The sequence below is a fragment of the Protopterus annectens genome, chromosome 10.part0 (genome assembly GCF_019279795.1).
Source record: "Protopterus annectens isolate FY-2018-M chromosome 10.part0, PAN1.0, whole genome shotgun sequence".
In the NCBI taxonomy this organism is placed as follows: Eukaryota; Metazoa; Chordata; order Ceratodontiformes; family Protopteridae; genus Protopterus; species Protopterus annectens.
This window is the reverse complement of record NC_056744.1, coordinates 1,104,233,332-1,104,305,420: the sequence shown is the minus strand read 5'-3', so window position 1 is coordinate 1,104,305,420 and position 72,089 is coordinate 1,104,233,332.

Here is a 72,089-nt window from a genome sequence, read left to right as displayed (position 1 = left end):
GATTGTGTTTCTAATAAGTTTAAATACATGGTACGAGTTTCCTGGATCATAGAGGGAGACCTATAGCTTGCAAGGAAGTGGTATTGGATTTTACCTATGGTGATTTGAACATGGAGCAGCTCAAGTGCATTGTCCTGTTTGACCAGCCTTGAAATATATTTATTTTTGAAGTAAATAGAGACACCTCCACCTTTAATCCCTGCCTGTGAAGTAGCTGGTCTAAATATGTGGAAGGCATTATAACCTTGCACTGTTGGTGTGCTGTCCTCGGCTTTAAACCACATCTCAGAGACCACACAGACATCAGCATTCCCTGGAGTAAAGAGAGCTTTCAGGGAGTGGAGTTTTTTGTTTAGGCTCCTAGCACTGAGCAGTAATACCTGTAGATTTTCTTGGTTTTTGATTTGCTATGTCGGAAGTACTTTCAGTTTGGCATTGCCTAAAAAAGGCACTATGGGGGAAGACAATGCTTTAGCTAATATTCAAAAGCCTAGATGGGAGAGGTGCAGATCATCCCTGGCAAAGCAGCGTGGTCTGTTGACCATCTCCTTCATGCTGACAAATATTGCACCCCCTTAGAATGACACCAGAGACTAAGCCAATTATTAAAGTCAGTTATCTTTTGTTCATATTGTGGTATCATTCTTAGAGAAGGTAAAAGGCTGCTCGGTGCTAGGCTCATACCAGACTGAGACACATATTCTGACAGCTCTATGATGTCTGTCTTCATATAGTCTAGGGAGGTACATCTTAGGTCATTTACTCCCACGTGGAGTATGACTGAGTCATATTGGTAATTGTGGTCCAATGACCTGAGTGCATGCATAATGTGGTAGATCCTAGCCCGTGATAAGCAACTGACCTTAACTTTCTCCTTATTCAGCCTGGTGAGAGGGACATCAGTGTGTCTCTTGATGGAGTCTCCAATGACTAGAATGTTGGATTGTGTGGTGATGCCTTATGGGCTTAGAGGTAGAGGCTCCATGAGATGGAGCTCTATGCACTGATGTGGTTGTTTTGAAAGAGTGTGTTTGAGGGGGTCTACTTCATGTGCCCTAACTTCCAATTGACTGACACGCATTTGACTGACCCCATTTGACTGAAATTTCATTTGACTGACAAGTATTATTGGCAGTCACCAGAGCACTGTAAGGCAAGTAAATGGAATATGTCCCCTTCCCCACTGCAGTGCGATCCTGGAGTTAGAATATATAGTTAGGAGGGTGTGGGGTGGTGAAGCCCACCACTTAATTACATTTTATATTGTTTGGTTTTGCTTTAATATTGCTTAGTAAAACAAAAGTAAGTGGGGGGCTTAACCCCCCACACCTGCATTGTGGGGGGCTGTGCCCCACACACACACCCTAACTATATATTCTAACTCCAGGGTCACACTACAGTGGAGAAGGGGACATATTCCATGTACTTGCCTTACAGTGCTCTGGAGACTGCCAGTAATACTTGTCAGTCAAATGAAATTTCAGTCATTTGGTCTCAGTCAAATGGGTGTCAATCAATTGGAAGTTAGGGCAAATTAAGTAGACCCATTTGGGGCTGCTGAGGGTATTTCTTATGTGCACTTTGTCTAGGAGGTCTTTGTAGTTTAAGAAGGTTACATGTAACTGCCTCAGTATATGTGGGTTTATATATCTGCTTTGAATTGTGCATGATGGGTGCAGCATGTGTACTACTGACAACTTTATTGACATTAGACATACTTTTATGTGAGAGCTTTGCCTCCAGTGACATTGTGTAAATACATCTCTCGCACACCATATCAGTTTGTTTGAGAATTTACTGGTTATCAGTAAACATGAGGCCATTTTTACATTGCCTCAGGATGCCCATATCCACCAAGCTGGTAATGGAGACAGTAGGAAAGTTCATATCCATGGCAACAGAACCATTTTTGTTGATTAGACTGTTGGAGTGAGAATATCAGTCACTGTCAGGAGTATCTGGTTTGCAACTATGTGGACAGTGCTTGTCACTGCAAACTAGTTGTCCTGTGTGCAGCTAGATATTGGAGAAATTTCAATTGTGCTTTTACAAGAAAAATGTCACTCGAGGTGTCTGAGTCTGTACAGAGCACTGCCAAATACTTGAGGGGAAACTAATACATATACCCTGAAAATTTAAGGATGAAGTATTTAGGCAGATATTCTGAAGTTAGAAATAAATCAAGCAGTACTTACTGAAAACAAAGAAACATTTCTCATAAACCATTTAAAGCTGTAAATATTAATGAAAATGTGTGCATTCCAATGCTCAGAAGTTATACCTTTAAATCCAAAACCCTTGTGGTCATATATTTTACAATTTAAAGATTGCCTTGTAACATATTTTAATGTTGTAAACAATATTAGACAATGAATTTAGTTGAATTTGTTTCTTCAGCCTTAAGTACTACTGTCTTTGGTTGTTCATTAGTCCTGGGAATGTATCCCAGATTTAGTATCTCAGTCTGGCAATGGAAGGGGAGGGGCAGAGAGGAGGAAAGGCCAGTGGAGTGTAACAGCTCTTCTGTATTCACCCTGCTGACCAACCTAACCTTTTTCAACAGTCTTTCCCAAAACACTAAACATTCTTGTGTAGCAATCCATCCGGGTTCTGAGAACACACAGATATTTATTAACATATTTCCAACTCATCCTATACATGCCTTTTTGTCCCTTGTCACATGTACTTCCCACAATATTCAGAGTTCTTCTAATTTAGTTATACTGAGCTGTTCTGATTTATTGTGGTTATCCCTTTTTTTTTTTTTTTTTTTTTTACAAGGAGAACAAACAAGCCTAGCAAGAGCCTATCATAGCCATCTGCCACCTCCAACAGTATGCATTCTCGTATGCAAAGTTCTAGAGTCGGTACAATATTTAAGTAGTAATCCACTAGTAGGTATATAAGGATTATGAGGATTTACCCATGGCTGGCATGGTTTGATCACAAGGGTAAAGCTGAGCAAAGCCAAACGTGAGTAGATCCTAATATAGCCATACACACAAGTGGTTTATATCTATTATACAATGACATTATTTAAGAAAGAAATTGCTTACCTTTTTTAAATAAATGTCTTTGCATAACAGCACCACAGTGTTCTTCAGCATTGTTTCCTGTTCCTCTGTGTTTGCTGGTGTACTGCATATGCATATGGGACTCGCGTTCCATTGCTTGCACAATACGTCAGTGCTGTTCTGGAGAAGGAATGGAGAAAAAAGAATCTCCATTGCTGTTTTTTTTTTTTTTATTATAAGGCAAAAATGTGGACATTCAACAAAAATCCAGACAGGTCAGTGGTACAACAGTCTGTTGAGACAGCACAGAAATACAGGGAAAATCAGATACTTTCCATTTCTTTAATTTTGGAGGATATATCTGATTTTCTTGTGTTTGGTCTGCCCTTCATACATACCTCTTAACCGAAGAATTCTGGACAAACTGCTAAATAATAGGTGGGGTGGGAGAAAGGCCCAAAATAGGGACATATTATAAATGTTGTTCTTATAAACTTAGAAAGCTCACAGAATAACCAGATTTGTATTAGCATGCATCGTCTGAAGGATATGAAGTCTGAAGCTGAAATGTGTGTCATTATGTAGTGACTACAGTTCTCCATGATTTGCCAAAAAAACACAAATTTTATGAGGAAGATACCAAAAATAAGAGGCAAAAATCTGGACATTCTACACAAATTTGGACAGTTGAGAGACATGCCTCCATAGTATATATCAATAGAAAAGGCTGGCCACTCAATGGTACTTTAGTGTCCAGAAATTTTTCTCTCAGTATATGCTCTATTTACAATGGGCACACTGGTTTGTCTGTCCAATCAACTTGTACATTTTTGAACAAAGAACCATTATTGTGTAATACTGAGCATTCCTAATAACATGCACACAGTGCCTTGCTTTTAAGTATCTAATTTCAGGCACACATGAAAGACATGGACCCGACTCTTGCTTGCCTTACTAGATCTTCAGTATGGATTGTCCACATTTTGGAAATAAACAGATGGTTTAGCCTGAATGCCTAATAAAATATCCTTGCAGACACTTCAATGCAGAAAATGTTGAATTTCCTTGATTGTATGGCATAAGAATGCAACTTTTTATTTTTATTTTTTATTTTATTTTACATTTGTTGACCGGGAAACTGATATAGATTACCACACTGCCCAGCTGTTATGCTCATGTTACTTATATAGCTCAATCCCTTTTCATTCTAAAACTATAATAGCCTTTGTTTCTGTAAGATTGACCCATCTTCTATAACTTTTAATAAAAATTCTCATCTTAGGCCTCCCTTTCCTTTACTGTATACCACTTAGATTGCTTAACCAAAGCAGTAAAACTTCAATGTTTCAGTCTAGCCTTATCCCTTACATTACAGTGTACTTAAGCTCTTTCTCATACTAAAGTATTCTAATCTTCCATTAATTGTTCACAATGATTCAGGTTGGTTACTTTCATCTTCTGTTGTTATGATGCCACATTCCTTTGCTGCTGATTCAGTCTTGTCATGCCTACTGGGTAACCTCATAATTCCATTATTTATAAGCAGGATCATTTAAGAAGTCATTCATACTCCTTCTCAGATAACCATGTGATGAAGACCATCATCAGCTAATTCTTCTACATAATCAGAATAGACCAGACCACCTCAGACTTGCAAAATCCACCACCACAGGAATGCAATGTTTCTTTCTTTTTAGCAGAATACGTGTTACACTGGCACAGAGATAATGAAATTGCAACTGAATCGCTCTAAAATTGCTGTAGTATTTCTGCACTCATAATATGCCATTCTCTCTCTGTAGGATAATATTATTCCAATCCACATGAAGCCCATTTCCATCCAAAAGCCTTGACCCATCCTTATTTGACTTTTTTGTAAGCTGTCAGTAAATAAATTTCAAAATTCCGTGATTATATCAGCCGCTCTTCTTTGTCATTTTCTAGCAAATTAATTACCTATCTGCAAAAAGATGAAAAGCCCATATTTATAGATTTGTAGTGTACTTGTGGTCAGTAATAATGCATTTCTTGCAAATGCGGAAACATTCGTTAACTCCTGCAGAGCTAATAGTATCCTTTCTGCTGAGTTTGCCACTGCTTTTCTTTATTGCCTTTAATTCTGGTCCCCGAGAGCACCTCTGTCTATCTTCACTTTTCCTGTTTTAGGCATACTTTATGTGGGATACTCTGATATATTGTATGGACTATAGTGTGAACAAGGCAGGTGATATGGGCTATAGTCTGCGGGCCTCAGGATGATGCACAGTTCTCTAACCTCCTATGTTTTTGCAGGCAAAGAAAGTCACAGAAGTCTTTTTTTTCTCAAAAGCCTGCAGAAAATCATGTACAGTTTCTACCCAGTCTATTTCTACCTCTTCAACTTGACATGGCTCTTGGTAATTTATATGATTAGATTGTCCCTCAGAAAACCTGAGGCTGTAAATAGCAATGCTATTGCACTCTTCACAGATACATTTTCCAGTACTGTATAGAAGTCCACGGTATACCGCTTTCCAAATTTAGTAGCCAGTCATCTAATATACCATATCAAACAATATCTAAATAATTCAGTTGACTCCAGTCCTTCTTAAGAGAGACAATGCAATGGGTACCTGGAATAGATGATTCAGGGTTGAAGCTTGGAAAGATCAGAAGCCCCTCCCACTTTTCTTCAGCGAGATGAACATCTCCTTCTTCACTTTTCTGTTTGTGTTACTACTCCAGTCATAGCTTCTGCAATAAGCATCCAAATCTTTTGAACTCCTGCTGTTGTACACATAGATGGTAAATAAAACTTTGTGAAAAACACTAGTCTCAGTGCTTTGACCCATCCTATTGTGAATAAGTATACACATTTCCATACACAAATTTACACTAATGAGGACTTCCATAGGAGCTTTTAGATTTAATGCCTTGAAGGGAAAATAGTGCACTACTCTGCCATATTTTAGAGATTTGACGCACCACAGAAAAGTAAGGGGAAATTCCTATCTTTCATCTTCTATGGCTACATCATAAACTGAATAATATTCTCTCATTTGAAATGACCCATAACCCTGACATGAGTGAGAGCCTCTTATGTACCTCTAAAACATTGTAAAGCCACTTACAGAGATTCTTATTACAATGTTGCTGTCACCTGCTCATATGTGTGACCACACCTCCTTCATTATGTAAATCCATCCATGAGCATCACTGGGGTACCTCAGTCATGCTTCAAGAGGTTCTGTCAAGAGCAAAAATAATATTTGAAACTAGGAGTGTCCTTTTCTAATCCCTTTCTCAAGAATTAAAAGGAGATATCCGGAGTGGTTAACACTATGGCCATAGGAGTTATGTATAAGGTTTTTCTGGCACTTACAAACTCCTAAGACTTTTCAAATGCCTGTATGGCTTCTTAGAAATAATCCAAATTTATGGAACCAAAAGCTATTTGTTTATATTTTAAACACAGTACAAATCACAGCTGTTTGGCAGGAAGCAGTTAGGGCTGCCTGCATCAATGTACTTAGAATCCTTATATAAATACAGTTGGACATGTCCTTCACAAACGTACATTTATTAGCCTGCTTAATAAGTGCTGCCCCTGTCTCAACACTTTTATATAAACTTTTGGCTCCAGATCAATAAGCTTGATAGTTTTATAGCTGCCTGAAATTGCAGGACCGTTTCCTGGCTTAAATACTACTAAATGAAGGGAAGTATAAGCTGATACAAGTACTCCCCCATCTACAGAGAGGCAATACAAAACAGCTTGTGTACCAACAAGTCCTCTGGCTTTGCCCCAGAGCCTGTCCAGGCCCATGCCTGATTTCATAATTTGTAATGGGTTCTTGTAATGACAAAGCTTTGTTAACGATAGCTTTGGTAGATCCAATTCAAGAATAAATCCCTTTTCTATTTCCACCCTTCATGAAGGGTGTGTTTCAGTATGGCTATATTTATAAATCTTACTATAGAATTTCATGCACTTTGCATTAATGTCCACTGAGTCAGACAGAGGCTCATTCCTGTCTTCCTTTATCTGCCAGTGTACCCCCTTCTCCTGTTTGTGTCTCTCTGGGTTCCTTCCCATAGTGCAAGGTTATACTGTCAGTTTTTCTAAATGGGACATGTCCAGTGCTTCTAGCAAGTTATTTAATTCTACTTTAATCCTTTTTGTATATTCATAAAGTTTAAACAAGGCCCATAACTGCCGTGCCCACTATATTTTCCATCTGTCTCAAACTAGTTATCACCCTGTTTGTGCAGCAAAGCATTGCCTGCTTTGTTACATTTTTTCCTACTTTAAGGGATACCACCAGACTGCAGCAGGTATAGAACCAGGCAATCGGAAGAAATATAACTAATGATAGATTTGCTAGAATTTCAAAATATATATCACATTTTTAAATCAGTTTCTTTACTCTGGTACTAGAGTTGGCCACACTAAGAACCTAGTTCCTGTAGCCTAAACACAAAAATGTCAAGGTTTAAGATCATACCAGTATTTAATATTCAGCATTTGTATCACATATACAGGAAATGCAGTCAGCAAAGTTTTAATTAGCTTAAGTTGTTGTGTCTTTCAGCTTTTCCTGGTTAGGGGTCGCCACAGCGGAACTCCGGTCCGCTAATAATTGGCAGTAGATTTTTACGTGCCGAGTTGCAGGCCCTGACGCACAACCTTCAACGAGGGTACGCCCATTCACGCATGTCTCCACACAGGAGACGCTCTAGCTGAGAATAGAACAGGACGTCTTACTGTGAGGCAACAATGCTACCGTAGTAGCTAGCTTAAGTATTAGTGCAAAATCTTAGACTTTGTCACACTTAATACAGGCTGTACCTGTCAATGTTTTTATGCCTAGTCTGGAATTCATATTCCTATTATTATGCCCCATTACTCCCAAAATACCCCCTTCCACCAAACAACAGAAAATAAAATGTAACACTTAAAGCTAACAATACACAACATCGTTTGTCCATTAAGGAAGTCAGCTAGCTTTGCTTAACTTGTAGCACTATCTTTCTGCTCTACTGATTAACAAGTACAACAAAAGCAAGAATTTCATTTCAGCCTAGAGGGTCTCCTTCTCTGAAGACCATCCTTTAATGTTGAAATTAGTGAATGTGCATTCCCAAAGAAAGTAACAACAATGTACCTGTTAACTAAACCGAGTTCAAATAATTACTCAAAGAGAATCTGACAGAAACCTATACATGTACGTGCTAGAAGACCACGGCTAAGCTCTAGGTATAAAGATTTACCATAATGAGTACTTCTGCTCACGTTTTCTTTTTCTAAAGGTCAAGATAAATTAATATGTGACATCTAATTTTTTTTATAAATAGTATACTTCTATATCCTACATTACAGTGCCTTGCAAACATGCTTTTAAACATGCTGTATGTAATTTATCATTAACCATCCTGAGGGCAATTTTGAGTTCATCCTTTCTTTGTACATCTCACTTCATGAATTATACAATTCTAAAGTATGTAATTTTGTTAACTATGATATAGATAGATAGATAGCTAGGTAGATATTTTTTGGTAATTGTTATACACAATATATGAATACATTCTTAAATTAAAATTACATTTAATTACTTTGTCTTGTGGGCTAGGTCATGACTGAAAAATTTCTTTGGATCAGCTTACCTATTTTTATATTTTTTATTTATATATTGCTTTTTATTACTGGGATAGTTTGATTGGGTAAACAAGCCCTTTTTCAGCAGATGCCCATAGACAAACTTGTGAAATGGAAAGTTACTGAATAATTAATTTGCTTCATTCTGGTAAGGTAAGTAGAAAGTGACATGCTAGGAGGAAAGGCAGAATTGGCAGAACACTGGACAGATGTGAGAATAAACATGGAGTAGGTGGAAAAGGAACTGAAAGACCATAAGGAGAGTTAAGCACAAGAGCCAATGTGCTGGCAGACTCCATGGCAGCAATTTCCAGCAGTTCACTGAGTGGTGCAGAAATGTCATGCCTTTATACAGGAGTTGAGCAGGAAAATCCAGAGTACTATGGAATGGATTATTTTAGCAGCAATACCATAGAAGTCAGAGACAGCCCTGAAGAAAAATATGGTAACATTTCTTGACAGCAGCATTCTCTGTGGCAGCAAACAGCAAGGGGCATAATGAGAAGAGTTCTCAGTCAAATCGGCTCAAGTTTTACAGTAGGCTACTGGAGAAGTTCATAGGCAGCGTTTAATTGGCATGGTCTCTGTGAACTTCAACTAGACCTTTGACACACAGAAGAGTGATGCAAAAATTGAAAGCACTGCCAGTAGGACCAAAACTGAGGAACTGGATTGCTCCATGGTTAAATGGTAGGACTCGGAGGGTTAAGTTGAAATAGTGACAGGAATTAAAGATGTGACTAATGCAGTAACACAGGGATATGTCCTGGATCTAGTACTCTTTGCTGACAACACAAAGATATCTGCAGCAGTACAGGATATGGTGAAGTGACTAGGGACAGAGTTAACAGAAAGGTGGCTGTTGAAGTTCATTGCAAATAATGCCTGCACTTGTGTTACAAGAACCCTATTGCCAGAATGAAAGTTATGGGAAAGGGGTGGGGTTTGGGGGTGGTGATTACTCCTTGAGTGGACCACAAGATGCAGAGTGAAAAGACGGTAGTAACTGCAAACAGAATCCTATTGTATATTGTTAGGTCGGTAAACTTCAGAAGCAAAGAAATAAGGAGTCTACTGTATCAGTAGTATCAATTATGCCCGGGAAGTGGAGATATAACCATAATATTATATGTCTGATGCTGGAGTACTTGCAGGATGCATAAATGATTTCCTTGTCTGGTATCAGTCTAGGTAATGACATGCCCCAATTAATTGTATATATGTGCACAATTACATAGATATATCACTCTGTAGACTTTTAAGTAACTTTAATGTCCCAATTAATTGTACATATGTGCACAATTACATCGATATATCACTCTGTAGACTTTTAAGTAACTTTAATGCCCCAATTAATTGTATATATGTGCACAATTACATCAATATATCACTCTGTAGACTTTAACTTCAATGCCCCAATTCATTGTATATATGTGCACAATTACATAGATATATTACTCTGTAGACTTTCAAGTAGTTTTAATGCCCCAATTAATTGTATATATGTGCACAATTACATAGGTATATCACTCTGCAGACTTTTAAGTAACTTTAATGCCCCAATTAATTGTATATATGTGCACAATTACATAGATATATCACTCTCTAGACTTTAAGTAACTTTAATGCCCCAATTAATTGTATATATGTGCACAATTACATAGATATATCACTCTGTAGACTTTAAGTAACTTTAATGCCCCAATTAATTGTATATATGTGCACAATTACATAGATATATCACTCTGTAGACTTTAAGTAACTTTAATGCCCCAATTAATTGTATATATGTGCACAATTACATAGATATATCACTCTGTAGACTTTAAGTAACTTTAATGCCCCAATTAATTGTATATATGTGCACAATTACATAGATACATCACTCTGTAGACTTTAAGTAACTTTAATGCCCCGATTAATTGTATATATGTGCACAATTACATAGATATATCACTCTGTAGACTTTTAAGTAACTTTAATGTATGGCAGATTTGGGGAAAGTGGCTCAATGAGTAGCATTGTCACCTCACCACAAGATGGTTGGCTGTTCACTTCTCAGCAAGGCACCTTCTGTGCTGAGTCTGCATGCCCTCCCTACCTTCATGTGAGTTTTCTTTAGGTACTATGCTTTCCTCCAAAGCAGATGGAAATGTGAAATTCACAGTTACAATCAGGGTGTCTCACAGAAGTCGGCCCTGGGCTCAAACTACTTTAGATTGCATCTCACTGCCTTAGCTTTTTTTCCTGACATTTTCTCCACTCGAATGTAATTGACTTGAAAATGAGAAAATCGATTACATCTGTTTCAGGGTGGGTGTATTTGGAAAAGAATGAAACTAAATTGACCAGCTGGGCTATAAGAATAATATGCTAATATATACATTAAAAACTATGCATGCCAGATTTGGTAGATACAGACTGGAGTGTGAAAATGTAATACAGGTCACAATAATTAAAAATGTGTCTTCATTAAAGGACAAGAGTATACGGATAGATACAGCTTTGGGTTTTTTATGATAATGTGAATCAACTTGTTAAACAAGCAATAATGCATGACAGGGTGGGTTTTACTGGGAAAATAATGGAATGAACAGGGTTTTGTGAAGGCTGTCACTGCAGATGGAGGGCATGTTAGTTCCCCTGCAATGCCCACCCTGGAGGACATTATTTTGCTTAGATAACAATTTATTAAATTGTTTCATATTTGATTTTTATTCGTGTATGCATTTTTAAAAATAATTTTGATAAGAATAGTTCCTTCACCTAATTTTCTAGAGTTGCTGTGGCATATGTAGTTAATGTTGGAGGAAATATTTTACATCCAAAATTTAAGTTATTTAATTATTTAGTGTCAGCAGACATACACAGAAAGATACATATACATGCAGAGCACATGCATACAGAATCATATCCGTGTACACAGAAACATAGGGATGCATACACATATACACACATGCACACACACTACAAACATGCACATACGTGCATACACATGCTCACACATGCCCAGCAATTGCAACCACTTTCTTGACTGACTATACCTCATAAGTCTCACTGTGATCAAATGAATGAAAAAAAATCATAAAATGCAAGACATTGCAACTTCCCTGTGCTTTTCAACTGCAGCTGATTTTGCAGAATCCTCTTAATTTTGCCTCATATTTTTGCTGTGTCCCTCAAGAATGTTTTATATTCTGATAAATTACTGAGGACTGCAGTCATTCAGTAAATCCAGAAATGATAGTTTCAGAGTTCTTATTATTCATATAATGCGTCTTGGTGGAAAGCCTCTTTCTAACTCAAATTCTAACTCATATTCTTTCTTTTTTACCTAAATTCTTGAGAAAAGAAATCGAAAGATATGTGTTTCTTTCTCTCTCACTCACATACACATGCATACGCACACGAGCACACACAAACACACACACACACACACACACACACACACACACACACACACACACACACACACACACACACACACACACACTGTCTCTCCTAATTGCATTACCTTTTCATTTTTCTACCTTGAGGGAAAGGTAAAACAGCAAGTCCATTTTGCTGGTTGAGTTTTTTTTTTTTTTTGTAACATTCACTAAAAAGTAAAGCTATGGTTTGTGAGCGCAAAAGATGGTGGCTGTTTGCTATTTCAGTCCCTACTTCACAGCAGCTTAATATGCTGTCAAGAAGAGGAGAAATTGTTTTACCAAATGATAGCTAAACATTCATACCTTGTTGGAGAACATTTGTTCTCCATTTGGGTAAAGATGTATGTGGTATCCATTATCTAATGATAGTTATAAAACAATATTCTATACAAAAATATTTATAAAGTCTATGAAATTTGAAATGATGAAATAATAGTTTGTAGGCTATATTATAGCCAAACTACAGTATGGCCTAATAATATGGAAATCTTCCAAGAAAATTAACATAAGTAAAAGAGAACAGTGGAAATATGCCAAGGGCATCCATGGATATGAATGTTTAAGTTAGTATGGAAGACTAAAATATCTAACCTCAAACTTTGCTTCATACAGATATTTAAGAGGAGATCTTATTCATCTATATTGGGCATTTATAGGCAAATACCTCTGTGAATGTTTGGAGCTATCAAAAAGTAGTAGAGATGCATTTGGACAACCTATCTTGAAGATTATATATGAATGAGAAATGTACTAATTGGTTTTCTGAGAGAGTTACTGATTTGTAGAATAAACTACTAAATTTCATTAAGGAAAACAATAGTTTTAATGTTTTTAAGAACAACTTGGTTACTTATTATAAGAAATAAATTCTCCTCACCACTACTAAAGACACCGAGGGTAGGCAAATGAACAAAGAAAAAAGACCTTAGGTGTCGTCCACAGCTTCAGGCTTCAGACTGTTAAAACACAATTTATTAATCGCTTAAAAAGTGAAGCTGACAGGATGTAAACTTCACTAGAATATGATGAACTGAAAATAGTTGAGTATCCAAGAAGTTGTCATCCACAGCTTCAAACATCAGGCTGTTAAAACTCAATTTATTGAAAGCTTAAAAAGAGAAGCTGACAAAATGCAAACTTCACTGAAATAATTATCCTAGTGATTAACATCCACAACTTTAGGCTTCAAGTTGTTAAAGCATAGTTAATTGCACAGTTAATAGCTGCTTTGTAAGCAAAGCTGACAAAAACATATACTTCACTGGAGCGTAAAAAGCTGAAAAGATGAAATTGTCCAAACGATGAGCGCTTTCGACAGATGCCTTCTTCAGATTGTATAAAAGTGTGGTTAGCTCTTCCTGTTTATAAAGGAAACACAATCAAGAGCTGCTGATTGTCTTAATGTTCTTAAAGGCACAGGACAAAAATAAATGTTCAAAGTGGAGATTTGTCTCCTATAATGTAGTTCAATGTTAAAATGCTAGAATCATGTATTAATATTTGGTAGGTTTCTTCTAGATTTTAGAACAGGTCTGAGAGGTACTATTGTATTAAGACCTGGGGGTCGATTGGCTCTAAAATTATTGATCCAAAAGATCTCTCTTAATTCTGTCCTGTTGTGGACATCTCCTTCCCTGATGTTTTGGGTGACCACTTCCACAGCTTTAAACAAGAAATTATGCGTAGGATGGACCAATACATGTGCTGCTAAGGGATTATGTGGAACATTCTGATCAATGTCTCTGACAAGTCATAGAATATGATCCTTCAGTCGTTGGTCAGTTTTACCAAGATAAAAAGCTTGGCACTTGCGACAGGTAGCCAAATAGATAATGTGGCTAGTAGTACAATCAGCATAAACATCAAAATGAAAGTTATGTCCAGATACTGGGTGGAGGAAAGTATTACTAGTATCTAAGTAAGGACAAGCTTTGCATCTGCAGCATTTAAAAGTACCCTTGCGGTCTGATAATGGATCACCACGTTTAAAGCCATCTTTATGGCATAGTAATCTCTTGATATTCTTTTTATTCTTATAGAGAAACCTGGGTCCCTCTCCAACGATGTTCTTTATTTTGTCATCCACTGTCAGAATCGGCCAGAATTTCCTGATCACTTCACAGACCTGTCGATTGTCTGAACTGTAAGTAAGCATACATCTAAGTTGTTGAGGTGTTGTGTCATTAGACTGTCTTCGTGAAGCTTGTTCAGACCTCTCTGAGTAATAAGGTTGATCTCTTTGCTTTCTATAGGCTTGCACCTGTGATATTGGTGGAAAATTATTTTCCTGGTAGGCCCTATCCTTCAAATATCTACGTAGATTGGATTGCTCTTCCAAGAATTCCTCCTCATCAGTACATAGTCTTGAGACTCTTAAGATTTGGTTGTCAAAGATGTTGTCAAAAATATGTCTTGGATGCATGCTCTGCCTGTGTAAGAAATTATTTTGCCAGGTCTCTTTCCTATGCACCCCAGTAGAGAGACCTTGAATTGGATGTAAACGTATCTTGACATCCAAGAAATCTATGACTGAGGATGAGTGTTTCATTTTGAACTCAAGGAAGTCAGTGCTGTTGTTAATAAAGCTGACAAAAAGATCCAATTAGTCAATGCCTCCTTTCCATAAACAAAAAACATCATCCACAAATCGCCCATAATAGACAAGTTCATTCTTCCAGATATTTCCATCACTGAAGATGGTTTTAAATTCCCACTCAGCCAAGACCAAGTTTGAATAACTGTTGGCACATGGAGTTCCCATGGCCACACCCCAGGTTTGCAAATAAAAGGTATCTCCATACATAAAAATGTTATTCTCAAGGACTAATTCCAGCAGAGAACAAAGAGGTTCTGTTGTTAAGTTATGTCTAACCAGAAAATCATGTAAGGCCCTCAGGCCATACTCATGGGGGATCACAGTAAAAAGACTGGTTATGTCCATAGTTACAAGTAGAAGGTTATTGAAACCATCCAGAGACTTAACAGTGGAGAACAAGTCTTTCAAGAAGCTGCCTGTATCCTTTAAGACAGTGGTAGCATAAGGCAAAGCTTTCTTGAGTTCATTTTCAACTTATATGGATATGGATTCAGTGATCCATCCTCTCCCAGAGACAATGTGATGTAAGAGAGGGTCCAAAAGGTCTTTATGTATGTTAGGTAATCCACCAATGCTGGGAAACATAGGATGAGGTGTTTCAAAAAATTCATGTAAATCTTGACTGATCCTTCTTTCCATCAATAGATCATAGGTGCTCCCTCTGATACGTTCAGTTCTCTGATTTACTTCTTTCTTACTCAATTTGTAATAAGTCATGTTGTCATCCAACATCAGTGAAACTTTATTACGATACCAGTCTGCATCCATCACTACTATGCACCCACCTTTATCTGCTGGTTTGATCACCAAGCTATCTGTCCTTCTCAACTGTTGGAGACCCTCTTTTTCTTTCCTGTTTAAATTATAAAAACAATTCTTAGCTTTATCTGTTGTACTTCTCACCTTGTTTATCTCATCCTCACACAATTTCATAACAAGTTCTACTTGAGGAGGATTAACTGGAGTAAATAAGCTCAATTTCTTATAGGTCTGCTGTTCTTTCGTAGAACCTTCTCCAAAAATACATTTCAGGGACACGTTCCTGCAGAACAACCTAACATCTGTCATGAATTCATTCACATCAGAAGAAACAGCTGGAATAAAACTCAGCCCCTTGTTTAACAGGCTGATAACTTCAGGATCCAGTGTGATTTTGGATAAGTTAACTACTAAGTCATTACCCCCAATATTTAGTCCACAAACTTCTTCCGTTTGCGTTCTTGACTCTGCATCCTCTGTGGCCTGTACGAATTCTCCCTCACAAAAACCGGCAACGGCCAGTTTACTGATAGGTGCGTCATCGCTTCTTTAGGTCTAGTAGTACAATTAATGGTGGTGTTGGAATTACTACCATCATTGGTATCATTAACACCAGTACCTCCCAGATCCCTGGTGACAGAGAACACTCAAATTGTGAGTTCTTAAAAAATGAAGTACAAATTTAAAAATCACCAGTGAATGCCCTTAACAAAAAAAGACCAGCTGCAGAATTTGTATCAGAATTGTCAGAATGTAATCTAAACTCACCTTGCATGCAATGTTCTGCCAAATAAAATCTGAATCCCTGTATGTTCCCTGTTAAAATCATTATTATTAGCCTGGAAGATTATTCAGTATCTGAGAGAAAAAAGATGTAGAAGTTTTAATCTAGTGTTATAAGGACAGGAAGACAGACACTGTGAGCACTTAGTAAAATGGCACTAAACCCTCTCAACTTTCTTGATACCCGTGACTAAAAAAAAAATTTAAAAAAATACTTGAATTAAAATATCTGTAAATGAAATGTTGCAAAACTAAGTCAGCTAGTCTTTGGATTTAAGACTAATAGCTGCAAGATGCTTAGCAATTTCGCATCTCTATTACCCAGTCGAACATTTAGGTTAGTGAATACCAAAACGTCAACCTGGTAATATTGAAAAAATTAAAACAGCGAACAGACGATTTAACATAGGGAATTAATTCCCTCTTCCTCAAAAAAAAAATTTTAAACCAAAATGAAGTGGGGGGCTTTTCCCCACACACCCCCCCTAACTAAATACACCAACTCCAAGATCATACTACAGTGGGGAAAGGGGCAAAATCTACATAATGGCCAAGGGAATTCTTTCCCTGCATTAAATCGGCTGTTCATGATTTTTTGCTTTCTCTATTACCAGATTGATGTTTAGGTATTCATTAACCTAAATGCTAGATCAGGTAATAGGAACACACCAATTTCATCCTCTTATTTACAACTGAATTTAAACTTACTATTAATTAATTTATTTATTTATTTTACATTTGTTGACCGGGTTAGTCCGACTGAGCTTAGTGGCCCATTTTCAGTGGAGACCTGGGGAGAAAAGCTCCACAGTGAGATACAATTTAATTAAATAAGTAATTAGATTTAATGCAAAACAGTAAGCATTCAGTACTTACATACAATGTGAGTATAGTTTTAGTAGTTGATAGCGAGGCTGTACCAAGAGTAAAGCATTAAACCAATGAGTTTTCTTAAGGTTGAGAATTAGTTTGCTGTCATGGAGTCAGGATTCGATGGAGTTAAAGGATGACTGGGTGGAAGAGTAGAGGTCTGAGGGAGTGTCTGCAACGGTGATGACAGTGGAGCCATCGGCATATTGCATAATGGATGACTGGGGACAAGAGGTATGTAGTAAATTAGTGAAAATATTAAAGGGTAGTGGGCCAAGGATAGATTCTTGGGGACTCCCATTTTCACTGGGAGAGATGGGGATAGATCAACAAGAAGTCCTATATCTGTATTCATGCCAGCACTATACATACCCTTGGGACTAGTTGTGCCCAAGTGCATTATTTAACTTTTATAGGCATTAAGTTTAGTTCTGTTAGCCTTGCCTAATGCATGAATAGCATTTATTTTCACAAGACTGCTAGATGATTGTGAGCTTACCATACATCCCATCTTAATGTAGTCTACCTAATTATTGTACCACATTCCAGAAAATATTGGCATGTCCAACATGTATAGGTCAAACAAAAGTAAAAAAAAACACACCTTCCTTACTAGAGGCTTCAGTCCACCAGGAAAACTGCAATTAAATGTAAAACACTTGTAGTTCAAGAAATGGCAGGTAGTTCCAGTGTAAAAAACTCTTGTTTATTCAACCACAGATGTATAAGCACTTTCACAGATAACTTCTGCTTTTTCAGATACAAATGCATGCTGTCTACTGTGTATCTTATATACCTTTAACCAACTAATTACGTCACAATCATCTTAAAGAAACATCCTTCATTAAATAAAAATATTCAGTCCTTCACAAAACACAATTCTAAAAAATATAATGCATAACAAACACATAAAAAACTTGTGTAAAAAATGCACATATAAATATACAGACATAAAAATGTGCTCAAATAGAAACATATACTGTTAGAAATCTCTAATACTTGATGTAAGTAAGCATGTCAGTAGACAGCATATATTTGTATCTGAAGAAGCAGATGTTATCTGTGAAAGTGCTTATACATCTGTGGTTGAATAATAAAGAAGATTTTTTTACACTAGAACTACCTGCCTTTTCCTGGACTACAACTGTTTTACATATATAAGTTAAACATTACTAGGTCCAGTAACAGCCCTGAGGTTCATCTGCAGATCATGAGGTTCATCTTCATATCCATGTGCAACTAACAGTGGGTAAAACTGCCTTCCAGTTTATAGCCTGCTACAGACCACCCTCTCAAACTCAGGAACCCCACTCGGCCTTCCTGAGAACACTGGAAAATATGAAGGTCTCTCCAAACACCATTATATTGGGCGACTTCAACTACCCAAACATAGACTGGGAGCATTACTCTAGCTCCAACACCCTAGCCCAAAGGTTCCTAGAATTTATAAACTCAAATGCTATGGAACAACTTGTTACCACTCCCACAAGAGGGGAAAACATACTGGACCTGACCATCACCAACATGGGGACTCCATGCTCCAGACCAGAAGTGTATCCCTCATTGGTAAGATCAGACCATAAACTAATCTCACTGGATATTCACATCCCGACTCCACCCCCTGCCCTGAAAACCACAGTGAAAAACATCTCTAATGCAAATTTCACACTCCTCAAAACCAAGGTGGAATCCTTCAAAGCCCCCGGGCCTGTGGAAAATACGGCCCAGACCGCAGAATCCTTTATAAACGCATTCTATGAACACCTTCAGGAATGCATGGATCATGCAATCCCAAATAAAACCAAGTCCCAATCCTCCAAAGGCAGACATCCTGTCTGGTAGACCCCAGCCATAAACAAACTATACAATAGAAGAAGGAAGTTACTACATGATAGAGCAAATTCCCAAAAAGGGAAGGCATCTCTGATCAGTATTAGCAAAAAACTACGGACACTCATAAAATCGTCTAAGACTAGCTTCGAGAGAAAAATTGCACAGGACACTAAGGATAATCACAAGGCTTTCTTTAGTTATGTTAGGAACCTGGGTGGGAATTCCCAGATATGCTCAGAATTAGTCCAAAATGACAAAAAATACACCGAACCCACAGACATTAACAACATCCTAGCTGACAGGTTCAGCGGAAACTTCTCCCCCCTCCCCACCAAAAGGGCAAATATCTATCCCAGCAGAGTGCTGCCCCCCTGACATCTCAGATGCTCAGGTAAGAGCTGCCCTCTCCAAAGCAAAAACACAGCATCAATGGGACCAGATGGTGTCCCGGGCTGCATCCTACATGAATTCCAAGAAGAGCTAAACCCAAACATAAAACTACTGTTCAATCTCAGCCTTACTACAGGATATGTACCCAAAGAGTGGCATACAGCAACAGTGGTCCCTCTCCACAAAGGTGGTGCCTCAACAGATCCTGGAAACTATCGCCCCATAAACCTGACTAGCTTGGTCTGCAAAGCTATGGAAAGGATCATCATGGACCTCATAAATAAAGATATTGGGGACCTACAGACACTGGATCCTACCCAGTTTGGCTTTGTTAAGGGCAGATCCTGCCTCTTAAACCTGGTTGATTTCTTTGAAACAGTCACTAAGGCCATTGACGAAGGGAAGGTGGTCCACACAGCCTACCTGGACCTCGCAAAAGCCTTTGATACAATACCCCACTCGGGCATTATAGATAAGCTCACCAGCTTAAATATAAACCACTATGTCACTAGATGGGTTGCAAACTGGCTCAAGGAGAGAACCCACATGGTTAGAATTGCTGGAGCCATGTCAGACTCCAAACCAGTTACAAGTGGAATCCCACAAGGCTCAGTCCTGGGACCTCTCTTGTTCAGTATATATTTCTCGGAGGTACAGGCCAACACGAAAGGACTGTGGCTGACCAAGTTTGCAGATGACTGCAAACTGGGTGCCATAATCGACACTCCAGCTGAAACAAGCATCCTCCAAAAGGGCCTCATAGAAACAGACAACTGGTGCCAGAGCCATGGCCTCAAGCTAAATGCCAAAAAGTGTATAGTCATCCCCTTTGGGAAAAACAAAGTGCCCACAAATTACCACATAGGTGTTATTCCATTAAGTACAGAACAAGTAATTAGGGACATGGGGACCCAAGTTGATAGCAATCTCTCATTTGACAACCACGTGGCCAAAGTGGTTAGAAAAACATTTTATATAGCCCACCTAATCATGAAGGGATTCACATCTAGATCAGGGGAGGTCATCGTGCCTTTTTACTCATCCCTCATCAGGCCCATAATTGAGTACAATGCCCCTTTTGGGATGTACCTTACCAGACACCTGCAGCAACTGGAAAGACCCCAAAAGTACCTCACCAAGAGGATCAAAGGGCTCAAACAGATGCCATATGCTGCCCGGTTAAAGAAACTCCAGCTCTACTCAGTGGCATACCGCCTGTTCAGAGGCGATCTGTGCCTGATGTATAAAGCCATGTCCAACCCGGAATTAGTGGACATGCTGTACCTCAGAAAATCCAAATCCCATCGAGCTACGCACTTGAGAGACTTGAATCTCAGCACTGAAATAAATAGGACATGCTGGAGGGACAGATTCATAACCCAGAGGCTCCCTTCACTCTGGAATAAAATCCCAGTCCAGGTTAGGCAGAGTCCCTCATTGACTCTCTTCAAGAGGAATCTTGATGAGTGGATGGGAGATCGTAGGTTTACCCCGGGTATCACTTCTGTGTCACTGTTAGACAGAGGCACAGTATACTAACCTCGAAAAAGGGCATAGCAAAATTATTTTAAAATGGGTGGCGAAAGCCAAACACACTCTGGCTAGGCTTATAAATGCCCTATGGCAGATAGCCTGGTATGAACCTATGAACTGTAGAAAGAATCATTCATGTTTTCATTGAGTTTCAGTCTAACCAGTCTTTCATGCTGCCAGATTTTAATGCAACATATAATATGCATATTTATTGGCACATGAATGTGTTCAAATGACTACACATGCAATCCTTGCATGCTATATGCTTTTTATACTTGGAAGCTATATTAGTACTTATTTCTCTTTAAAAATGTTTGTAATATGTTGGAACTTTTCTCCCTGGGTCTCTACTGAAAAGGTTTTTTTGACTAAACCCAGTAAACAAAAGCAAAATAAAATAAACCAAATAATTACATATTAAAGGGAAATAATGAATGCAATGTCAAGCGATCTAGAATACTACAGAGAAAGTGCTGCAAGTCAGACAAGGGGAGAAGGAAATAAACATCGTCAAGACATTTGGTGAATATTAAATGGGCTTTTTTGAGGGTTAGAAACCTTCAGTTCCATTTATTCCTTTGTCTTTACAGCTTCCAGTCAGCAGATAACAAATATGGCAGATGCACCTGCAATAAAACGGAGCTTTGCTTCAGTACAGCATTATTTATTCTGTGCTGTAATATTTTATATTATTACACTTCATCACATATCATGCGTACAAATGAATACTATACATTTTATATTCTAGGACTGTTTCTTGTCATCACTGTTGCAGTCTGCGTAATTAAAGCTTTGTTAAGGGAGAGAAAAAAAAGGATAATTTGATAGTGTGGATTACTTAGTAATCAGGGAAAACTAAACTGGAGTTAGTCTAATGACATAATTGTTTCATCCTAGGCACGTTGGAAGACTTGCATGCAGCTATTAGAAACATGGCAGAGATAACACAGAAAGTGTGCTACTGCAATTTACAAAACAAAAATTCTACACTAGAGAGTTAGGACAGCAAGGAAGGTAGATAAAATGTGATAATATTGCCAAGTGTTGTTTCTGTTTTGTAAGGAATTGTGTTACTAATGTGATGATAACAGTAACTGCCAGTAGGGGACCTGCTGTTTCCTGATGCTGTAGCTTGTCAGATTCCCCTAGGAAGAATTTGCAAATCTGCCATTTGTAAAACACTTCATACATCTGGTGGTCTGCTATCTAGATATCTATAGCCATGCTGATCCAGTGTACAAACTGTATAGGTCTCATACATTTAAGAATCTGTTACCTAAATTTCTATGCAAGGCATAATTATTTGCATATATACATGAGAAATACACCAGATTTGACAAACAGGTTAGCTTGTTCTCCAAGCAATTTTGCTACACTAGTTTGGTACTGTTTCAATCTATGCATGTCAGACTGCCCCAATGGATCTATACTTAACATAATGGAAATGTTTGATTTAACATAGAATAGCAACCCTTCAATATTAGCATATCCATTACTTTCACATTAACAGAGTCCTTATTTACCAATATATGGATGTAGTGGCTTTTCTTTCAAATATGTGCTGAGGAACAGTCCAAATCAGGTGGTCTTAACTACTCATTAGACATGTCTATTATTTATGTATTTCTATTTACAAAGCAATATATTACTGAGTTTTCATTGTGTTGGCTTCTAGGCACAAGGCAATAAATTAATTTATTAAGGATTCTGGAGTAGGATTTTGCTGTACACCCCTCAAGAACTACATTGTCCAAGGAATAAATACAGTCTGGAGTGTTGACTGAAATTAACAGTTCTAATGCTCAGCACAGAGTTTGTGCTCAGAGACACAGACACACAAAATTAGAGACAGCAACTGTCCACAAAATCAGAAAAAATGTCTCCACCAAAAGACGTGCTGACCTCCATTAACATTGCAGATTTACAGCTGGCCAGTAATCTTAAGTATGATTTGAAGGCAACATTACAAAATCCAGAGGAATAAAAGAGAAAACAGTGCTCATGGGTCATTTTGTAACTGCTGTATTGACTGCCCTACAACAGCAAATTTAAATTTTATGTTAAATATAAGGGAAAATGATATACTACTCTGCCTACATCAAAGCAGCAGAGAAGTAACGGTGCCATTCCAGCTTTCTCGATGGAGAAATATATTTGTGTAGGAAGCAGTGTCAATAGTTTTGCTGTGTATTTGAAAGCTGTTGCTGGCAAATTGAAAATAAATGATCTGACACACTTCTTGGACATTTCAGCCACAAGGACGTGGACAAATGTTTGTGTATTATGTTAGATCTCAGAAACTTTTCATCCAATCACAAAATAATCTAAAAATTTAATCTGAAAAACATTTAATCTAAAACACTTCATATATTGCATACATTACTACAAAATGTCTTGATTTCAGGAGGCTCACTGCTGATGTACAAACCTCTGGGTGAACATCAGTAAGGAACAAATGGTATACCAGACTAATTTGTGTTGTAATTCCTGCTACACTAACACCCTAAACCATACCAGCTTTAATTCTCCATAGCCTACTATACGTTTTTATCAAATCTGATTTTACCAAATATGTTTTACATCAAATTATTAGACATTTTCTATTTAGACTAAATTAGTCTTAGATGAAACACCACATACCCCCCCCAGACACACATATATCTATTTATTTATTTATTCATCTTTTTGTTGACCATGTTAGTCTTATTTGGCTAGTTACCTCTTTTCAGAGGAGATCCATAGTGGCGTTTATACTACTAGGAGAACATTTGGCCACAGCATTGGGGGAACTTCCCCTACTCTTTTCAAAGAGGTGTCAGGGGAGCTTGTAGATTCACATGAACTACTACCAGCTCAACCAGAATGGCCTTGGTTTAACATCTCATCCAAGGGACATAATACTCAGGAGTGCAGCATCTGCCTTATGCTGCACTGCAGTGTCAGCAATTAATCTAACTGGTATGGGAAGAGAACCCACAGTCTTCTGCACCAAAGGTGAGTGCGCATCGTGTTTTGTCACTGACACTGCAGAATTTCCATCTATATCTATATGTGTGTGTGTGTGTGTGTGTGTGTGTGTGTGTGTGTGTGTGTGTGTATATATATATATATATATATATATATATATATATATATATATATATATATATATATATATGTATATATACACATACATACATATATATATATATATATATATATATATATATATATATATATATGTATATGAATAATACAAATTACCGAAAACTAATTTCACTGAATCTCATTTCACTGATCTGAACTTAGTATATATGGCACTGTGTAGAGTACTGTAAGGCAAGTAAAAGGTATATGCCCTTTTCCCCATTGTTGTGTGATCCTGGAGTTAGTATATATATTTGGGGAGGGGCACAGCCCCCCACATTGGGAGGTGTGGGGGGCATAATCCCCCAGCTTTTGTTTTATATTGTATTTTACCAAAAACTTCAAAACAATACATTTTAAACAATAGACATGCATAGTTGTGACACCAATGACTAACTCTCTCCAGAAGACAATATGTACTCAAACTAAGCAGGGTGCTACACCCCCCAATAGCCCCCCACACACCCCTAACTAGATATATTAACTCCAGTATCTCACTTCAGTGGGGAAAAGGGCATCTAATAACTAGTTAAGTAGGGGTTCTAATCCCAGATGTGGCAGGTGTGTGTGTGTGTCATAATTTGTTGATGTTTGTTGTATGTGCCCTGTGTGGATGTGGTTGTGAGTGTGTAACAACTAGACCCAATAGTGAGTGTGTTTTTAAACTTTCTTATATGGTGCCCCCTAGCATAATTCACAATATCCACTGTGTGGGGATAACAGATGTGATATCAGTACATAGTCAGTCATGGTTTGATACCCTGGACTGGTAGATGTGTGCCACAAACATGCTTATCGTTTACTCTCCCAAACCACCCTGACTTATCTTTGCCTCTGTCTGCCTCTCTCACTCCCTGTCTGGTGGATGTGGAGACTTACACCTGCTTTTCTTAGGCAGCAACATGTGTATTGTCAGTGATGCTCATGATCAGCTGATGGCCTCTGCCCAGATTACAGCCCTCCTCTAGCTGATTGCATGTGGAACAGCTGTGGTAACCTTCCCATAGCCAATTGCATGGAAACACACTCCAATATCTAGGAACATTGTGTTGGTGTTGGACCTTTTCATTCACTGTGAGCAGGAACTAGATCTGTTGTTTGGCAAACAGCATCACAGATGGATTGGGGACTTACCTCTGACAACATAACTGTGGAAACAGGCCAACACACAGGAGGGGGATGTGCCTGTTCTGACTACAGACTGTAAGTGCTGCTATACTGCAGTTGGGGTAATATTGGTTTAACAGGATATGGCTGTCCTACATGTTTTAATACTTGTCATGTCGGTGCTATGTTTATGAGGAATCCCCATCTGTAGGATCATCTGCAGACTGGGCAGTTTGTGATCCCTTGTGTTCCTTGTGTTACCCACAGAGCACCTATCTCTCAACTGCAGAAGGTAGTGTGAGGATTGCAGTCAGTAGATGGTGACAGCCGGAAGAGGTACTGATGTCATATCCCTCATAGGACATATGTTGCATCACACCCTGTTACGACAGGAACTGTATGAGGTCATCACAGCAACATGTCAATATAGGCCCTGTGTTTGTGCCTCCAGCCACAACCCTGTCAAACTTTGTACATATGTCATGCAGTAGGGGGTGCATATGTTCTGTTCACTATATTCATTGACAGCATAGCTGATAACAAGCCAGTGAGATATCAGACTGCTACACATGTTATGTATAGTAGGCGTTATATTTGAGGACATAGCCTGGGCATTCTGTGGTTGTGTGTACAGTACTGAGGTATGTGTAAGTATGGTAACTGGTGACAGTGTGTGTATAGTGCATATTTACCTTGGTCTGTGCAGAGACTGTGGTAGATATCATTGTTCTTGGTCCTGTTCTATTTGATGTTACATGCTGCTCCACTGTATGTCACCCTATCAGCTTACATATTTGTAGGTGCAACTGCACACATGTCCCAAACCACAGACAACCACTGGACCACAATGTGTAGCAGCCCAGTATATGTAAGGTTGTTGTGTGAGTGGCTCATATAAGGATGGTGTAGATCAGATAGTCCATATACTGTAATAGTACACTAGCTTACCATATGTGTCTGTGGCTGTGTTCACATTGGTTGTGGTTATGCACTTTCATACAGGTGTCTGTTACTCTGTGATGCGACATGCTTGTAGAGCCTGTTATCTAAGCAGGTACATGTGTATTCCCACATAGAATATGTAGCCCCAGTGTTGAGTCAGTCTGCCTGTAGCCTGCACTGTGCTGTGTTGCATACCTAGCAGCTTACTGTACTTATCCAGTGAGATGTCATGTCCAGATACTTGCCAGACGTACTGCTGCCTGGCCACCATAACTGTCATGTATGTCACACAATGCAGTGGGATGCTGTTCAGATGTATGTCACTATCTAGTGGATAGTATGTGGCCATGGCACCTCTGTACCAGCGGTTATTAAGTGTCAGGACAGACTGGGGTGTATGAATGCATAACCTATGGCGGCAAATGTATACCAGTATGTACGTGTTATACCCATCTACATGGCTGTTAACATCCACATTGACAGGCCTGGTCCACATGTCTTGCATGAAGGGGTTCCATGTATACCCCTGGACTGACCTGAGTGCGTCAGACTGTCCACATATATTGGCCACATCGCAGCTGCAGTCCACAGGGGCATAACTGTGCTAGCAGTGGTACTGTACTATGATGACCTTAGGATGTCTGTAAGTAGCCAGTGGCACACATGTTAACAGCAGATATGGCCTCCCACGCACACTATTTCTGTGAAGACAATCCCGATTACAGTAGCAATAGTCTACAAATATACCTGCACTACATACGTGACATCCCTTTGCACTGAGAGGTTGGGACTATCGGGGCTGAGGTAGGGCTCCAGTCCACGTGCAGGACATATGAACATTTATGTTTATATAAGTATACATATATCCATATAGATATGTACACATATACATATCTTGCTTACTGTATGACAACAGTTTTACACATATGTGCCTGTGTTCCAGCCTCTGTCCTCCACCTACATACCGGGCTTTGCAGATATGACATACTGTCAGGGGTTGTATGTAGTGGGCTGTGTGTATGTCATGCTGTCATTCCTGTCATCACTCCACTGCTGTTGTGTCCCCTACACATACTGGGGGGTTGGGGCCATACATGTGTGGGTTTCACCTACACAATACATGTGTGCCCTAATGCACTCCAGAGGCCAGTGAATGTAACAGTGGTATATGGCCCAGTATTAGTGAGTGTAGGGGGGTGCACCATGACTAACCTAGGCTGTTACAACATGTGTGGGTATCTGGGATAAGCTGCCTTAAGGTGTCTGGATGTACTTTACCATACAATCCACCTTGGGTAAATGCAGGGTTACTGCCTCCTGCCATACAGGATGTTCTGTTAGTCAGTGTGATTGTGATGGTGTCAGGTATGCCTTGTTATGTAACAGATGCATCCCACTGTGTCAACTGGCATCTGTACCCCCTAGGGATTGTGTACAGAGAGTGACCTATACATCTGCATTACATACTGTAGATTGTCTGGGATGCCGTGGCCCAGTCTGTCATTATTAATGTACTACTTGAAGTCCTCGGCTTGGACAGCAATATACGTCAACCTTTCCAGACTACTGTCTTAGTATAACTGTGTCACAGTTGCATTACAGTGTTCATATGGATATCAGTGTCTAAATAGCTATATGACATGGCATATACAACTGTCATACTACACAAATAAAGCTTTCACATTCATTTATGCACACCTGTGTGTGGTGTTATACCCTTTGATATTTCTGTGGGTATATGTTTCAGTCTATGAATGTCATTCAAATGGGTGGCTCATACAGTTTCCAGTTGGTAAGGTGGTGACTGTAGGAATACTGGATGCTCCATATTGTGTGCACATACTACATATGTATATTACTGTACAAATCTCTGTGTGTGTATGTGTAGTGATTTATATATATCTATATATATATATATATATATATATATATATATATATCTATCTATCTATATATATATATATATATATATATATATAAAACCTGCCGTATATATTTAGACATGTAGATGTGGACATATATAATCTATAGATGTAGGCATTTGCATGTTTATATGTTCATAAATATGTTCATAAATATATATACATATATATATATATATATATATATATATATATATATATATACATACATATATGAATATGTTGTATGTGTTTAGACATTAATATATTTACTCACACACATACATCTACATGTTGGAATACATTCTCTGTACTATTGAATGACTGGGCTGGATTATATGTTTGTGAATGCATCAAGGATATGTATATCTGCGATGGCTTAGTGGAAAATCACTTTGGCAATGGTGTGCAGGGTCCTGGGCTTGATATTAGCACAGGCTGCTAATGTTGTTGCTGGGCAGAACATGGGCCATTGGATCCAGAGTGATTAAGGCACTTTAAAGCAGTTGTGAGCATGTTTGCTCGGGAGTAAGCACTGTTAAGCAGCAGTAAGCAGGTTTCAGCCTGTTTGTGTGGGGGTAAACACTTCCTACACAGATTAAGCAATTTAGCAGCTAACTGAGTGTGAGAAACTGTAACCGAAATTTATGCTTGAACATTATGACTTTATTATGTCTGTTGAGTTTTTATTCTGACAAACTAATGTGCAGGTTTTCAAATTTTGTGCTTGAATGTTATGATTTTATTATGTCTGTTAAGTTCTCATTCTGACAAACTGTGTTGTTTTCATATTTGTGTTTGAATATTATGACTTTATTATGTCTGTATAGTTTTTCAGTTTGTTAATCATTTGTATCTGGAGCTTTTCTCCCCAAGCCTCCACTGAAAATGGGTACATCATGACCCAGTCGGACTTTCCCAGTAAACAAATGCCAAATAAATATAAATGCCCTTGGGCAGATAGCCTAGTATGAACCTATGAACCTAAATAAATAAATACTTCAAATCTGTCACTCCTATTTTAAATTTGCTCTTAGGATCCACCTCATTCATTATGATTCATAAATATTGTAACACAATGAAGCAAGATCATACACGATGTCTTAGGTATGTTACAACGACATGCTGTTGAATATTATAACACAGTGAAGCCAGATCACATAAGATGTCTTGAAGTAAGTCATAGCCACATGCCTTTGAAGCATTGGTGGTCAAGAGGCTTTCGTTTGAAAAAATAATTCTGCAATGCGTTTCAACACAAAGTGCTGCATTGTACCAGCCATCAAAGTGCCTTTAAAGGTGTTTTGCCCTTTTGTCCTCTATGGTGTAAGCACGGAGTGGGCATTTATAATTTAATGGAAGAGGAGTTTGAATCATCATTTCTGTATTTAATTAAAAAAACAGTTATTCAATCATACGTAGGTACACCTTTGTGCATTCTTGTTCCATTGTATGTCTACACCCGGTCCCTTATTCAAAACAGACTGTCAGATAGTTGCACTCCATTCACAGTGCCATCGCCATTTTAGTACCAGCTGTTCCAAGTGGTGAATCCTATGAAACACAAATAGCATATTGCAGAAGGGTGCTAGCTCATTAGTGCAATAATCACCTTCCTCTTTTAGTAAATTCCTTAGCTTACATTGCCGAGCAAAATCTTGATGCAGTAAAAAAAAAAAACAGAGCTAGAGCTGGTGCATTGAAGAAAGTCTTTTCTATCAGCAGTGAAGTACAGTGCAATGCAGGCACACATATTACCATATACTACATTTCCTGCCCCAAATTATGATGTTGTTGACCTCCTGCAAGTGGGTGGTTGCATAGCACCTGATCCCCTCATGAAATAATATACTAATGCTCAACAAAAAAAATTATAACTGCAGAATTCCAAAGGAGTAAAAGTAATTTTATAAAACAGAACTCATAGTAGACAAGGTCATATAACTAGCCTGCATGACATATTGGAATTAACCAGATATTTGCTTAAGATCCTACTGAGAAATCTGAGATTGAATTTGTATTATGGTAATCCTGATCAGTGACATTTGCTTGTGGTCCTTCTGAGAATTTTGCTATTATTGTAATGATCCAAACTCTGGTGTCACACCTAATGCTGTGATTCTCTTATGAATGACTGTCATTGATGATAGTGGAGTACTGCACTAGTGAGTATTGCAGATGAGTGTTGTGCAGCACGCCTTACAACATAGCTACTATAGATATGTGATAAAGCATGCTGCATATAAAATGTCTGCCTCACTCATGAGCACTGTGTAGCAGTGATAGGATGCATAATGGTGCCAATCATTTCCCATTTCAGGAGTGCATGGTACACTGACTGATTCCAGTATTAAATGACACAAGACTGTCACTGTGCACCCTAGGAACTATGGTAATTTATATCTGTGAGTTGTGGTAGTCCCCAGTGACGTACCAAAGATAGCATGCAATATGCAGTTAAACACTCATGCACCATTTCTCTGAATATCAAAACCAATCTGTTCAGCAGGTTTATCAATCGCTTGTCACGGTCGTCTTATGTTTGATCTCTGCACTAACAATTCATTAGATAGGGCCATAGTACCTCCTAACCATTTAATTTCCAGTACAACACTTCTCTGAGATATCCCAGTTGATGATGAAATACTCTTAATGAATTTCTTCATAATAAAGTATTCAATGTAAACAGCTTGGATCTATCTTAATCTAGTATTTACCCAACAGAAACTCAATATTGCTTAGAACTGAGTAGAAATATTTAGCATTTGGCATTCTTTATGCCATGTCTTCAGCTGTAACCAAAGGATAATGTCTTCTTTTAATCACTTTATTCAGACATTGCAAAGCAGTACATATATGAATAATGTTTTGATTCACAAGTAAATATATTATTCACCCACTTTAGGCTTTATAATGGCACATAAGCTTTCCATCTATTTACTTTAATTCATGTTCTGCATCACTCCTGAAAGTTGTAAGTACGTTTCTAGTATTATTAATCACTGTTGCTGTGTCTTGTTTTGTTTGCATGTAATATTCACTTTACAAACATCTCAGTCCCATAAATAAATCAGAAAAGTTATGAAGGATATCACCTACTGTGACACTGTATAGTAGCTGAGATGTTTCTGTAACTGATCATTACAAACACAAAGTTTTTTTTAAACTGTGAATTTATTCTTCCATTCTTAGCTTCTCACAAGTCAAAAAACCCAGAATATTAGAATAATATAACTCTTGGAGTGCTATTATCTAAGAAATATTTGTGTACATTTTATGTTTATACTCTCATTTCATCTGATTCTGTTCTAGCTGGGTCACTTATAAAAATATCTTTCTGTTAGTGGCATCTTCCAGCAAATCATTAAATATATTCTCATCCAATTACTGCACTTTGTACCTTTGTCTAGTTTAAATTCACCTTTATGTCCTTTGATTTTTGTCATTTCATGCCAGAAATCTGACTTATTCTCCTGCCTTAATGTCTCTGACATTCAGCAATACAAAAAAATTGCTCAATTTTATATTTTTGTTCGAGGTGCAATTACTTCATATACCTTTTTTGTTTGTTTTAATACAATTACATTTTCTAGTACAGTTTTTGGAGAACTAATTAAATGCTTCACAATACTTTGTCTCATACATATAGTGATACCTACTGCATAAGTTAAAATTTCATAATATTTTCTCTGGAATCCATTTAAAATTTTTATATGATTCTGTTTCTAATATCCAATATTGCTGCAATAAGTCATGACTTTATTTTTATTTCCTTCCTTATCTGGTTTGTGTTTTATCTAATGTACATTTTCCCCTTTAGTTCTTTTAATTGTTTTCTCATAGTTTGATTTGTTCTGCACACAGGCATAGCTTTTGATAATGTCAGGTCTGCTTCTTTTAGTATCCATTCATTTGCTTCATCATTTTATACCACATATTATACAATGCTAGCTCATTAGTACTCAAAATGTGCATGCTGATTGGTCATCCCAATCAGCGTGCCCATTAAAAATCGAGCATATACCAATAGAAAAAAAGTCAGGCCAATAAAGTACCATTGAGCAGCAAGACCTTTCTACTGGAATATGCTATGGAGGGCAGTGCAAAAAAAGAAAACAAGTCAGGTATGTTCTGAAAAATAAAAGGACAGAAACATACCCAGTTTTCCCTTTTTTTTGTACTGCCTCTCTGTTAATCCTGTAAAATGTCCATTGTAGCAATAGAGATTGTCTTTCTTCATTACTACTCTAAAAAAATAAATAAATAAATAAATAAATAAAGCAACAGAAGGAGATTTTCTTTTCTCCTTTCTTTTTATTCAACAGCACAGATGTACTGTGCAAGTGTGGGAATGTAACTCCTATATGCACGCACTGTACATCAAAAAATCACAGAAGAATGACAAACAATGCAATAATGTATGTATTATGAAGTCCTTAGTCTGTCTGTCCATCAAATCTATCCATCTATCCATCCATCTGCCCATTTTCGATATCCACTTTTTTCCACCGCATGACCACAGGAAGCTAAACCCTATCCATGCAAGCAATACTTATAAGGCAGGAAGCAATCCTGGATGAAATGTAGACTATGATTCACAGGATACAAGCACACACACACAAACACACACACACACACACACACACACACACACACACACACACACACACACACACACACACACACACAGACACACACACACACACACACACACACACACACACACACTTTTTCTGTTCAGCAGGTCATCAGCCTTACTGTATAACTGGTGGAAGAATTGCTACTACTGCTATAAATGAACATGAACATCCCCTAAGAGGCTATTATTCTAACACTGGTGTGAATTCCAAAATAATGCTTCTAATACAAAGATATTATATCTTGTAGCAAGCATAAATAGGACATAGCCATGGATCAATCATAAAGTTAGCTTAGCTATATTTTTGCAGGAGGTAAATCCCCAGCATGAAGAAAAGCAATTGCTGGTTTCAATGAAAAACTAAATATTCCTTTTCCCAAGGATATACAGCCTCAATCTATTTATCAAACAGAGGTCAGAAATTAATATTAGATGGACGAGTTGGCATTATGTATATTTCTTGTTTTACTAAATAATATTGATTGTAAAATTCAAAAGGTTGCATTGTGATCTGACAAAGTTCTGTCTTGTGCATTAAGGATGCTAGCATTCAGTATTCTTCTTCTTTTGGCTGCTCCCATTAGAGGTTCCAAACTTGCCGCAGCAGATCATTGGTCCGCAGAATGACAGGCATGGCAGTAGAGTTTTACTGTGTGGAATTGCCAGCCTGACGCTCAACCTTCCTCAGAAGGCATGCACGCACCCACACAGACACAGACACACACACACACACACACACACACACACACACACACACACACACACACACACACAGGAAAGAGTCTGTGTTAAGTAGTCTCTGAGAGAGCAAGTAAATCAACAGTGTCTGTGTTAAGTATTTCGAGCAAGCAAGTACAATCACCTGTGTCGAACTAATACAAAATACAACACATACGCAAGTAAATCAAAAGTGTCTGTGTTAAGTACTTCGAGCAAGCAAGTACAATCACCTGTGTCGAACTAATACAAAATACAACACATACGCAAGTAAATCAAAAGTGTCTGTGTTAAGCACAAGCACAATTCCAGAAGCAGTACTGGGCATGAATTAAATTAAAAATGCAGCACATTGTCTCTGTTAAGCAGTAGAATAATCTCTGTTAAGAGTAGAATTGTTCAGTAAATACTGGAAACAAGCATGAGCAATTCCAGAAGCAGTTGCTTACTGGGCAAGAATTAAATAAAAGAAATAAAAAACAGCACTTATCTCTGTTAAGCAGCAGAAATCTCAATACAGCTCTCAAATGTAAATTAGCAAATGCACACCCCTACCTTTCAATACAACATATTCAGAAAGAGTCGGTGTTAAGTAGTCTCTGAGTGAGCAAGTAAACAGTAAATCAACAGTGGCAGGATCAGAAAGTGTCTGTGTTAAGTACTCCGAGCAAGTAAGTAAATCCACAGTGTAGAGCTAATACAAAATACAGCAACAGCACATACCGGAAAGTAAATACAGCACATAGGAAAGTGTCTGTGTTAAGCATGACTCACAAGCACAATTCCCAAAGCAGTAAATCAACATCAAAATGCTTACCAGGCAGGAATTAAATAAAAAATACAGCACATACCTGTATTCTGTGTTAAGCAGTAGAATCTCAATACAGCACATACCAGAAAGTGTCTGTGTTAAGCATGAGCGATTCGAGACGTAGTAAATCAACATCAAACACTTACGGGGCAGGAATTAAATTAAGCAGAAACAGCAGCCATAGTATTTTCTTTTTTCTTAAGGTCTGTCCTTCGTGAAGCTGACGTCATCACAATTCATACCAAAAAAAAAAAAACTAAAGCTGGGAAATTCGGAAATTAAAGGGCCACGCGGGAATTTGTGGCACCCCAATACGTTGCCCTGAAAACCAGCATTTATCGAGGAATTCGGAACAGTTGAGAGGCATGGTGCCATATTTTCTTCACTTTTTGATGACTGTCTTCACTGTGTTCCATGGTATATCCAATGCTATGGAAATGTGTTTGTACCCTTCTCCTGACTGATGCCTTTCAACAATGAGATACCCTTGATGCTTTGTAAGCTCTCTGTGAACCATGCCTTTTGCAGGCAACTGAGTACATGTCAGGAAACTCCTACTAGGACAACTGAATTTTATTTGGGGTTAATCAGTCTCTTTAATTGATGGCAGGTGTGTACCCAGGAATACTGAATGCTATAGTTAAATCAAAAGGTGCTTCAACAAAGTATTAGTTTAAGGGTGTGCACACTTATGTAACCAGCTTATTGTACATTTTGTATTTTTTATATTTGTTCCCCTAACAGATTTGTTTGTTTTTCAATTAAATTGTACAGGTTATAGGTCATATTAAAGATGGGAAAAGTTTTGAAATGATTTATTGTGGTCTCATTTTTTTATATAAAAAAACTGACATTTTAACAGGATGTGTAAACTTTTTATATTCACTGTATAAAGGGGAGGGGAAGCAGGGAAGGAGCCCCCCCCCCCAACAAAATACAACACAAAGTCAAAATGTTCACTCTTTTGTTTTTTTTTTAGTGATATTTTTGATCATTGGCTGTGCAGAAGTTGACAATTCATAGTAGAACCAATTTATTTATTGACTACCACCTGCCTATGCTAACTAAACAGGCAGGCCAGATGTTGCTGTTTAGTCAATATCACACAAAGTTATACAGGGCATGCAGAAAAAGTATACACACAAAAAGGAATAATGATTAGAAACAGAGATTAGACAAAAATGACAAAATTTGCTGGTTTAGACTGGCATCCTATAAAAATTCACTGAGGAGATATCAAAATTCAATGATTTTGCTGGAAAAATAAAAAAAATGCATAATGGAATTTTGCCATAAGCAAACTTTCCAGCGAATTTTCAACATACTGTATGTCATCAACTTACTAAAAGCAATTTTTCATTTTTCCAGCAAATCACTTGATTTTTGTGACAGCTCATGTTTAGTCAGGAAATGCAAATAAAATTTAGTTAAATATATTGAATTGTATAGGATTATTGAACAAGTGCAGGCTGACTGAAGTAAAAAAATAAGTCTACAGATTTTTTTTTCTGACTCTCAGTAATTTATAATATTGACCATGAGGCGGAAACAAAACATAGTATAAAGTTACTGTGACAAAAAAACAGAAAAATGACAGCCCATTTTCCTACGTGTAACTAGGGCCCCCCTTCAGATCATCAAACTTTTAAAAGCTCGACTTTCATATGGCCGAGACCATATGATCGAACTTTTAAAAGTTCGAACCATCTGAACGGAGATCTCCATACAGCACAGAATGGGAAGATTTCCCTTTTCCACAATGTAGTGCAATCTCAGAGTTGGTATATTAAAATAGTGGGGTGTGTGGGGGGGCACAGGCCCCCATGTGGGAGGTGCAGGGGGGTTGCCCCCCCCCCCCGGATAGAAATGTTAAGTTTATTTTTATTTTTTTTTTTACTTTTTTTTAAGATGTTTGAACTTTTAAATGTTCGATCATATGGTCTTGGCCATATGAAAGCTAAACATTTGAAAGTTCGATCATGTAAAGCAGACCTGTAACTAGTCGTAATTCAGCCATGTATACTATGATGTATAAATTCATTTCTAGTAGAATGTTATTCTGCCCAGCACAACAGCACAAAATCTGCAATGGACTAGCAGCCCCTCTGGAAATGGTTCTCAGCCTTATACCTCTTGGTTGTCAGGATTGGCTTTGCCTGCCCCACAGCCCTGAATATGATAAAGTGCATATCAAAATGACCATAAAGCCCAGCAAATGTTCTACTAAAATGGATACAAATGCACCAGAAAACAGAAAAAATGGTCTTGTTAAACTAGTTGCTGAGCAATTAAAAGCTTCTAACATAACAGTTTTAGTGTATGTGCTCATTTTATTTATTTATTTACATTTGTTGACTGAGAAAATCTGACTGGACACAGGTCCTTTTTCAGTGGAGGCCTGGGGAGAAAAGCTCCATAATAAAAACAAAAATTAAAAACAACAATTAATTACAAGAAATATATGTAAGATTTGTTTAACAATAGTAGTAAACAGTTATAGTTCAAAATTAAATTAAGTATTTAGTTAAATGGTACAACACTTATATCATTGGTGCCATAAAGACTAGCAAGTATTTTAACTGAGCTAGCAGCTATTACCCTTGAATAACAGTGGCTAAGATTACAGCTGAGATATAGGTTTACAAGCAATGTATTTGGCTGCAATCTGAAGGTAGTTAGGGGGTGGAAGAAAGGGATTAGAGAGGTTGGGGTAGAGATGTTGAGGTTTGTTACAGGGCATGCCCAGTGTTCTTTTAGATGAGATTTTAGAGCATCCTTGAAGTTAGTGTGTGATGACACAGAAGTTATAGTGTGAGGAAGGATATTCCATAATTTTGCTATGGAGTAGGAGAAGAGAGCTTCTACAGCAGAGTTCCTGATTCTAGTAACCTGTAATTGATTTTTGTTGCTGAAGCATAGTGGTCTGGTGGTATGATAGGGTTGGAATAGATTTTGGAGGGAGGGAACTTTTCGAGGATGATTTAGTAGTTTGTGGGTGAGTGAGAGTTGGTACCATTGAAGGAGGTGAGGGAGTTCTAGCTAGCCTAGTTCAGTAAGTAAGGTGTAGTGGTGGCTATGGTAGTTTGTGCCAGTGGCAAACCTTGCTATTTTGTTCTAACAAGCTTCGAGTTTACCTAATTCACTTTGCCTTAGGTTGGTAAATCTTGGAGAGGCGTAGAGTAGGATGGAGATAAGGTGGCCATTTGCAATGGAAATCTTTGCTGTTTTGGTGAGGAATTGCTTATTTCTGTATAAAGCTCCTAGATTTTTGTGTATTTTTTTTAAAGTTAATGGGATGTGGATGTCAAACTTGAGGTTATTGTCAATTTCAACTCCAAGTAGTTTGGTGTGGTTTGTTGAGGGGATAATGGTGTTGTCATTGGCTTTAGTATTAAATTGGTGGGTGTTTAGATTGTGTTTGGTGGGTCGGAAGATGAGAAGTTTTGTTTTGTTTGGGTTAAGTATTAACTGTGCTTCTGAAAGCCAAGTTTCAACTGAGGAAAAGGCTTCCTGTGTGGTCTTTTGAAGTTCAGGTAGGGAGTGGCCTGAGCAGATGATGGTGGAATCATCTGCGTACTGTATGAGAGTGGCCTGTTTGGTAGCAGAGGCTATATTATTAGTGAATATGGAGAAGAGTAAGGTCCAAGGATTGATATATATATATATATATATATATATATATATATATATATATATATATATCTGGGTTCACTTCAAAATCCTGAAAGCTCAAAATCCTGAATCTCAAAATCCCGAACTCAAAATCCAGAAAGCTCAAAATACTAAAAACTCATAATACTGAATCTCATAATACCGAAAAACATACAGGACACCAACACTGATGTAGGGACGTTTGGGTTAGGGCATGGGTCAGGTAAGGGTGCAATTGCAATGGGCGTTAGGGCTAGGGATGGGTTAAGTGAGTTAGGGTTAGGGTGCGGGTGAGGTGAGTGTGTGATAGTGACAGAATTTGGGGTTAGGGGTGAGTTAAGTGAGTTAGGGTTAGGGCGCGGGTGAGGTGAGTGTGCGATAGTGACGGACCTCAGGGTTATGGTCTGGATTAAGGTAGGTGGATAGATAGTAGTGTATGTGCAGTGTAGTGTAGCTGCAATACAGTCAGTGTTGGTGTCCTGTATGTTTTTCGGTATTATGAAATTCAGTATTATGAATTTTCAGTATTTTGAGCTTTCAGGATTTTGAGTTCGGGATTTTGAGATTCAGGATTTTGAGCTTTCAGGATTTTTAAGTGAACCCATATATATATATATATGTGTGTGTGTGTGTGTGTGTGTGTTTGTGTGTGTGTGTGTGTGTGTACATCTATATGGGTTCCTGTCGTAACATTCACATTACAGAATGTTGAGCCCATATGATCAATGTTCTGTAACATCAAAAAAGAATCAAAAATCTGTTTTTGCAGGAGGCATGCCACCTTGCACCCCTCATACCCCCTTCAAATTATATATACCAACTCCAAGATCGAAGTACAGTGGGAAAAGCATAAATTCCCAAATAGCGCTGTACTGCTATCCCAATAGAAACACTTCTACTTTTCAGAAAGTCAGTCAAATGGTCTCAACAATTCAAAGTTCAGCTTTCTGAAAAATCAATCTTTCAAAGAGAACCCATATATCTATTTATATATATAGCTACAGAAGTGTGATGTATAGATTTATAATATTTAGCTACTCTCTGGAGGATGGGGGAAGGTGAGCAGAACCTCAGTCAGAAAGTAAGTATATAGTTTCAAAAGTCCAAACTAGATCACTGCTCATTGTATCATAAGCTGTTTTTTGGTAAATTAACAGTCATAGATGCATAATTCAGCCATTTGTAAATAAATTATGAAGAATGACCCCTTTCCACCAACTACATTAGTCTTATTAGCTCAAACAACAAAGTATGGGCAAAACCTCAGGCTTTCTACAGGCAGCGATGATGTAGGCATGTATGCCAGTAACTAAACTTTCAAGAGTGAAACAGAAATAAATCAAAATATAAGGGCAATTAAAAATGGCAGGGAAAAATAAAGCAAGGAAACAGGTATTATGCATAGCATCTTATTAAAGTGGTGGTATGCAACATGAAACTGATTACCTCTAACGTCTCTGTTACTGACTCCTGAAAAAGTGCATAGTTAAAGAACAAATCTGCAAAAATGTTCAAAATGTTACTAAAAACTAAAAGAAGATATGAATAAAGGCCTCTTAGGAGATATTAGCTTAGTTTAGCTAATGATCTTTTTCCACAACATGAGGAAATTACACCATTAAAGACAAATGCAGCTATTTCATCCTTATCTGTGTAACAGTTTTCCTTCCATGGAAAAATGGCAGATTTTAGACTATAACTCAGAGGAAGGAGCAGATTTATTTAAGTGGATAAGTAAGATCTTCAAACTAACGCTCTCCATTTCTGTTTTATATCTCAAGAGTGCCTCGTTCCATGTTATAGCTGCCTTTATTTAGCAGCCAACATATGGAAAAGGGTTTCAGATGGCCTTCAAAACTAGGTCAATTAAGTAAAGAGAAGGCATTCTTAATTTCAAGAAACGGAAGATTTCTACATAAATGCAAAAAGGGTCTTATTTTCTTTTATTATTTTCATACATGCATAAACACACACACACACGTATACATTTGTGTGTGGATATGGATAATGCATACATAGGTAAATAATGGCAGAAATATGTAAGTATCACAGCTATTTTTTCCACCCTTTGAGTTCACATGTCGCAGTCTGGTTGCAGCAGAACTGCAAACTGCATTGTAGTGCTTATAAAACATTTGTCTGACATATATGTAACATATACTTTCAGGCATGAAGCAAATCAGTAACATAAACATTGCTGACTGACTGTCATTATTTTGGTAAACAAACATCAAAATATAGCCACAATAAATGTGTATAAAAAGCCAAGCCCAATACTAAGCCAAGGATATGCTGGATGTGAAATCCTTGCTTTAAAATGTGTTGATTGGTGCGGTGAAGGGAGTGGTGGTTGTACAGGATTAGCAGTGGGTTCACTACCAAAGGTCAAGTGTTTAATACCCAAGGTTACAGCTTGTTGACATGAGTGAATAAGTTATAACCTGACAGTTTCTTGCCAGCATAATTCTTATACTATTACAATACTGATAATGATTCACTGTTTGATTTTTCTATTTGCCCATAGTTATGTGACTGTGGAGTTTGCATGTTGTAAATTGTACTATACTGATGAGGTGGTTTTGCAGTTCATAGTCTGACATCTGAGCCGTATGCATATCCCTTGTTAAATGCGTTGCTTCACCTTTGGCACTGGAGTTGCAGTCTGTACACTTGATCCCAGCCATCTCTTCAGTAGTTTGTCCAATCATTCACAAGCAGTTCCCTGACACAAAAATGAATTATTTCCCCAATTAACCCCTTCATTTGTTTGTATTAAGTATGCACAAGCACTAAAATGACCCAATAAATTATTTTGCCTAGCAATCACTTCAGCAGTCTGACCATTTTCACACAAGTGCTTCCCTGACACACAAATGAATTACTTCCCCTAGCAACCCCATCAGTAATATTTCTGAGTATACACAAGTACTTAAATGAAACATTCACCCAACAGATCCCTTCATTAATATGTCCAGGTATGCATTACCACTAAAACAAAACATTTTCCAAGTGACCCCACTTAATGTGCAGGTATGCATAAGCACCAAAATAAAACATTAACCCAAGTGACCCCTTTCTCAATATGTCCAGGTATCCACAACCATTAAAATGAAACATTTCCCCAAGTGAGCCCTATAGTAAAATGTCCAGATATGCAGAAGCTCCTCCTGATCTTCCATCACATCTCGATATTCTCCCTGAAATCTGAAGCTTACTGGTATATATAGAAATTGTTAGGTGGTTAAAAATATGTGTTTATACTTTGTGACTGGGCGAGTCTGACTAGACCAATGGCTTCTTTTTAGAGGAGACGTGAGGTGGCATTCCTACTGAGTAGGGAAAATTTGGCCAGGGCATTAGGAACTTTATTCATTTTGATAAGTGCTAAGGGATCTTTAACATCCACCTAAGCTACCACCAACTCAGACAGATGGGACCTCAATTTAACTTCTCCTCTGAAGCATGGCACATTCAGGAGTGCAGCAATCCTCTTAGACTGCAATGCACTATCACTGCTGGAAAAAAGTTATGATGAATATTGACAGTGGAGATAAAAGGAAACAAGCATCCAGTGTGCAACAGGTACACATTTCAGACACAACTTAGAAACATTAACTGCCTAGAGATATCTTTAGAGGAAAGAGAAGAAGATTGTACATAACCCAAAATTTTATATAAAAAAAAAAAAAAACTAGTCAGGAAATTAGCTCTTACATGCATCCAGTCATTTTTTCAAGATAAATTTTACCCTCACATCTGCTGACCATCAAGTTTCCCCTAGATCAGAGAGTGACTGTTCATTCCTCCACTGTAGTGGTTCTACCCAGAGCCTAGGTGATTATTGTCCAAAAGGAGTCATGATTCATGCAGCCATGATGGTGCTTTGTGCTCCCACAGCCATGCTAACATTCATTACATTTGAATAACCTATCTTCATCACCTGTGCAAGAGGATGTGCACAATGCATTAATGAGGTCATCCACAATGTCCTCTTCTTTTGAGTGGGCACTTCTGCACAGTTGCCATGAAGGTTACTACCTATCTGTGGCTTGAAGAGCCTACCACCTGCCCCTGGGCTGACCCTCTACATTGTCACCTCTCCTCCAAGTGGTGCAAAGCTAGGTCAACCCCCCCCCCCCTTCCAGGATGAGACCTTACATCCTCTTTGCCAGCGTCATCAAACACTACTGCTACTAGTTGACCTCAGACTACTTTCAACCATGTACCCCACTGATGCTGGGTGCATGTATCCAGTAAAGGTCTTCCAGGCTTAATTGATTCAGTTTATTAGCAATCATTATATATTAATTTCAGTTAATTTTAACCTTTTTAAGGAAACACAATCGGTGTAAAAACAAAACAAAACAAAAATATATGGTTCAGTTCTTTTCAACATTAACTCATTGCCTCTATTGGTGCTCCAAAGGCTTCATTCTGAACATTTAGGCAAAAGGAATTAATGCCCTCACATTTCAAGCAAATGTTCATGGCTCTGGAATCACAAGAGTTACTAAATAAATAAATGACAAACTATTCAGCACAAATCACTTTTTACAGTAGTAGTGTTCATTAGATTACAGATCTTCATCTGCATTGTATAAATTACATAAATGCAGTAAATATTAATTTTGTAAACAATTTTCAACAACCAGTCAAGCTACACAAATAGTGCCAGCAGTATTTTGTTCAACCATCTAACAGCCTTCATTTGAGAATAACAGTTCTGTTTGTGTCACTTGGTTGTTGAGATATTTAGAGAACTATGACACTTAAGACAATATAAACAGCATATGAACAAAAATTAATTTCTCTTTAGCTGTGCTCTACATAGGTCAAGCACAGTTATATTGCCCATTAAGTGAGATAAACTATTTCAGTAATTTGTATTGACTTTGCTTTGGACTTATTAATATAAATATGATTTGGCAATATTAGACACCATTAGGCATCAATAAGATATAAGTAGAGAAATGCCAGGAGGTGTCATTAGGCTTTAATGACCTGCTATGTAAATCAGTGAATGGACCCGAGTCTGACTACTCACATAAAAGAAAAGGATAAAGTAAAGTAATAAAAGTATTACACCAGATATATCATAAATAGCCCACCAATTTCCCTAAAATAAATATATAAATCAATAAAAAGCAAAAAATCTTCCCCAGCAATAACATTAAAGTTAAAAAAATGTCTTAGAAATTCATACAGCAGCCTACATTAATGGCAAGGATTGTTGTTAAGATAAGATCCAATAACCAAGCACCCATTTGTAGCTGCAGAATCAGAGAAGACTTTCTATGATTCTAGAAATCTCTTTTGCCCATACAGATGCATTATCATTCATGACTGCCCAGAACCAGCGGGTTCAACATTTCTTGACACTATTTGTCATTCTTACTTGTGTCGGATAATAACCTTTCATTTCTATTGAGATTGTATGTAGTGAAGTTTATTTTCTTTCCTGTTAATTTATAAAAATCATCCTAAATGGCTGTTTCAAACACCAGAATAATGGGGGTGCAAAGCAGGATTAAATACACATTTCTTTTTGAATCCTGCTCGCCTATTTCTGTCCCCAGATTCTTTCTCTTAATTTGCCTTTGATAAAATACTGCTAAATTCAATTTTCTGCTGTAGTTAAAGACAAACAAAGAAACTCTTTCAAATAATGAAATGTGGTCTAGAGTAATAGTCATGTATCTAAAATTGAAAATACTGAAAACCATTATGTGATAGCATAATGTCGCCATGGTCAGATTTAATTTTAAAATTAAGATTTTTCATCTTTCCTGTTCCTTTTCCCCTCTTCCTGCCTCTTGGATTCTGATGGGGGTACATAGGGTCCTTAACTTGTTATAGTTCTGTTTTGGGGATTCCATGTCTAGTGGTTGGCTCAAATGACTCATCAGTTCTCGATTTCTGCTATTTCTAACATTACTATGGCAGAAGGTAATAACCCACAGCAGAAACCACTACAACTGACAGGCCAAAAAAAGCAGGCATAAAGATGACATAGTGGACTGTTGAGGATAAAGACAAATGTATGTGTTACACAAGAAGCTCAGAATTTCCAGACAGGATATATTCAGAAAGATTAAGAGAGAAAGTAGAGGAAAGAAAAATGCTTGCACAAGATAAACTTTCAAGAGCTTTAAAAAAAAAGTGTACTTGTTAAACAACAGATCAATGAAAAACATTACATTGAGGAAGAAACTTTTTGTTGCCTAGAAAATTAAGTGACCAAAGAAGTGTGGAATATAAAAAATAAAACTCAGAAACAAAGGTGGAATTTTATTTATTTATTTTATTTATTTCCATTTGTTTACCAGGTGTAGATCAGATTATAAGTGGATTGCTGTATCTTTAAGAAGCATGTCAAGGTTGTATGTGCACATATTCCAGACACGTGCACTCCCTACTGCCATTTTGTAAGAGTAGCCACAGTGAGAGCATGCATGATCACAATTTTTAATTTGTATATAAGTTACTTAAGTTAAAGTCAGTAAACCTATATAGAGAAGTGTTTGTATATAATAAAGCTGCTTGAACAGAACCCACAAAGACTCTTCTATTGTGTCCAAAGTAGGAGAGTGACACCAGGAATGTCTGGCTGGGCACAAAAATAGCCTATGTTCAGCAAAGGCCAGGGGAGAAGAGCTGCACAGAATACAATACTATAATAGTTATATATCAGATATTTACTAATTACAGTTCAATTTCAATTGGAAACAAGTTGCAAAAATTCAGTACTGTTAACATGTTATAGAAAAACTAGATAAGAGATACAAACTTAGTTTAAAACTTAGACATATAGTAACAAGCAAATTAATACCAAAAAGTAATATAGAGTTTCAGTTGCTACCATGGGAGGAAAAGTAGAAGGGGGCAACAGAATGGAGGAAGAAGGAGTGTTGGTGTGTGAAAAGGAAGAGTACGGAATAAGGGGTGATTATAATAAGAACAAAGGACTAGAAATGTAGAGGTTAAACAAACAGAGATTTAACTTATGCATTATCTTTGAAGTGAATGATTTAGACTTTAGAATCCAACAAAGACAATGTTGCAGCATAATGGTATAATGGGTCCACAGAACAGAAGCATCAGGTGGATCCAAAGTAATCTGAAAAAGATTTGCTACATGGTGATACACTGGAGCCTTCAGTAGGAGGCCAGCACAAAAGTGCAGTTAAAAATGCATTGCAAGGAAGGAAAACAAAGGTGGGAACTCTGATGCAGGTAATGTTGTTGAATGATGGGCCAATGGGTTCCCATATGAAGGAGCAGCAGATAAAGCAGGGTGTATCTCCAGAACATAAGTCACAGAAAGATGTTCTGGAACTGTTTTGGAATACTTACAGGGAACATATGTCACAGAAAGATGTTCTGGAACTGTTTTGGAATACTACAGGGAACATATGTCACAGAAAGATGTTCTGGAACTGTTTTGGAATACTTACAGGGAACAAAGAGCAAAGGAGATGACCTTAGTCCAAAAAAATGATTTAAGTGAAGACCTGCTTGATTTAACAGAGATGGATAGACATGCTAAGATAGATAAAAGCAATAGATTAAAGAAACTTAAAAAGATTGGTAAAAGAGATTAACACCAACATCATTACTATTAAGAGAAATTCACTTAATACAACAGAAATAAATAAAATATATTACTGTGCAGCTAAGCCAGAATGGATTAAGTGTTGACACAAAAATACAGAGTAACAAAGGAAAGGAAGTAAATAAATAAAATACCATCGTGGAAGCATCAAATAGAGAAAACTATAAAGTAGATAAGACAAGAAGTATGAGTGTTAGAAGATCATAGAAAGGGAAACAGATCATCAAAAATACTTAGAAAGATAGAAATGATAAAAGCAATGCAGAGTAACAAAATGGACCAATATCTATCACACATTATTGCCAATAATAACTAAAAATATCAGCACAAGTAGAGAAATTTAGAAGATATCTCAATAAAAATAAAGGAGATGTACAAAATAAGCAATTCAATGATGAATCAAAAAAGATTTTATACAGAACTGGGAAACAAAAAGAAGAGAAACACCACTAATAAAAGAAGAAATAGACACATTTTGAAAAAATATGTATGTAGGCCTGTTAAACATAACAAAGATGCTGAGTGACTAGAAGAGGTTTAAAAGCAACAGTGAGTTCTTATGTAGAAAATATGAAATGGGACAAAATAACATCCAGATGAATTAAGTCAACATTAAGAAAAGCTCCTAACTGTAAAACCCCAGGGCCAGACAGAGCACCTAACTTCTGGCAAAATATATTAACATCCTTACACAAATAAATTATCCTAAGTAAGAATTATTTTTTTGTGCACCCCAAACCAACACCAGCCTGATTAACAACAGAAAAAAATGATACTTCTCCTTAAGGATGAGTATGTAAGCCATACTAAAAGCTATAAATCAATAACTTGCCTCCTGATAATATGCAAATTATATACTGGAATTGATACAGACAGTCTTTATAGTCATTTAGAAAACAATTCAATTATGACAACAGAAGAAATTCAAATGGAGGAAAGTGTGTTACTAAATAAGGCCATAATAGAGAATTTTATAAAAGGGAAAAAATTTATGTATGACATGGATAAATTACCTGGCTAGTGGCATTGGGTACTGACTTTCTGGAACACGGACTAAATTCTTGACTAGGCTTGTAAGGGCCTCAGGGTCAATAGCCTTGTAACTTCCTATAATCCTATGATAAAAAAGAAATTGATATTGTCACATAATCATGAAGATAGGAATGCTTACAGTGGTACTCTACATTGACCAATTACATTGCTGTGACCATGAAGCAGTGGCAAAACACTTTGCAGTAGGGCCATAACAAAGGGCAGTTTATTGTCACAGTGGTAATAATTCAAAGGGGCATATTCTAGGGCAAGTCTTTGTCACTGCTGCTAGTTTCTCATGCCATTAACCCATTAAGCTGCTTACTTAACAACTTAGACTATGGTTATAGATTAACTCCTAAAAATAACCTTCTTTAAAGACATGCATTTTATTTTTTATGGATGGCTTAAAATTGTATAGCTCATCAAATGAGGAGCTGAAAGAATAACTACAAATCGTTAAATTTTTTTCAGACAATATAAGAATGACATTTGGTCTTGATAAATGTGAAAAGCAGTGTTTACAACTGAAGGACTGCGCCATCAAGAGAATACAGTCTGGGACAGGAATGTAATATAAAGAAACCTGAGCAAAAGGAGAATATAAATATCTGAGAATAGATACATAGCAAATAAAACTCAGTAAGGAATACTTCAGAAGAATAAATCTAATATTGAAAACTGCCTTGGAGACTCATTGGTCACAAAATGTATTGGATCAATTGGAAAAGAAAACAAAAAAAAAGTTTCACACTTTTCAAATGATATATAAAAATCTGTGCGTATCAGAATTATATATTCCTTGCTCTGAATGAGGTGTGGGCATCCTGTAAATTGATAACATACATGTACAGCTCTATAATGATGAAACTGCATACATACTGATCTCACCAGATCCAAAGATAGTGAACATTTTAAAATGAGAGGAGTTAAAGTCTAACATGAGATCTTTGCTTAGTTTAGCAGAAGCTTTTCTCTATTCATGTGGGCATGGAAATCAAACCAAAAGTAGAGAAAAATCAGGCAGCAACTGAATTTGCCAACCAACAAGAGAAAGACTATAAGGAAAAGGATCAGATGAGAAGGAAAGAAGGAAAGAAAACTGGAAAATCCATAAATACAATGCAAGTACACAAACCTACTGCAACAGCCTCATGTTGACCAAGATTTGAGGTTGGAATGGTTAAGGAGAGGTGAATTGAAACCAAACCATGAGCGGCTAGTAATGGTGGCCCAGGATAGTGGATCATGTACACTTTGATTTACAAAGTCCATTGAAAAGGTAAAAGAAACAGACAAATGCAGGTTCTGTAAAAAAAAAGAAAAAAAAAGAACTGGAAACATTTACATATCTTATTAGCTGGGTATGATGCAGTCATGGCAGAGGGCCTGTGTATTGAAAGGTGCAACACTATATTAAGACTGTTGCACTGAGGATTGTACAAACACTACAATATAGAAGTAGCTGAGAAACATTAACCTCATAGCATTACAGAGAAGGATGATGTTTATATCACATGGGATCATTCATTACCAATAGTTCAAAAATAAAAAAGGCAGATAAATTATTTCATGGAAAAAAGACAAATATAGCATTGAGCATTGAAATTGCTAAATCAGTGATTGCAGGGTCTTATATACAGAGTGACACAAAGTAAAAATATACTAGAATTTACAGTTAGAAATGAGAATAATGTGGAGGTAAGATACTCAGACAATTGTAATAGTAATAAGAACAACTGGTCTTATAAAAAGGAATTTACATATGTACTTAAATATGACACAGATACATGTAACTTCATATGAATCACAAAAGGAGGCAATTCTGGACACATTGCAAGTGCTGAGAACACTCTTGGCTAACATCAAAGACTGAGACAATACTAATTTCATGAACTGTAATCACACCCTGACTAGGAATGGGGTCCAGTCCTGTCATGGCATTAGAAATCCAAAATACTGGACAAATTAAACCAGAATTTCAGGTGCCTGGATGTGATTATAAGGGCAACGAAGGTTCAACACAGAAATGTTTCTGAATTATTCAACTTCAGCATTGAGCTTAGTGGCTGAACTCTGAGCTACATCCTATGCAGTGCTGTGCGTATGCCTGGGTACCTGCATGCAGCAATGCACATGAATGGTTCAGCTTATAGCTCAAGAGGAATATATGTAGTTCCACAAAGCCCATAATGGATCTAGTGTCATTATAATGCATAGTTTACTACCAGCATAGACACAGATACTGGACTGCCATATTTTTACACTTCAAACTGCTATGTTCAGATATTGTCATATATTACATATATTGGACTGACCCTGCACCATTCACACAAATGAGCTGCCTGCCATTCTGTGATAGTTGATATACTCCAAGAACTGTGTACCATTTGTCTCTGCAATTTCTCATTTGTTAAATTATGATATCTGAGGGACAAGGCAGTGATGCTTTTTAGGCACAAAGTTGGTACATGAAGGATCTAAGAATTTCCTCACCTTCGACATCAGCACTGAAGCCAGTGGCTCTTGCAATGGGGATATGCAGGTCCTCCATACAAAGCTGAGGTGTGGGATAATTTGGGTGCGGCAGTAACATGTGCTATAGGAACCCCTCAAGTGGGGAAACAGTGCCATCACCTCTATACTAACCTAGAAAGATGCAATCCCTAGCTCCTTAGCTGATTAAAGGCTGAGGTTATGATGTACTCATCCTCTATGTACTGTAAGGAACTCTTGGTTTACTTCCACATGCAAACCACCAGTGTGTGTCACGCACATAATTAACTCCTATTTCTTTCTCTACAGTCACTGAAGCTATTGTAGAGAATGCAGCATAGGAGGATGATAGAGTGCCCTAGTGAGCACTGGAGTGAATATACATGTAGTACAGGTGTCAATGTTAACAATCTAGTTTGGATGTCATTTTTTTTTTTTTTTTTTTTTTTTTTTTGCAAAAGTTAAGGCTCACTGTTGTTATGAGTTGTTTCTAATTTTTCCCATTAAGTTAAGATGTTTCAGATACAAAATTCATAGTTTTAATCAGCTGCAATAAGACTGTCAGGTAATATTTTTTTTGCTGTAACATCTCAGGTCTTTAGTTATGTTTCTTGTTTTTCACTGGATGCAACTGTCCACATAAATAGTGCCCTGTATAACAAGGGACATATGGTAGCCCTACTTTTATTGGCACTTCATTTGCAAGTTTAATAAGTCAGAGTTAGCAGTATGGATAATTGATGCTATTTATAAATGTGGATGCATAACTCTAACATTCTACATGTAGCTTGACATGTTAAGGCACTCTTTTCTTAGTGTATCTTATGATGTTGGTGGGTTTGATTCCTTTTCGTCAGACTATTTTGACATATTGTTAGTTTGGGATAGATATTTGTTGTAGTTTTGAGTATGACATATAAAAGATTTGATGGGGAAAACGTTTAAACTGCATTTTTCCATTTCCTTCACTGCTTTTCCAATAGGCCTGGTCTGATGACATAACTATGTGCTTATCTAGAACATTCCAGTGGATTATTTATGTGGATCATCACATTATAGCTATGACTTCTGTATTGTGTATGTTGACAAATATGGGTTTAATGCCCCACTCTTGGTTGTATATTGTGCCACTACTAGTAATTCCATGTGGGTGTTTGCTGTCATTCAGAGTAAAGTACCCCCCCCCCTCATGTCATGTACATATTTGAGAGAGCTGCATGTTTTCTCTTTAGTTGTCATTTGTCTGATACATATTATTACTGTTTGTTTGACAGAAAGGATTGTGTGGCATGTACAATTAGCTCAACATGTTAATGCAATGCATTTCCCTTTATATATGATAGCAACTGTGGGTTCAATTGCCCCTTGGTGTTTGTTGTTCTTTCAACTTTACGACCTATAAGTCAGAAGAACATCAGAACTGCATTTTTTCTAAAAATATGCACACTTGTGCGACATGCGCTGTTACTGTCTGTATGAATTCAGCCTTTGGTGAGCCTTCAGAAGTAGCAATGCATATTAAATGTTATCATTCTGGATTGAATGTAGAGATGTTTGTGAGCCCATTTCACCCATAGATTGTATAATGAGCATCATTGTTCCTTTGGGGTGTTTTTTTCTTCTTTATTCAAATACAGTACATGTAACATAATGAGAATACAGATATGTCTTAGCAGCATTTTTTCATTATATCTCTCCCCTACTAACTTTCTCGCTATCCTACTGTGTAACCGACGGACAGATGGTCAAGCCCTGATGACAGAAAGGAGTGCGGCAAATATGCACATTGCTGAACGCAACTGTATCGAATCACAAGCCTGTGCCCCCTTTGTGACCCATGTTAGCACTTGTTTTGGATGTAGAGTGGTCGGAAATGTCGCATTTGGTGGTTTTGCGACAGTCCGACTGTTCGACATGCACAAATTTGGTTATCGGAATCGATCATTGTTGGGTTCGACTGCCATGTATTCGCTTATGCGGTGGTAAACCTATATATATATATATATATATATATATATATATATATATATATATATGTATAGAGAGAGAGAGAGAGATATGGATCTACTTTACAAGTTCAAAGTTTCAAAACTCTGAATTATAAATGGTCGAGACCATAATATCAAAGTTTTGAAACTTTGAAATTAGATAATAAGAAAAAAATAAAACAACATTTTTTTGCAGGGGGGGTAAGCCCCCCTGCAACCCCTGCACCCTCAGCTAAATAAATATACCAACTCTGAGATCACACTACATTGAGGAAAATGGTAAATTTCTCGTTCTGCGCTGTACAGCAATCTCCATTCAAAACATTTGAAGCTTCAAAATTTCGATATTATGCTCTCAAGATTTGAAACTTTGAGCTTGTGAAAGGAATCCATATATACATCTATATATATATATATTTAATTTTGCTTCTCTGCTTTTCTTTCACACTTATATGCTGCAGCATTATGACCTGAATCCATTCCTCCAGCTAGGTCTGTTGGCCCACCAACGGTGGCACCTATACAACCACCACCACCATCATTCATAACCTCGAGGCTGCCACACTCACCTACACAACTCTTGTAGCACATGCAACCAGCACTGCAGACAGTCTGCACCAGCATGTAGATATGGGTGGTAGTGGAGGTGACAGCTTTGTCAACTGTCAGCAGCAAGAAGACATAGTGCAGGGGATGCTAATTGACAGGAGGCTAGATGGCAACACTGGCAAGATGGAAATCCTCCTCCGGGAATATATTAAGTCATGTTCCTGCCCCCACCCTCGCTTGATCTTGTGAGCCAAGACCCTCTGATGAGGTAAGCTGCAGGTGAATAAGCTGCCACTCAGTCATGGTTGGCAGTGTTTGCAGCTGCACAACATATTCTGTCCCCCATCCTGATGTTCCTTTCTATTTTATGTCTATCCCCACTCCTGTTTGTTACCTGTTCCTGCCCATCACCATTGTCTTTCCTCTGTTTGTCTTATGTCTCATTCTCTATTTATGTCCCCTGTCCCTCTTTGTGTCAGCACCTTCCCATCAGTCTAATCCATCTTCTGCTTTTTTTCTCCTGTGCCCATGCTATCTACTCTAACCCTTTTACCTTCCTTTTTTTCTTTTACTACCTTTCCCAACTTATGCTCTCTTCATATATATATATAAAATGGTCACCTGACTCACAACCCCCCCCCCACCTTCTCCCCTTCATCTTGCACATTCCCTAAGTTTTCACCTTATGTTCTACCATCTGCTTGGTGCCCCCCTTTTCATTACTTTCCTGTATTCTAGTTTCCTACCTTTTTGTTGGTCAAAACATCAATCAGCGCATATAAATCATGACTTTAAAAATCACTTTTTCTTGCCACCACTTTGCATACTGGGTAGTGCAGAGTCTCATTTAGGTGCAGACATTATTAACAAGCACTGCTTGTGCATCTATGTTCCTGCAGCTACAACATGGTGTTGTGCACTCTTCCCACATTCCCTACTGTCGCCATGCACTGGATATTTAATGAGCTCACTTCCTTGCACTGTTAACCCCTTTGTATTCATTCCAAATTAGCTTCAGGCCTCATTGCTCAAAGAAGGTAAACAGCACTGGGCTACCCAGCTGCCTTTGATCTTTTGAAGAGCTAGGACCTGATTCTCTGATGCTTTCCTCTGACCCCCCCCCCCTTTCCTTACTGAGTTTAAATGATTTATAAAGACCTAATTGAACTTATTATCTAATATGCTGTTTTCATTTACTCTCAGGCAGTTGCATTTGTAGACCATTATGTTTATAAAAATCTGTACCCTTTGAATCAGGCCAGAGTCACACAGAAGCAATAGCAGTGAACAGTGCTCCAATTGGTCCTCCTGTGGCACCTCCTATGTTGCCGTGACTAAGTTCCCAGTCAGGGCATTACTTTCTAACAACTACTGTGTCAGATTTGCTATCTTTTCTAGCTGCATCATTCTGAGGATTTTTTCCTCTCTTCTTCAAGATCATGACACCTAGCATGTGTCTTATGATGCGAAGTTGTTTGCCTTTAGTTCTTTTCTCCTAACATCATCATTCAAAGGAAATTCTGAACAATGATCTGGGACTTGATGATTCTAGCCATTTTGGTGAAATGCACCCTGTAGTAGTCAGTGGTGTTAAGGATTTTGCGTAGCACATGATATTTGTAGCATAGCAGTTTTGTACTCCAGGTGTATTTACAGACGATAACTGCACACAGCATAACAGCAGGTAACTTTCAAAGATCAAGATGTATGCCTGTGTATTTGCACACTTCTCCTTGCAATACCAGAGTGTTCCAGACTTTCACTTTTACTGAGATTGTCTAAGGGTTTGATAAACTGATTTGAATCTTAGATAATCAGAAAGAATGGCTAACCTTCAGCCAGCATATTCAGCCCCATACCTCTCAATTTTAAGAGCACAAAATCCTGACAAAGCCAAAAAAGTCCAAAAATCAGGGACAGGTTTCATATATTGCTCTTATAAGCTTACATAGTTGTTAGAATAACAGGTGTTGCATCAACATGCATTTTCTGAGGATATGAAGTCTGACTCTCAAACAACTGTGATTATTTAATGGCTTCATTCTTATATGATTTGCCAGAAAAACGCAAATTTTATGAGGAACAGACCAAAAATATGAGGCAAAAATCTGGGCATTCTGTGAAAATCTGGACAGTTGAGAGGTAATCCTGTCCTATAAAGCTGGCAGAGACTACACAATTTCAATTTTCAACCAGCATATCTGAACAGTGCTCTGCCATATTCATTACACTTCAACATTGTGCATATTTTGTGCATTCTTTTTGCCACAAGCAGAGTACTCATCTTGTAGTTAATCAGAGAAACTGTACTCATTTGTGGAACTTAATGCTATTGAGATAGATTTTGCTGGGCAGAAGGGTGATGTCCTGAGGTATAAATATGGACAGAGTGAACTGAGATTAAACCCAACACATCAAGAAAATATAGTCAGGTCAGAATAAACAGGAAGGATGTCTTCTAAGCATTTACTGTATTAAAAAAATAAATAAAAATGCAGCATCATGTGACTAACTGGAATGTTCTTTCTGATATATTTGCTACAGTGAAGCAGACAGTGCAGTTTACGAGGTATACCGATTCCATGCTGCTGTAGGGCATGCAGATTACAAATCAGTTTCTAAGTACATGAAGAATGATCACTCTTCTTTGAACCAGCATTAGCTGTGTTTTATTGCTCCCAGATGATGTAATGAGTAATGACTGTGATGCCAAGAATAAAATGAAGAAAATGCCCCTATTGCAGTACTATTTAACATATTGTTTTGCAAAATAACAGATGCAATAATCTGAAGTACTTGACTCTTAAAAATACTACATCACAAATGGAAACTAAAACCTTAAGATGTAAAACAAGCTCCTGTTACATTCAAGAAGCAATGTATTTATATTATACGTGTGTGTGTGTGTGTGCGCGTGTGTGTGTGTGTGTGTGTGTGTGTGTGTGTGTGTGTGTGTGTGTGTGTGTGTGTGTGTGTGTGTGTGTGTGAGTGTGTGTGCGTGTGTGTGTGTATGAGTGCACATGTATGTGCAAGTGATTTTCAGCTAACATGTCTCATGCAGTGGACTAGTGACCCATCCATCTACTTTTCTGCATTTTGCAGACTGGTTACAGGAATGGTCCTGCTGCCTTTGACCCAGAAATGGGTAACGCGGATTTGGATTTTCAGAGCAAATTTGTAGAAGGAAGTTCATTTGATCAAAGATTTATATTTGACCCACTCTCCAGCTGATTATGGAAATTAAGAAAGAAAGGAAGCATGACAACCACATCTGGAGAGACAAATGAAGCCATAAGATTCGGTTGATTGCAACATCTTCCAGTTTTGAACAAAACAGCAAGTATAAAAGTCACACAGAAAAGCCTCATATGCAAAAACATAAAAAAGACAAGTCTAGCAAGACAGGCACCCAAATTTACTATTCCTCCGTGCAGGACTAGCTTAGTCCTGCATGAAGGTGGCCATTTAGGAGCAGGACAGCAGCGCGCCATGCATATTAATGAGGCACACTGCCTGAGCTCCTAATCTTACATGGAGCATGTAAGAGTGCAGGGGGTGTGCCTGAAAGCAGACCTCTCAGAATTTACATGTCCCCGCAAGGAAGAACAGCATAAAGGCCCAAGAAATTAGTGAGACTGCTCATCAGTGACCGCATATCCCTACCAATATTCCCCCTGGTGTACAACACCAAGTAAACACAAATAAAATGAGCAAACCTGTATTTTTTTTTTTAAATCCAACTAAAGCTAACCGTATGTGCGTGTGTGTGCCCATTGTTTAGCTATGGTTAATGCAGCTTAAATGGCTGAAGAGGATAACAAGGACGATATAGATAAATGAAGCAGTATAGCAATAGTGTTGTGGGCAGAGCATTCACCTTATGAGCAGGCATTGCTGGTTCGAGTCCCACTGCAGCACTTTCCATTTCAAAGCATGTTATGACCAATATTTTTGTTGCATAACCCACTAAATAACATATATTTATGAACTGGAGTACTGCATTAAATGCCCGTGTGAGGTGTCAGTGTCATAATGAATAAAGCACCAGTAAGTTTAAGCACCAATAAGTAGTAGAAAGCATATTTAAGCACTAGTAAGCGGGTTTTAGCCCTTTTGCATGAGGGTAAGCAATGCATACACAGGTTAAGCATTTCTAAAAGCTAACTCTGTGTAAGCATATATAACCAGAGGTCAGCATTGCTTACCCTCACACAAACCTGTGCAAACCTGCTTACAAATGCTCAAAAGTGCCTTAATCACACTGTATCCAATGGCACTTGTTCTGCCCCTCAACAAAATAGACAGCCGTGCAGGTCTTTAACCCAGGACCCTATATACCATAGTCACAGTAGTTAACCACCAAGCCATCACAGAACTTCAGCCAAATGGGATATCAGCAAACAAGTCATCACCATAGTAAAACCAAACTGACCCTGTGAAAGGAATCAGTATGCAGACATATGTGCCTTAATCCACTACATAACATAAATATGTGAACCGGAGTACAGCAGTAAGGCCAGAAGTCAGGTGTAATTGTAATAGAGTGTTGAAGTCCCCAATAAAACACAAGGACCCCATACAGTGTACGTACACATGAATCATGGATACCAGGCATACATATAAAGTGTTAATAACTCAAAGCCAAAAAGGAATTATAATGCAAAGTCTAATGTAAGCAATGCTAAGCATTGTACAGGCCAGCTTAGGAGGTGTAAGCAATGTGTAGGCCAACTAACTTAATGTGCCCAGTGTTATATCCCTTTAAACAATGCCAACTTTAGGTAAGCAGGTTTGGCCATAGCTTAGCCTTTTCAAAATTGGCCAGTCACAGAAAAGTGCAGGAAATTGTCCCTACTTAAACCCAAGAGGAGGGAATACATCTCATAACTGGTTGTAGCTTCCCCTTGCAGGCACAATGGCAGTAAGGGGAGAAGGTGTGCGCTTTCAGGTGCAGAGCAGGGCTGGACTCCTTGTCAAAGACCATGATCAGAGACTGCTGCAGGGCCAGTACCAGGGCTCCAAATATAAGGTGGAGGCCTGGGACTGTCTTGCGTGTGACCACACCAGTACCACTGGCATACCCTGAACTAGTGAGCAGGTCAGGCACCACTATGCCGACCTGAAGCAGCATAAGGGGGACCTCTTGGAGGAGTGGCTCCAAGAGGCTAGAGCAGCAGGGGATGTTCCAGTTGTGTGTATCACCCCACTATGTGTGTAATAATTGCTAGCTCAGGTATATCATGGATAGGTATGGCTAGAAATTCTTCTTATGTCCCCAACAGCTGCAATGGAGTGGGCCATGAACCATGAGGCCCACATCAGTCGTCTGGCAAGGTTGCGACATGAGACAGGTCAGTAAAACTCATGCATTTACTGTCATAGGAAATAAAACTAAAAGTAGTAGTAAATTAATTGCCTATATAAAAGCTGTATTGTTCAAGGCAAGTACTGCATACACTAGAGAATATGGAAGGAAGAGTCTCATATTGTTTGTATGTCAATAAAAGTGTAATAGCCTGACAATAAAAGTCAAACTGCTGGACTGCATGTGTATACTCTGATATCATATGGTAATGTAGATTAGCAATCTTGTAATAGTACTGTGGTATTAAGCACTGTTAACCACACTGCGCACCATAAATTGAATGTGTAGGAATGCCTGTATATGACAGGTGTAATCACCAGAGGCCATTTAGTTCAACTGAGAGACACATAAGATAGAAAACAGAAAATGCAGACAACAAAACTCGAATAGCACATGCATCTGAGATATGAACTGTTGATTTTTTTAGCACACACAGCCATGGTTTGAATCCTGCAGTAGTAGAACTCTGCATACAGAATCATACCTCACAACTGTGCAGATATATCCAGAATGTGCAGTAAAGTGGCCCATATCTGTTACCTATCAACCTGTCCCCCTGGGAAATCAGGGGGATGATTCCAGACGTATAGGCAGCAAACAGGAAATACAACTGATTGACACACATCTATGAGAGCAAAAGCTGGCACACTAGCAACTCCCCAATACCTTATGAGACTAAGAAGCCACGTTATGTCCCATTTACACCCCAACTTGTCAAGCTGTGGTCAGAGTATGTACAGTGAGATGTATGTGCATAATAGTAATGTGGAATCTGGTGCTGTGTGTGGGAACATTCAGGTAGTGCTAATAAACATTTCTCAAGCAGGTCTGTCAGATACCAACACTATGCCCAGGAATACAAGAATGATACCCAGTACTGGTACTGTTTACATTGGAATTGTATGGCAGTGCGACTTATGCAGTCGCTCTCAAATCACTGTCACCCACACTGTCCTACAACATATAACTGTCTACCTAATCTGTATAAGAGTGTTGCAATACAAGGTCAGAATACAAAAGCACAGGGGATTAATAAGACAGAAAGCAGATAGGAGATATACAGGAATATCTATATAGCGGACACAACTGTGATGGACAGTGTTTAAGTTGTAGCAGACACAGCCATGGTATGAATCCTGGGAGTGGATGTAGGCTGCATACTGAATCATACCCCACAACTGTACAGATGAGGCCAGAATGTCCAGTATATGGGCCCATATCTGCCGCCTGTCCCCTTGGTAAATCTGTGTGATGATCCCAGATGTTTAGCCAGCAAACAGGGAATATAAGTGACTGTCAATCACCTGTGAGAACAAACCTGTCACTGAAGCAACCCCCGAAACTGTTAGGAGAGTAATATTCCAAGTATGTCCTATCTACACTCCCATGTTGTCAAGCTGTGACCAGAGTGTGTACAGTAACAGAGTGAGATGTATGTGCATAATACCAATGTGTAATCTGGAAGTTTGTGTTGCAACAGTCAGGTAGTGCTAACAAACATTGCTCCCACAGGTACATCGGATACGAATATTGTGCAGAGAAATACAGACCATTATAAATTGTACTGGTACTGTTCACTCTGGTATTGTAGGGAACTGTGAGTGTTGCAGTTTCTCTGAATAATAAAGTATCACTGATCACTGTCACCCACCCTACGCTACATAATATAACTGTGTAGGAAATCATGGATATGTGTGTGTCAGGTCACGAAAGGTGGAAGAGGGCAATATTCTAGATATTTCCCAGCACACCAGCATGTGGTCAACACATGGCCAGAGTCTGTGCAGAAAGAGTTGGATAGCTATGTGCACATCAACCCGGAATCTGGGAGTATGTGTAGAAACAGTTAGTGTTAACAAACATTCCCTCTACAGGTATACCAGATAAGAGGTGTATACTGCAGGTAAAACCAGTTCAAGTGTAACGATGTCGACTGCCATATCACAGTCCAAACTAAGGCTATAGGGTAGTGTAGTAAAACTTGTAAGGTACAGATAACAGCACTGACTAGGAAAGTAATGTAGACTACAGGAATATACTAGTTGTTAATTGACATCTTTCTCTCCCCCCACCTTATCCCCAACAATAATCATCATACCCACCCCAACTGGTATGTAATGGCACCTATGTTCTGATACTGTGCAGTTGTTTGATAAACATTTTAATGGTTCCCATGCATGTGCTATATTGAATTATTCCAACATTGGTGGCATGGTGCCATCAATGTACCTACATTCTGTTGTTATTACCACTGTGGTCCCATATATGCATCTGTTCTGTTTGCTATGCAACTGTTCCGTATCTGGTGCCAGGGTTAATGGGAATATCTATGCATGCTGTTATACCTAACCCTGGAATGTGTTGTCTATTACTAACCCACACATGATGATGAAATCTAAACACTATAGCACTCTTGCGAAGGGTGAGACAGAGATTCTTGAGGTCCTGCAGCTCCTTGCTCTTCTCCTCCAGACCTTTAAGCAATTCTGCGGATTGCTTTCCAAAAAGAAAGTTTTTGTCAAGAGGGGCATCCATAATCTTATTTCTGAAATCAGCTGGCACAGGCTGTAGCCTGAGTCAGGAATACCTACATAGAACTGATGCTGATGCAGCTGACCTGGTTGATGCTTCTGCAGCATCATAGCTGCATTTTATGAAATGTCTGGTGATTTGTGCAGCTAAAGATAGAGTAGAGGCAACTTGAGATTTGGTGGGAGAATCTGGAAAGGAAGACAGCAGATTCATGGCCTGATAGACTAAGTCTAAGGTGTATATGACCATATGCATTTGGTAATAGATGGCTCTAAAGGCCAGGGTTGAAGAGGTGTAAATCTTCTTATCTAACCTGTCCGTCACTTTACTGTCTTTACCTGCTGGCAGTAGGGAGGAGGAGGGTAGCTGCCTGGATTGTTTGTCTGCTAAGACAGCAATAATAGCTGGGTCTGCCATAGGTGGTTTAATAAGGAATTTGAAATCATCAGGAACTTTGTAGAACCTGTCCGGCCTTTTAGGGGCAGATGGCTGAGAATCTGGAGTCTTGGAAAATCCAACTGGACACAAAGTGTCCGTTTTCAGTGGAGTCCTGGGGAGAAAAGCTCCAAGGAAGTTAACAAACATGGTTTAGATAAAAATAAAAAAAACTGGCATACAAGGTAAGAGAAACAAAGAAGTACAAGAACAATTTTGTAAAACAATAAGATACTCAAACAATAAGATACTCAGGAGTAGAGTAGAACCCCTATTTGCAATATTTACAAAAAAAGTACATATCAGGTGAGTATATCAGATGAGAATATAGTGTATGCAATGGAGGCATACAGCGGCTCACTTATATGGAGTAGTGAGTCTTCAAGGGTGTTCTTTGCAGTTACAAAGAGGGTTAGCATAGAGGTGTGAATTAAGAAGGTGCTTGTGTGACTTTGTAGCCTGACTTCAGGTGGGAGGGTGTTCCATACTTTAGCAACATCATAAGAGAATAGGGCCTCCCCAGCTCTGTTATTGCATGGGTTGATTTCAATCAGGTTTTTGTTACATGAATGTAGTTCCCTTTTGGGGTTATGAAAGTTTAGTATGTCAGCTAGGGCAGGGCTCTTTCCCAGATGAAAAAGAATTTGATGGGCTATGATCAGTTGGTGGTAGCATAGGAGGTTTGGAAATTCTAACCAGTGCAGTTTAATTAGGGATTGGCAGTGGTGGGAATGTGATCTATTATTGGCAGCGAACCTAGCTATTTTATTGTAGCATGTGGAGAGTTTGTTCAGGTTAATTTTGTTAATGTTGGTGAGGACTGGAGAGGCATATAATAGTGTTGATAAGAGATGAGTTCTGGCTATTGTTGTTCTAGGTTTGGGGGTTAGGAATAGTATGCAACGATATAGGCAACAACATTTTTTATGGACTTTAGAGATAGTTTGAGATACGTGCTTGTTGATTTTAAGTTATTGATCAATAGTGATGCCTAAGAGTTTGGCCTCAGTTACTGGGGTGATGAGGGTACCATTGGTTGACATGATGGTAAAGGTGGCGGAGGAGTGATTGATTGGGTGGAACAGTATTAGCTGTGTTTTTTGGGGTTTAGTATTAGTTGGTAGTTGTTTAGCCAGTTCTCTACCTCAGTGAAGGATTCCTGGGCTTTACTTTGTAGTAATTGGATGTTTTGCTGAGCAGATTAGCGTAGTGTCATCCGCATGCTGGACAATGTTGGCTTTAGTGGTAGCTAGGTGGGGATTATTTGTAAATATGTTGAAGAGAAGGGGACCAAGGATTGAACCTTGTGGGACACCGCATGTGACAGGGAGTGGGGGGGATAGGGAGTTGCTCCATTTGACAGATTGTGACCAGTTGTTTAGGTAACTGTAAAACCATTTTAGGGTGGAACCATCAAGGTTGAGTTCTGCTAGGCAGGTGAGGAGGGTGGCTTAATGGCTAAGGTGTTTGCCTTACAAACACAAGGTGCAGGGTTTGAGTCTCACATGGAATAATTGGCTAGGCTTAAAATGGTTCACAAGGGCAGTTAGCTTAGTACTAAACTATGAACCTATGAACCTATGGGAAACTGTATCAAATACCTTGGATAGGTCTGTTCAGACACATTTAGATTACTAACTTATACAACATGAACAGAACTGTGCCCTAAGCAATCTATGCTAACAATTCACAGGAAAAAAACTACAGCAGATCCAGTATCAAGTTATACATTAAATATAAAACAGCAAAAAACTGTCAAGCAAAAATACAAAAGCATGTAATCAAATATGTCAATTCCGCTAGAGTGCAAAACTCTAAAATTTCACTGCGATAATCACAAAGTCACTGACCCCAAGACCCTTAGTTAAATCAAATTAAAAATATCAAAAGACCATATAGCCTATAAATTTCAGTTTAGATGTTATAAAACAAACCGACCTGTAAATTCAAAAATACCAAAAACTACTTTGGCATATATATCAAAAATATATATACACACACACATCTTATATAGTCTGATGTGCACTAATACAAAATAGTGCTGTCCATTGAGTATCTAGAACAAACTTCCATATCTATAACATAACTTGTCTTAAAGTTTGTTCACATACCTAAGATCCCATATCTTTCCCAACAGACCATCAAACTAACTTACAAAAATCAAAAAATCAGTGAGTTTGTTGCTACTACTTCTGACAAATAATGCTTACAAAAATAAGATGCTAAACCAAAACAATCCTAAATATATTTAAATTTTAACAAAAATGTTGTTAAATAAGTGTCCATTATAAGTGAGCTGTAGTTTGTATTAAAGTTTGTGGTAAAAGTGTCCAAATATGCAGAGATTACAGGAGGAATAGCAGAGGGAGAGGGTGAATCGATCTGCAGAAGCTCATAGTACCTCTTCTGTACTTCTGTCATCTGTGTGGAGTCCCATTTAAAATATTCCCTGATTTTGGAAAACATTTCCCCAAAAGTGATGTACTCAGGTGGGGAATCACATTCCAAGGAATTCTCATCAGGAGAGTAGTATTCCAAGGGGGAACCCAGTTGTGAGGTATAGGAGAGGACTCATCTGAAGAAGAAGAGGCGTCGTCCTCATGAGACTGTATCTGTGGCAATGGGCCAGCAGAAGAAGGCCTGGGGCTCAAGGGTGGAAGAGTTGCAGGAGTTTGTGATGAGATAGGCCTCAGGATTATGAAGGCTTGAAAGAGAGACTGGGAAAATGCCTGCCAATCAGGATTTACTTCTGAGGGAGGTGACAAGGGCTTAGATTTTTGTTTCCTTTTTAGAGAAGGAGTCTTGGGTGTTGGCTGAGTAGGGGAAGGCCTAGAATCTGACATCAGCCTAGGAGTAGAGTCACCTTCCTCAGCAATGGGTGGTAACACTAGCCATTTGGGTGAAACTGGTTTGGACCCAACATCAGATGCCGATGTTGTTGGTATCTCTGTGAATGTGCAGGCTGGAGAAGCAAGGGTGCTGTCCGAAGCAGTACCCGCTGAAGTCACCAAGCCTATCACATGTATCTCAATCCCTAAACTGGCAGCTGGTGGGACATCTGTACTCGGAGGTGCAGTATGAGGTCTAGCTACCTTGGCCTTCTTTTTCAGCAGTTCTACTGAGATGACCGATTCTGGTTCCATACCTAAGGCAAGGCATTTGAGACATTGGTTCTCAATGAAAACTTGAGGGTTGTGAGATTGCTGCACAGTGTTTTGGGAACAAACAACTGGCAAATAGAATAAACTTTGTGGTCATGGGAAGGCCCTAAGCAGAATAAGCAGAGGATGCGACTGTCTTTGTGCAGAATTATTGACTGCACTTACATTTTCCCTTCCTAGATGACATGGATGGAAGCAGTAAGCAAAAATAATTCAGCAACCTAAGTTTAGTAAAAAGAAGGAGGAATAATTCCCCAGTGGGGTACTTACCTTTTCAGGAGTCACTTGCACAGAGCAGAATGAGCAAGCTGAAGTTCGACTGGTAGCAGAGAAGTTCTGAGGTCTGTGCATGTGGACATCACATTTATGGCCCATGGTTTATGGTCCCTGCGTGTGACATCCTGTGCACCTTACAGCAGCCAGGCTAAGCTTTTTTTATATGAGCAGGACATTTGGGTCACCTGAGGTGGAGGATCCCATGTTAGAATACTACAACATGAGAATAAAAGGACATATTTTGTTCTTCAAAGCTCATGCACAAAATAGAACACAGCAACACATAAACAAGAACAACAAAAATACACATATACAGCAACAGTGAAAATGACCCAACCAAAGACCCGGAAGCTTCAAAAACTAAGCATGATTCATGGCCTACTGCAATCATCCTCTACACTGGCACTATCTCCCATGCATCACTAGCAACATATAAGTCACAGTCCTTTCTTCTGACTATCCTCTTGATACCACAGACCTTACAACTGCCGCTACCTGCAGGTCTGAATGGCCACACCATCACCAGCAGCATCCAAGCCTAAGTCCTTCCTTCAGACCTTCCTTCCGACCACAAACCTCACAACTGCTGCTACCTGCAGACCCAAATGACACACAATCACCAGCAACATCCAAACCCAAGTCCTACCTTCTGACATTCCTTCAGGCACCTCTGACCCTTACAGTCACCATCCAGACCCATCACTGTCACCAGTTGCATTTCTCCAACACCATCCTCCACATCCCCAAGTCCAATCCAGTTACCATAGACCCAACAAAAACAAATTTGGTCCCTTTAAATCTCACAGCTTCTGCTTCTCACACTCCACATCAGCTTGTTTCATCACTGGAGGCCCAAACTTCCACCACTCAAGGTTTCCAAAGAGACAAGCAATAAATTCTAATGAGAACACCAAAGGATACTGTGAACACTGCAGTTGCAATATCCACACACTCAACAGACAAAAATGGACTCACCATCTCAGAAAGTCATGAGATACACCACAAAAGCAAAAAGTCCACAATGGGAGCCAGAGAGCCTACTGCCAGGCAATGCACCACCGTCTTGCGAGAATATTGCAACCATACATGAGGAGCTGTCTTAACACATATCCTCATCAGTCCGGCTATGGCACTTACCCATATGGTAATTGTATATAAACTAGTTAAATGAAGGTGAATGGTCATACCATGCAAGGAATCAGTAATTGCTTGAAAGGCAGAACCCAGTGGGTGAGGGCTGAAGGCATACTAAGTGAATCACATTGGATGACCAGTTGGTATCCTACCTGTACCTGGAATTTTATTTTCATAAGCCCAGCTGAAAAAGCATCTCTGATTAACAAAGCATGGAGATGAATGCAAGTTAGGTAGCACTCTGATAGTACACAGAGACTGTGCCTGTACAAAGCTCTTGGGATAATCCACATTCTTGGTATATTTGTTTTTCGCTGTCAAAAATGCAGCATAGTATTGTTTGGTAAAAGCAGACAACCCCTATAACTACTCAATTGAAGGTAATGTCCTTAACACACACCATTTTCCAAGAATTAATTAATTAATTAATTAATTAAATTTTAATTTTTGACCCAAATGTTGCATCATTTGTCAAGAAACCTTTTGAAGAACTGCTTATGTCACAATAAAGACATATCAAGCCATAACAGATGCCATTCCATATACCCCTTATCTACCCTGTTATGTTCAGTGCACCATTTCTTAACTTGACAACTTGTTCAGCTTGAGAAGGAACAAAGGTTTTAAAAACAAAGGAGGGGTCTAACAGAGAACTTCCAACGGGGTAATTCAAACTGAATTTCTTTCTATTTCAGACCTTAGCCTTTCTTCAAGGCCTAATTGATCCTCTTCTTCTCGGATATCTGTGCTTAAAGAACAAAGCAGGATGATGATATGTATATCTGCAATTACATATGGAATTATATACTAATAATCAGCATGATAACTCCTGAAAGTGGGACAGGTATGATACACAAAGATTGTCATGTCTTTGGAATAAACTGTCATCGAATGCAAAGCAATGAAACTCCAAGATTACTTTCAAAAACAGTCTAAACCAACACATGCATAATTCCAAACTTCTTCCTGGCAGTGCCTATCAAGCACCAATAAGATGAAGCTAAATCCTTAGACATGTGAATATTGAGTATTTTGAATACTAATCCTTGTAACATTTAATGGATGAAAATGGTTAACATATGAAAAGCTGAGTGTGGTACTTTCTCGGTAACTACTGTCAAAAGTAATACACTTCACATTTTGATCTGTATTCTGCTTCTCACACCATTACACCCCAGCCTACTGCTATACCAAAACAGAGGCACACTAACTGATCTGGTATACTCTGGAAGCAATAAGCAGATAGGTTTAGAGAAATACAGCTGGAAAAACAATGGGTGATCACCAACGTACATGTCATCAACTGGGAAACAATGTCAAAAAAATGTCCAGTAATCACATGCATCATATCTTTAAAAGCAGTCTTTACAGCATGCCCTGTTTATCTATGTACTGCCTGTGTACTCTTCTGTTCTTTTTCTCCAATGGTTCTTTTTTTTAATAGTGAGTTGTCTCATCTCTTCCATTCTCAAGTTACTGTGTAACTCATAATGAGCTGTGAGAAACATAATAAATCCACACAGATGTATAAAAATTATTTACTAGGAATTTATAGACAGCACCTTTTTCTCTTTTATGGTAGGTATAACAGTGGTGGTTCTGAATCATGGGAAGCTGCTTGTCAGAAACTAAAGGATTCTGTTAGAGGTTTCTGCTGCAAACTACTCGAGTAACTGTGGGTGAGACTTACCTCTATGAAAGTTTGTATGAATTGGCTTTATTTTACTATTTTTTTGTATTATTTAACATTTGTTTACCGGGAAAGTCTGACTTGGAACAAAGCCAATTTTCAGCAGAGGCCCAGGGAGAAATGATTTAGCTGCATGTCTTTGAAACGTGGTAGGAAACAGGTGCACCCAGACGAAACCCACATGAATGCAGGTAGAACATGCAGACTCCACATACAAGGCACTCCAGCCAAGAATTGAAAAGGAGAACCTCTTGCTATGAGTTGACAACTCTACAGTTGCACCACTGTGCCATCCAAACCTGGCTTTAACCACATTCATCCTGCTTACTGGAAGATTAAACTGCAAGCAGTGAAGTAAGGTAGGAGGCTTCTATTTCTGAGTGCCTTATTAATCACAGCATGAAAATCTTTGAGAGATTCTAACAGAATTAAGTGCTTAAGAACCATATCTTGCCTAAAAATTCTGATTAAAGAAAGATGTATGCTAAAAACAGCCACAGATAGTTTTCTCAATGAAATACATAGATTGTAATGTACCTAGATTTTACTGGGGAGCTGGAAATAATATATTCAGCCAGATTCAATAAAGCCTATATGGTCCATGTACAAAGCGTGCATTTTGTGGCATGACACACATACGGTAGCGCGCCATTTTGGATTCAGTAAGGGGCATACACTACCATGCAAACAAGGTAAATACTGTGGCATGCAAATTACAGCATGGGCAACTGAACTGTATTCTAATCAACCAATCCAAGATGGAGGAGCTTTTCAACAAGCTATAAAGCAACCATGTTGACTCAGTGCTGGTTTTCCCTGTGAATTCCAGAAACCTATTGGAATATAGCCACAGAAAGGAGTCTACAAAGAAATAATGTTAGGGGCTGCTATTGCTTTAATACATTTGTATGTACAATAGGCTGAAGCCTGTGTTACTGCTGCTTCTGCTAATAGACCATGGTCAAGAAGGAGAATAGTTTTCAGACCCTGGGTAACCTATCACAACCTACATGATGTGGAAATTGTAGAGCACTACAGGGTGGATAGAGATACACTACAAGAACTCTGCAACCTCTGTTGTCCTCAACTCAGAGCCAGAGCAAACTAAGGAGAACCCATCCCAGTGGAGACAAAGGTATGTGTATCTTAGCTACATGTACCTTTCAGAGACTAACAGAGCACATGTTGGGGGTGGCACAGGCATCAGCATCCAGGATCCTCCATCAATTCTTGAATGCTATTTCCAGCATGCCAGTGACCACATATATTTTCCCTGTATTTCTGAGGATACGGCCAGACATATGCAGAAGTTCTACCATGTAGCACATTACCCTGAAGCACCCTGTAGCACATTACCCTGAAGTACTGAGTGGCATAGATTGCACACATATATAAATTGAGGCATCACCCAGGGAACAGAGAAGGCTGTACATTAATAGAAAGGGTTTCCCTATATTAACCCCTTACTGCACATGTCAGAGCAATGTCTCCCAGTTTATTACCTCTGATACACTCACACACAAAGTAAATTTAAATCTCACACATCTAAATACTTCTGGGAAAGCCTTATACAGATTTCTAGCTGTGTCCTTTCCCCAAAATAATATGGTAATTCTGCAACCTATCAGAGTGTCTTCATGCCTTTCTAAAGGGGGCCCAATTATGAAAACGAAATATTAAAATAAATGATAGCTATGACCAGAGCAGCCAGGCCTTCAAGAGGACCCGGAGAGTATCAAACAGGTATTAACCCTCTCTAATTTCTATAGGAAAGCACTCATTTCCACCCACAATGTAAAGTAATAAAAAACATTAATTAATAAGTAAAATGATTACAAGAATGCAAATCAATAACTTTCTCTAAACGTCAGAATTCAATCACCAGATTAAACTGTAGGACAAAAGTCTATCATTCTAGAAAAACTCTGAGTAAATAAACTTTCCTAATCTAACTAGAGAATACAGTCCCTGATCTACTCTAAAGGACAACAACAACGCAAAGGCAGGTTTACAGTTTTTGGTGAATTATCTTTTCTTTGGGTACCACTGCACAGCACTGTAGCTGACTGCTGGTGTTCACAAACTGCTTAGCACTTGACTAAATGCAGTCTCTTTTATAGTTCAGGTTAACAGTCTCAACTGTCATTTTTTTTAAAATAACAGCTGTTTGAAAAAGTTATTTTTCCTGTCCATCAGCTGTTCAAATAATTACCTAGCAACCAGGAACATTCTGTTTCAACAGGGAAATACTCAGCATTTAAAAACATATTCTCATTTTCACAATTAGACATGCTGGCATATAATGCAAGTTATTCTGAAAATATACACAGATCTCGTGCCAAACATGCTAACAGAGATGATAGTGTTTTCATTTTCTTCACACTATCAACTGTTTAACATTCTATGACCAATATAAGTCAAAGGTAGAATTACCATTTCAACATCACAAATGCAGGTGTACTAAGCAGTAAGTCAGCTATGCACCTGAACATCAGACACAAACTTTATGTATCCCTGAATCCAAAAGATACAAAACAGGGATATGGCACAGTTATCATCACTTGCACAGGGTGTTGTGTGTGGGGGCAAAAAGCGTAGGCTGACACAAAAGCCCATTTGTTGGCAACTGCATATGATATTATTACCATTTAATATCCTCACACTTTTTAAGGTTAATGATATAGAATGGCTTGCAGACTGCATGGTCAGATTACTGGTCATATAAGAGAAGAATAACCAACAAATGCAGAGTGATGAAACAAAGTTGTATATTTGCAAGCAATAGTTGTAACTGGTTGTGTAATCACTTTGTGCTACATCCAAAAATAAATCTACAAATAACAGTCGTATGGTTTCATATTACTGTAGATGATGTTGCAATTAGTTGTATGCAGAATAATTTCAGTTCCTTGCTGCAAAGCTCTACTTGTCCTTTTTTTTTTTTTTTGAGGCCAGTGTTTGCATGATGTGTTGCTTAGTGCAAACACTGGAAATGGAGGAAAATGAATGTCAGGTTTGGCTGTGCTTATCTTGTTTGTGCAAAGCACAGCAGTGTGCAAACTGAACTGGCCCACCCAGGAAGCAGACAGAACACCTGCAGATAGGACCCAGACAGCCAGTAATTGAAACTGGAAAAATTCAATTAATTCTGTTGGGCACCAGGTAAACCTGCTAAGTAATATCATATGGTGATTAACGCAGAGACATTAAGAATATTATTAAATTTGGGAAGGTCATGTAACTAGCCCTGTGGCAGCAGATGTAAGTGTACAGCTAAGTTCAGATTGTTCTGGGTTCTAGTACAGGGTGTGCAACTTTTTTGTGTTACTGTTGTGACAGTGCAGTTTTTAGCAATGAACTGAAAAATAGGCAAGTGTTATTTCAACATTCTTGTGGCAATGGCTATAAGTGTAGGACTGCCATATACATGGTCCTGGGTTCTAACACAGGATGTTCCATGCACTTTTACTGTTGTTCCACTTTCCATTATATTCACTCTCACTTATAAAACTTTGGATAGTGGAGCCAATATGAATTATATGTATGAGAGATGAGACGCCATTATTGTGTTTTCAGATGTATGGCTAAGGGTATACTGTGGACTATAGATCTGTAAGTATAATTCTGCTATCTACACTTGCATGACCTTCACAATTACTAAAGACACATACACAACTTGATCTACATCCAATAACCTTTTCAGGTCACGCACATAGATGTGTAACAGCTCACACTGTCACCTACATTTATGTATGATTCCTGGGTATGTCTGAACAGCACTTCTGTGGCAAAGATGGAAAATCAACACTGTGGAAGAAAATGTTTTGCCCCTTATGTCTAGGTTTGAATCCCACAGTGTAAAAATCAATTTTCTCAGTGTGTAAAGGTAAAAACAAATGTGTCAGATCTTTACATATATGCCCCAGTGCATGTCTGCAAACCTAACTCATCTAATGTTTCCTTCCTATTTCTAATATATATTTCCAGGCTACATCAGTAGATACCACTCAAACTAAGGCCAAGTGACAGATTAACCTTCCAATTGCAATTAGTTCCACCCTGCTTGGCACTGCTGTTCTCAACTTAAAATCGCTCAAACATGGTTAGCATCATTGCATGGGTTTGCACACTCCCAGCAAATGCAGTAACTGGAATTGGTGGGAAAGCATCAGTCTCCATTGATCTAGTTTGGCTGGTAAAACATGGCTGGTTTTACTGGGGGAAAGTGCCAAGTTTTAGGTACAGAGGTTGGGTGTCCAGGAGTCCAGGACATTTATTGGACTCCTGATAAAGCACCACAGCCAAAGGTGTCTGCAGGGGAACTATTCTGGCTCCCAGTACAAGTCTGGTGGAATAGTTTGGCCCAGGCTGTATACAGTGCCACCGGTATCCCACACACTGAAGAACATTGTAGGCATCATTTTATTAACCTACACAGGAGAAAAAGGGGATACTATCAACCATTGGTCGGATGGAGGAATTTGAGACTGTGGACATCCCACAGCTGTGTTAGTATGATATTAAGAGAGCAATTGTAAGACTTAGAAAGCAAAATATAGGCAAGACTGATATGCATAATACTTTTATGTTCTTTTCTGTTCTTTCCCCAGCTCCCACTGAGCATGAGTTCAATAGGCAACCTCATGTTGCTTGATTAGAGAAACTGAGGGAAGGAAGTTGTATGTATGCAGAAAATGAAAAGTGTTATTGTAACATTAAAAGTTAAAGATAGCTTTTTTGGTCTTTTATAGAGTTGTACCTAATGGAACATGTATATCCCAACTGTAAAAGTAAGAATGCATGCATTAGTCTCTAACACAAACCAATTGTAAGGGTCCAGTACTAGACTATAGTTATAGATTATGGGTTCAAATGCCATAATTTTCAACTATTCAATACTGTTATTTCTTCAATAATATTTACTTTAAATTAAAAACTCTATGCCAGTGGCACAAATGCCATGGTGTAAACCTTAATCTGTGTAATTGGAACATGCAGATGTGCAATATATGCACATTTCAAGGATTACTTTCAGCTATCTGCAGTATAGTGTGCATCTGTTAAGATGTATACTTAAATGTAATTCTTCAGATGAATGAGTTGTACAATTGTATTAATGCATTGTATGTCACATATGATGGTTCTAATTTTATTTCTTTTTTTCTTTCATCCCAACCTTTATCTCTCTTTTTTCTTTTCTATTATGTGTCATCAGAATGGCTTCATGTCATCCATGTGTACTACATCATTAAATGCTACACAGCACAGTGAGGTAGGCTGGCCCTAGTGGATCAGCTTGCCCCACTACACCGGCTCCAATACCAATGCCCAGCACATCTGGGATCCAAACTGGCAGCACTGCTTCTGCTATCCCTGTACTACCTGTGCCCTCAGGTAGTACTGCCCAGAAATTGGTGCATTGGTACCCTCCAGGAGCAGTTGCAGAGTGGTGATTTCATTTCCAGCAGCTAGTTGCTGGGGATGATGCATAGGGTCATATGCCACAGCACTGGTGTATGCTTACACTGGATGGAGAGGCTGCTCTCCCTCATAGTCTGTAAGAGGAGAAGACATTAAGCTTTCCAGCCACCAGTAGAGTAAGGTGACAGTGATGACAGTCCATTGAGTGAAGACTCGATTCTTACTGTCTACAAGCTTGATGGGCATGAGCCTGCATTGTTCCCTCCCTCACCCCAATCACGGTGATCCCCAGCCTTTTGTGTCCAGCAATGTCTCTGTCTCTTGTCTTGTTTGTCTTGTATGTTTGTATTTGTTCCTTATCTACCCACCTTACCTGACCCAGACTTACCTAAGTCCCTTTCCCAACATTCCTGTCTTTTTGAAATGAAAAAATAAATGTCATCTGTTTCACAAAAAAAAAAAAAAGGGACATAGCTCTCCATTTTGCACACGTCTTCTTGACACACTTGACACTTGTTGTTGTCACCCCGCTTTGTGAAGGTGACAGAACAAATTCAGTTAATATTTTTCACATTCATTCAGTTTACATTGTTAAAGAAATGGATAACTATGGTTCTTTCCTACCTTCCTCCAGCACATTCCTGTACTTCTTTCCCTTTG